The 62135-nt window shown below is 36.4% G+C and overlaps 3 protein-coding genes across 4 annotated transcripts in view; 1 reads left to right on the top strand and 2 right to left on the bottom strand.

The window, feature by feature from the left end:
• LOC133539715 (CD82 antigen-like) overlaps positions 1-5644 on the top strand; it is a 20900-nt gene extending 15256 nt beyond the window's left edge. For both annotated transcript variants that reach the window (XM_061881831.1, XM_061881832.1), the window contains 2 exons: positions 2818-2901; positions 2960-5644. In XM_061881831.1, coding sequence (XP_061737815.1) covers positions 2818-2901; positions 2960-3067 — 192 coding nt within the window. In that variant the 3' untranslated portion in view covers positions 3068-5644. The remainder of the gene's footprint in view (positions 1-2817; positions 2902-2959) is intronic.
• A 1286-nt stretch (positions 5645-6930) lies between these two features.
• On the bottom strand, positions 6931-40791 carry thbs3a (thrombospondin 3a). The gene is made up of 23 exons (XM_061881826.1): positions 40565-40791; positions 33988-34194; positions 29499-29752; positions 29314-29413; positions 26300-26326; positions 26141-26223; positions 26030-26081; positions 25810-25958; positions 25612-25749; positions 21989-22063; positions 21747-21899; positions 21566-21676; positions 21400-21507; positions 21178-21337; positions 19660-19778; positions 19530-19582; positions 19273-19454; positions 16789-16967; positions 16676-16724; positions 16403-16599; positions 16163-16335; positions 7184-7323; positions 6931-7115 (listed from the first exon to the last, which is right to left on the bottom strand). Exons 1-23 carry the CDS (start codon positions 40644-40646, stop codon positions 7054-7056), a joined length of 2853 nt encoding a protein of 950 aa, XP_061737810.1. The 5' UTR covers positions 40647-40791; the 3' UTR covers positions 6931-7053.
• Positions 40792-40845: 54 nt separating this feature from the next.
• mtx1a (metaxin 1a) lies at positions 40846-61513 on the bottom strand. The gene is made up of 8 exons (XM_061881827.1): positions 61390-61513; positions 57435-57504; positions 57281-57360; positions 55538-55630; positions 55289-55471; positions 43409-43485; positions 41886-42031; positions 40846-41433 (listed from the first exon to the last, which is right to left on the bottom strand). Exons 1-8 carry the CDS (start codon positions 61468-61470, stop codon positions 41213-41215), a joined length of 951 nt encoding a protein of 316 aa, XP_061737811.1. The 5' UTR covers positions 61471-61513; the 3' UTR covers positions 40846-41212.
• Between the last annotated feature and the right edge of the window lie 622 nt (positions 61514-62135).

The following is a 62135-nucleotide window of genomic DNA, read 5'->3' as shown; positions in this document are numbered from 1 at the left end:
GTTTGATGTCTCGGCTCGTAGCGGACATTATTTTCTATAAGTAGTCTGCTTTAATCGCATAATTACACAGTATTCTGGACATCTGTGTTGCTGAATCTTTTACAATTTGTTCAATTAATAATGGAGAAGTCAAAGTAGAAAGATGGAGGTGGGAAGCTTTTAGCCTTTAGCCACACAAACACAAATTCCCGGAGGTGAAGCTTTACTATGGATCAAAGCGGTCAAGCGAACATGGATCCCGACTGCATGTCTACCGGCAGTTTTCGGTGAGAAAATTGTGGTATAAAGTCGTCTCTTACCGGAGATCAGCGGAGCTTGCGCCGTCCATGCAGCTGCGTGACTTCAACACAACCATGGCCACACCCCTCCGACTTTAAGTACTATTTAATCTCACTAAAACACTAGCAACACAATAGCAGATAAGGGATTTTGCAGAATTATCCTAGTAAATGCGTCTAAAAACATCTGAATCGCTCTCACTTGCCCTCGCCAGTTTTTTTTTCTTTTCTAGTCCTTCACTATCAATTTCCTCATCCACAAATCTTTCATCCTCGCTCAAATTAATGGGGAAATTGTCGCTTTCTCGGTCCGAATCGCTCTTACTGCTGGTGGCTCACATTGTAAACAATGTGAGGACGTGAGGAGCCCTACAACCAGTGACATCACGCGCACATCGTCTGCTACTTCCGGTAAAGGCAACGCTTTTTTATTAGCGACCAAAAGTTGCGACCATTATCGTCGATGTTCTCTACTAAATCCTTTCAGCAAAAATATGGCAATATCGCGAAATGATCAAGTATGACACATAGAATGGACCTGCTATCCCCGTTTAAATGAAAAAATCTCATTTCAGTAGGCCTTTAACATGCTAGACCCCTCTAACGATGTCAAAATCTAGCCAAAACTTGGCCCTTGTAGTTTTTTGTGCTGCAAAAATTTACATTTTAAAGTTATTAACGTGTTATAGTGTTTAAGTTAACCTCTAAAGCCCTTTGTGGCCACATGTGTGACAGCACCTTTTAGCTCTTATTTCCAAAATTGTGTACACTACTGAATTGGGGTCTTATGGCCGCTTATGTGGACACTTATACTGCCATCTGGTGGTGTCAGAAGAGTATAACATACAATGGATTTTGGGAAAAAAAGTGTAAAAATAAGAATTACCGTATTTTTCAGACTATAAGTCGCTCCGGGGTATAAGTCGCACCTGCCGAAAATGCATAATTAAGAAGGAAAAAAATATATATAAGTCGCACTGGAGTATAAGTCACATTTTTGGGAGAAATTTATTTGATAAAACCCAACACCAAGAATAGACATTTGAAAGGCAATTTAAAATAAATAAAGAATAGTGAACAACAGGCTGAATAACCAACTGAGAAGGTGCCTGCTATGTTACGTAACATATTATGGTAAGAGTAATTTAAATAACTATAACATACAATCTGTCACTCCTAATCGTTAAATCCCATGAAATCTTCTTCCTCGAAGTCGCTTCTAAACAACTCTGCCAACTCCAAAGGTATGCGCCGCTTCCTCTTGTCGTTTTTTGCTGCATATTTCACTACGTCCAGCTTCTGCAGTACATGATTTCCTTTTCGCTGCCATTTTTGTTCAGCCCTTGTCAGTTTTTATAAGTAATTGCCAACGATGAAATGATCCATTTTAATAGCTACAGCAGTATTCAAGGAAATACGCTATAAAATATACATTAAAAAAAATTAATACTGTATTTCCTTGAATTGCCGCAGGGCATATAGTATGCGCCTGACTCGAATTACTGCCGGGTCAAACTCGTGACACTTCCCATGTCATCATTTTCAAAGTGGAGGAGGCTGATTTCAATACCGGTAATTTGAAATCGCATAAAGGGAAGAAGATTAAGAGCTATTCAGTAGGATTTAAGGTCCAAGCTTACATCACACTCAAATTTTTACTGCATACCTTTGGTAAGTGCCGAAGTGAGAAGGTTTTAAAATAATTAGCGCATGCTTACTTTTACCGCATGCCTTTGGTAAGCGCAGGAGTGAGAAGAGGTTTTGAAGTAATAAGCGCCCCGGCGGCAATTCAAGGAAATACGGTAGTTTCACCAAAAATGATTGCAGCACAAACGCTTGGCAGATTCGGGGGAGGACTGTTTATGATACGTTAATAACATAAAAACTATGGTAGTAGTACAAAAATATTTGCAGCACAAACAAATGGGACCAGTTTGGGGAAACAGTCATGAATAACTCCTTAATTACATTAAAAAAAACATAGTACGTTAAAGACTAAATTATTATAGTTAGACCAAATATTTTTGCAGCACAAACCAATGAGACAAGTTTGGGAAGATTTTGACATAGTTAAGTTCTTATTATTAATAACATGTTAATTACACGTTAACATGAAAACCATAGCCCTGCGATGAGGTGGCGACTTGTCCAGGGTGTACCCCGACTTCCGCCCAATTGTAGCTGAGATAGGCGCCAGCGCCCCCCGCGACCCCGAAAGGGAATAAGCGGTAGAAAATGGATGGATGGATGGATAAGTTCTTATTATTAATAACATGTTAATTACACGTTAACATGAAAACCATAGCCCTGCGATGAGGTGGCGACTTGTCCAGGGTGTACCCCGCCTTCCGCCCGATTGTAGCTGAGATAGGCGCCAGCGCCCCCAAAAGGGAATAAGCAGTAGAAAATGGATGGATGGATGGATGGATGAAAACCATAAAAGGTTAAATCCAAAACTATTTAATACGCAAATAATTTGGACACATTTGGGGAGATTTGGACAAAGAGGAGTTCCTAAGGATTGCTCTTGTCTCGGCAGGGCTGCAGAGGGAAGCTCGGTGATTGGCTGCAGGAGAACACGGTGACCGTGGTGGCCATGGACGTCACCCTCATGCTCACACAGGTACACGCGCTTCTTGTGTGCTCAATGCCGCTTGCCTTAGTGACGCAGCTCCCGTCAGGTCCTGCAGTTGGCGCTGGCGGCCAGTCTGTACCTGGCGTTTGGCCAGAAGACCACCGACGGGATGGCAGCTATTGACCCCGCCCACCACAACCTTGAACCCTCCTAGTAGTTTTACACACAGTGCATAGAATGCGCTGCATGTAAATACAGTACAAGACATCAATTTAGAGGAGCAAATAAAGTGTAAAGGCACGGTTGCGATTAATCACAAAAAGCTTTGCATGGATCATGTATTCACGCAGATTAATTTAAATTTAAACAGCAAGTTAATGATGTACATTCAAACAAAATACACCATTTAGATTTTGTTCAACCTTAAAGTGGTCCTATTATATATTGTTTTAAAAGTCCCACTAAAATTATTGAGGACCCAAAACGGCCTAAAAGTGTTTTCTTTTCTTTACTTTCAATGCTTAAGTCAAAAATGTTTTTAAATAGGTAAATAAGTCATAACATTTATTTAGGTTTATTACTGGTTTTGAGCGTTGACCCACTAAAGGTCTCAGGGATCCAAAAGGGTCCCACTCATTAAAGTGTGAAAATAAGTCATATATTAATATATATTATTTTTACTTTCAATGTTTACATCTTTAGATCATCTTCAGGTTCATCTGATGATTATAAGTTTTTATTTTTGTTTTATGCTTTTTGTCCCAAAAAATAATTTTTATGGCAAATATACAAAACGTGCAATTTCCCCCCCCCCCAAAAATGGCAAAGTGGAATATGCGAAGTAATTGAAACCTTAAATAGGTCAATAATTCATATTTGTTTTAATTCATTTTAATTTGTTTAAAACAAATGAGATGTAAAAAAGTCCAAAAGGGCTCCACTCATAAGTATTAAAAAAGGGTCATACATTTTTTTGTTCAACGTTTAACACCTAAGTCTTTATTTGTTATTATAGGTAAATAATTCATAACATTTATTTTGGTTTAGTATTGTTTTTGAGCAACGACAGTTTTAAAATAAAAAATCCCTTTTGGGGATCAAAAAGGGTCCCACTAATAAATTAAAAATAATTAAGATTATTATCTCAAAATAATAACTATCCATCCATCCATTTTCTACCACTTTTTCCCTTTGGGGTCGCTGGTGCCTATCTCAGCTACAATCGGGCGGAAGGCGAGGTACACCCTGGACAATTCGCCACCTCGTCGCAGTGATAATAACTAATAATCTCAAATTCATTGTTTTAAACAAATGACATAAAAAAAAAAAGTCCCACTAGAGATTTCAAAAGGGCCCCACTCATAAGTATTAAAAATTGGTCATACATTTTTTTTGTTCAATTTGTAACACTTAAGTCTTTATTTTTAAATAGGTGAATAATTCATAAAATTTATTTTGGTCCAGTTCTGTTTTTGAGCAGACAGTTAATTAAAAACAATCCCACTAATAAATTAAAAATAAGTCATATTATTTTTACTTTGAAAGCTTAAATCTCTAGATCAACTTCAGATTAATCTGTTGATTCCAAGTATTTATTTAGTTTTGTGCTCTTTTTGTCAAAGAAAACCTTATTTTTTTATGGCAAATACACAAAACATGCAATACTTCCCCTTAAAAAATGTCATAGTGGAATATTTAATGCGAAGTAATCAAAGCCTTAAATAAGTCAATACTTCACTTTTATTTATTATGATTTTTTTTTAACAAATTACTTATTTAAAAAAAAAAAAAGTCCCACTACAGATTTCCAAAGGGCCCCACTCATAAGTATTAAAAAAAAGTCATAATTTTTTTGCTCAATTTTTAACCCCTTTTATTATTTTTAAATAGGTAATAAGGGTCCCACTAACAAGTAAAAAATAAGTCATATTGTTTTAACTTAAAACGCTTAAAGCTCTAGATCCACGTCAGATTCATTTGTTGATTAAAAGCGTTTTTTTTTTTGGTGGATGCCGATTTTGTTAAAGGAAAATGTGTTTTTAATATGCAATATTTTCCCCTAACAAATATGTCAAAGTGGAACATTTGATGTGAAGTAATTGGAGCCATAAATAGGTCAATAATTCATACCAACATTGACACTATTTTTAACAAATGCTGTTAAAAAATTCAAACTAAAATGTTTTAATTTCCAAGAGCCCTACTCATAAATTTGTTAATGGTCATACAATCATTTATTTTTTTAAACTTTCAACGCTTGAATCTATATTTTTTTATTTTTAATGAGGTAAATAATTCACAACATTGATTTTTGTTCATGTTTTTGAGCAATGACAGTCACACTAAAGGTCTCAGGGATCTAAAAGTGTTCCACTCATAAAATTATTAAAAATAAGATATATATCAAACATTATTTTTATTTTAAGCACTTGAATCTCTAGATCAAGTTTAGATCTATCTGTTGATTATAGGTATTTATTTTTTTATGTTCTATGGCCTTTTTGTCATAGAAAACTTTTCCCCTATAAAATGTCAGGGGAATATTTGATGTGAAGTAAAATAAGCCTTAGTTTAATTCAAAACATTGATTTTTATTATTATTTAATGAAGTTTTTCTTTTTAAAATGCCTTTTGCCCAAAAAAAAAAACGCAAAATGTATGTAATATTGCATTGATGAATATTTGATGTGATTTTGATTCATTCTTCTTTGAGCAATGACAGTTTTTAAGTAAAAAAACAGCCTGCATGGCAACTTTATTAGATTCCACATTACAACTTTTTCTTGTGAAATTTCACTTGTTAGCTCTTTTATTTCGCTTTTTTTATGTTTTTTGAAATACTATAGAATCTGCCACGGGGCGTTAAAAAAAATTAGTTGCGGGTCGAAAATGGTCCTCTGGCTGCAGATTGGACACCCCTGTAATACAGTATGTGGATTCAATATTTGGAGGTCATACCACTGTACTCCTCTGGGGGCGATAGTGAGTCACGTGTGCAAAACAATTACAGTGAGGCAAAAAAGTATTTAGTCAGCCACCGATTGTGCAAGTTCTCCCACTTAAAATGATGACAGAGGTCTGTAATTTTCATCATAGGTACACTTCAACTGTGAGACAGAATGTGAAAAAAAAAATCCAGAAATTGATATTGTAGGAATTTTAAAGATTTGTAAATTATGGTGGAAAATAAGTATTTGGTCAACCATTCAAAGCTCTCTCTGATGGAAGGAGGTTTTGGCTAGAAATCTCACGATAAATGGCCCCATTCATTCTTTTCTTAACACGGATCAATCGTCCTGTCACCTTAGCAGAAAAACAGCCCCAAAGCATGATGTTTCCACCCCCATGCTTCACAGTAGGTATGGTGTTCTTGGGATGCAACTCAGTATTCTTCTTCCTCCAAACACAAGTTGAGTTTATACCAAAAAGTTCTATTTTGGTTTCATCTGACCACATGACATTCTCCCAATCCTCTGCTGTATCATCCATGTATCCATTTTGGTATAAACTCAACTCGTCGTGTTTGGAGGAAGAAGAATACTGAGTTGCATCCCAAGAACACCATACCTACTGTGAAGCATGGGGGTGGAAACATCATGCTTTGGGGCTGTTTTTCTGCTAAGGGGACAGGACGATTGATCCGTGTTAAGGAAAGAATGAATGGGGCCATGTATCGTGAGATTTTGAGCCAAAACCTCCTTCCATCAGTGAGAGCTTTGAATGGTTGACCAAATACTTATTTTCCACCATAATTTACAAATAAATTCTTTAAAATTCTTACAATGTGAATTCCTGGATTCTTTTTTCACATTCTGTCTCTCACAGTTGAAGTGTACCTATGATGAAAATGACAGACCTCTGTCATCATTTTAAGTGGGAGAACTTGCACAATTGGTGGCTGACTAAATACTTTTTTGCCCCACTGTATATTGACGGAGAGAAAACTTGAGTAGGCGGGACTTAGACCGGCGACATCCTTGCATTGTGCCCCTTGATGGGATAGGATCCACTCCCTGATTTGTCACCAAGGTACAGTACTCAATCATCACCCATCCCGGGATTATTGATCGGCAGGCATTATTGATACAGAAAAAAAAGTTTTTATTCTTGGAAGAACATTCCACGTTTTTTCTGCCGGTGAGTTTTTCTTGCAGTTGACCAGTCGCCCCTCACCGCTTAGTTTGTGGCCGCTCGCCGGCGTCACACGTGCACGTGCATCACGACTTGCGAGCGATGCTGGTAGAAGTCTTCCGGAAGCGTGTCTGAGATGGAAGAAAGTAGACGCTGACAACATGCTAACAAAGTCCCGGGGCGGGGTCACAGCTCGTACCGTTGCACCTGTAGCGCAGGTTGGACCAGATGATGTTTTCCTGGGAAAAGCACAAGACCCCGAGTCTCCCGCCTCTCATAGCGCTGTCAATTACCACGCCCGAGTCTGCCACCATGTTGCCGCCCTCAAAGAGACGAAGCCTGAAGTGGCGAAAAACTACAGAGTTATTTGTGCCTTCATTTTAAGGTCGCAAAGGCGGATTTGGAGCACATTTGGCACTTGATTGAAACTTTTATTAGTAGATTGCAAAGTACAGTTCATATTCCGTACAATTGACCACTAAATGGTGACACCCGGATAAGTTTCCAACTTGTTCAAGTCAGGGTCCACGTTAATCAATTCATGGTACGCACAGTGTTAGGTTTGGAACCCATCAGACAACTGGACAAATGTCCCGATTGGCTGTTTGTTCTAATATCGATCCTCAAATCAAAATATCCATACTTTATTTAAGGGGTTTCCAAACTGAATGGCCACATACTGAAAAGTTATTGTGTCAGCTTTGTATATATAGGTGATACATTAGATTTTGGCCTTTTTCATTACATACCAATGTTTTTGCCGTTTTTCTTACATTTTTATTGTTCCTTTCCCGTGTAAGAATAGAAATAATAATAATACGATGCATTACCTATTGTGTCAAAAATTCTACCTGTACAAAAATATTAATGTTTACCTTTAACAGTGTTTATTATGGTTTTTGTAATTTTCTAAATAATTTAAGTTTTGTTTTTTTATTAACAAACTAACTAAGCTTTGTATATATTTTACTATAAGTATATATTTTTTTTATAAATTCATAGGTTAGTATTCTATTTTTTTAATTAACTAATCTACACTTTGTTTATTTGAAGTATATTTAATTTTTATTCTGAGAGCTTGTAATATTTTCCAAATTAATTCGTCAGTATATTTTTGTATTAACTAACTTAAGCTTTCTTCTTTAACTATTTTATTTTGTAGGTTTATAACATTTTTCTATTTCATAAGTTGGTATTTTTTTAATAACTTAAATTTTATTAGAGACCTAATATTTTTCTAATTCATCAGTATTTTATTTATGTGACTAACTGAGCCTAACTTTGATTTATATTAAGTATTTTATTTTTATCTTGAGAACTTCTATTTTCCAAATTCAAAAGTTAGTACTACTTTTTTAAATTATGTTACACTTTGTTCATATGTTAGTTTTTTTAAAGGGTTCTAATATTTTTAAATTATATATTATTTATTTTATCAAACTAACTTAAACTTTGTTTATATTTGAAGTATTTTTTTTATTTGGAGGTTACTTGTTTAAAATTCAAAAGTTTATTCAAAAAATACTAACTTAAACTTTGTTTATATTTTTAAAAATATTTTATTTTTTAGATATGTTTATCAAATTAATAAGTCAGTATTGTTTTTTTAATTTTTTGATTAATTTGCACTTTGTATATATTAAGAATATTAAATCTTTAGATCGTCAATCAAATTAATAAATCAGTATTTTTTTTATATTTTGATTAACTAACTCACACTTTGTTTGTATTTTAAGGACATCTAATGTTTAATCCAATTAGTTAATTTAGGTCAGTATTTTTTTTTTCTGATCAACTAACCAATTATTTTAATTTGAGAGCTTCTATTTTCCAAATTAATTCATATTTTTTTAATTTTGGCTTTGTTAATGTTGAGTATTTTAATTTTTTCATTTTGAGAGCTTCTAATTTTTTCAAATTAATTAATCAGTATTTTTATTTTTTATTTAACTTAGGTTTATATTTTTATTACTTTATTTTCAGAGCTAATATTTTTCAAATTAATTTATACGTTAGTATTTTTTTTAATTAACGAGCAAACTATGGTTATTAAGTATTTTGTATTTTTAGGACAAATATTTTTTTAAATTAATTATCAAGTCATTATCTTATTTTTCTGATTAACCAACTTACAATTTGTTTATATTATAAGTATATTTTATTTTGAGAGCTAATATTTTCCAAATTAATTTATGTTAGTATTTTATTTTTTAATTACCTAACTTACAATTTGTTTATATTTCAAGCATTAGTATTTTTTTTATAAACTAACAAACTTTGTTTATGCTATTTTAAGAACTATTAATACTTTGTTTATATTTTAAGTATATTTCATTTTTATTTTGAGAGCTTCTAATATTTTCCAAATTAATTAAAATGTCAGTATTTTTTTGTATTAACTAACTTACGCTTTCTTTTATTTTTATAACTTTTTATAATATATTAAAAAAATTTAAGTTAACTATATTTTATTTATATTTTAAGTATTTTATTTTCATTTTGAGAGCGTCTAATATTTTCCAAATTACTTCATTAAGTAATATAACTTTTTTATATTACCTTACTTTGTTAAATTTTAGGTATATTTTAATTTTATTGTAAAGGGTTCTAATATTTTTTTTATTAAACTAACTTAAACTTTGTTTATATTTGAGGTAACATGTTTAAAATTAATTCACAAGTTAGTTAATTAAAACAATAGTAATTAACTTAAACTTTGTTCATATTTTTAACATTTTTAGATGTTAATGTTTATCAAATTAATAACTCAGTATTGTATTTATTTTTTGATTAACTTACCCTATGTTTATATTTTAAGAATATAACATTTTTAAAGTGTCTTTATCAAATAATAAGTCAGTATTTTTTTTAAATATTTTGATTAACTAACTTACATCTTGTTTATATTTTAAAGACATCTAATCTTTTTCCAATTAGTTAATGTTTAAATTTTTTTGATCAACTAACAACTTACACCTTTATTTTATTTTATTTTGAGAGCTTCTATTTTCCAAATTAATTAAGTTATTTTAATTTTATTTTTTTAATTTCGGCTTTGTTTATGTTTTGGGTATTTTTTCATTTTGAGAGCTTTTAATTTTTTCAAATTAATTAATCAGTATTATTATTTTTCATTTAACTAAGGTTTATATTTTAAATAACTTAGGTTTATGTTTTTAGCATTTTATTTTGAGAGCTAATATTTTTAAATTAATTTATAAGTTAGTATTAACTAGCAAACCATGGTTATATTATGTATTTTGTATTTTTTATTCTTAGGACAACTGTTAAAATTAATTATGAAGTCAGTATCTTATTTTTCTGATTAACCAACTTACACTTTGTTTATTTTTCTGATTAACCAACTTACACTTTGTTTATAAGTATATTTTATTTTGAGAGCTAATATTTTCCAAATTAATTCATGTTAGTATTTTATTTTTGAATGACCTAACTTACAGTTTTTTTTATATTTCAAGCATTAGTATTTTTTTTTAATAAACCAACAAACTTTGTTTATACTATTTTCCATCCATCCATCCATTTCTTACCGCTTATTCCCTTTTGGGGACGCTGGTGCCTATCTCAGCTGCAATCGGGCGGAAGGCGGTGTATACCCTGGACAATTCGCCACCTCATTGCAGGGCCTTATACTATTTTAAAAACTATTAATATTTTCCAAATTTGAACTTACACTTTGTTTATATTTTAAGTATATTTAATTTGTATTTTGAGAGCTTCTAATATTTTCCAAATTAATTCAAAAGTCAGTATTTTTTTGTATTTAACTTATGCTTTCTTTATTTTAACTTTTGTTTTATTTTGAAAGTTTATAACATTTTTCTATTTCATTAGTTAGTATTTTTTTAATTAATATATAAACAAAATTTAAGTGAGTTAAATATATTTTATTTTTATAATTTATTCATCAGTAATATTTTATTTTTGTAACTAACTTAGCCTAACTGATTTATATTTTAAGTATGTTATTTTTATTTTGAGAGCATCTATTTTCCAAATTAATTCATTAAGTTAGTATTACTTTTTTAAATTAGCTTACACTTTGTTCATATTTTAGTTTTATTGTAAAGGGTTGTAATATTTTTGAAATTAATTATTATATTATTTTTTTTATCAAACTAACTTAAACTTTGTTTGTATTTGAGTATTTTTTATTTTGAGGTAACATGTTTAAAATTAATTCATAAGTTAGTTAATTAAAACAATACTAATTAACTTACTTTGTTCATATTTTTAATATTATTAGATGTTAATGTTTATCAAATTAATAACTCAGTATTGTATTTATTTTTTGATTAACTTACCCTTTGTTTATATTTTAAGAATATAACATTTTTAAAGTGTCTTCATCAAATTAATAAGTCAGTATTTTCTTTTAATATTTTGATTAACTAACTTACATCTTGTTTATATTTTGAGGACATATAATCTTTTTCAAATTAGTTAATTTAAGTCAGTATTTAAATTTTTTTGATCAACTAACCAACTTACACCTTTATTTTATTTTGAGAGCTTCTATTTTCCAAATTAATTAACTAATTATTTTTATAAATTTTTTAAATTTTGGCTTTGTTAATGTTTTGAGTATTATTTTTTTTCATTTTGAGAGCTTCTAATTTGTTCAAATTAATTAATCAGTATTTATATTTTTTATTTAACTTAGGTTTATATTTTTAGTATGTCAGTATTTTTTTCAAATATTTTGATTAACTAACTTAAATCTTGTTTACATTTTAAGGACATCTAATGTTTAATCCAATTAGTTAATTGAAGTCAGTATTTTTTTTTGGATCAACTAACCAACTTACACCTTTATTTTATTTTGATAGCTTCTATTTTCTATATTAATTCATATGTTTTATTTTATTTTTTAAATTTTGGCTTTGTTAATGTTTTGAGTATTTTTTTCATTTTGAGAGGTTTTAATTTTTTCAAATTAATTCATCAGTACCGTATTTTTCGGACTATAAGTCTCAGTCTTCTCCACAGTCCAGGTGATTGTAGTTTGGCCAAGTCTCACCCCCATGCAAACTACAAAAAAAAAACGCGACGTATAGTCCGAAAAATACGGTATTTTTATTTTTATTTTTAACTAAGGTTTATATTTTAAGTAACTTAGGTTTATGTTTTTAGTATTTCATTTTGAGAGCTAATATTTTTCAAATTATTTTATAAGTTAGTATTTTTATTAACTACCAAACTATGGTTATATTAAGTATTTTGTATTTTTTATTTTTAGGAAAACCGTTTTTTAAATTACTTATCAGGTCAGTATCTTATTTAACCAACTTACTTTTGATCAACTAACCAACTTACACCTTTGTTTATTTTATTTTGAGAGCTTCTATTTTCCAAATTAATTAATAATTTATTTGTATTTATTTTTTTTAATTTTGGCTTTGTTAATGTTTTGAGTATTTTTTCATTTTGAGAGCTTCAAATTAATTAATCAGTATTTGTATTTTTTATTTAACTAAGGTTTATATTTTGAGTAACTTGGGTTTATGTTTTTAGTATTTTATTTTGAGAGCTAATATTTTTAAAATTAATTTATAAGTTAGTATTTTTTTATCAACTAGCAAACAATGGTTATATTAAGTATTTTGTATTTTTCTATTTTTAGGACAACTGTTTTTAAATGATCAAGTCAGTATCTTATTACTTTTTTAAATTAACTTACACTTTTTTTATATTTTAGGTATATTTTAGTTTTATTGTAAAGGGTTCTAATATTTTTGAAATTAATTATATTATTTTTTTACCTAACTAACTTAAACTTTGTTTATATTTGAGTATTTTTTATTTTGAGGTAACATGTTTAAAATTAATTCATAAGTTAGTTAATTAAAACAATACTATTTAACTTAAACATTGTTTATATTTTTTAAATATTTTTAGATGTTAATGTTTATAAAATTAATAACTCAGTATTGTTTTTATTTTTTGATTAACTTACCCTTTGTTTATATTTTAAAAATATTAAATTTTTAAAGTGTCTTTATCAAATTAATAAGTCAGTATTTTTTTTTAATATTTTGATTAACTTACATCTTGTTTATATTTAGGACATCTAATCTTTTTCCAATTAGTTAATTTAAGTAAGTATTACATTTTTTTTTGATCAAATAACTAACTTACACCTGTGTTTATTTTATTTCAAAAGCTTCTATTTTCCAAATTAATTAAGTTATTATTTATTTTAAAAATGTTGGCTTTGTTAATGTTTTGGGTATTTTTTTAATTTTGAGAGCTTCTAATTTTTTCAAATTAATTAATCAGTATTTTTATTTAACTAAGGTTTATATTTTGAGTAACTTAGGTTTATGTTTTTAGTATTTTATTTTGAGAGCTAATATTTTTCAAATTAATTTATAAGTTTGTATTTTTTTTATTAACTAGCAAACTATGGTTATATTAAGTATTTTGTATTTTTTATTCTTAGGATAACTGTTTATATTATATAAGTATATTTTATTTTGAGAGCTAATATTTTCCAAATTAATTCATGTTAGTATTTTATTTTTGAATTACCTAACTTACAATTTTTTTATATTTCAAGCATTAGTAATTTTTACAAACTTTGTCTATACTACTTAAGAACTATTATTTTCCAAATTTGAACTTACACTTTGTTTATATTTCCAGTGGATTTAATTTTTATTTTGAGAGCTTCTAATATCTTTTAAATGAATTCAAAAGCCAGTATTTTTTTTGTATTAACTAACTTAAGCTTTCTTTATTTTAACTATTTTATTTTGAAAGTTTATAACATTTTTCTATTTCATAAGTTAGTATTTTTTAAATTAATATATAAACAAAATTTAAGTTAGTTAAGTATATTTTATTTTTATTTTGAGACCTTATTTTTCTAATTTATTCATCAGTAATATTTTATTTTTTATTTATGTAACTAACTTAGCCTAACTGATTATATTTTAAGTATTTTATTTTTTATTTTGAGAGCGTCTAATATTTTCCAAATTAATTCATTTAGTTAGTATTACTTCTTTAAATGAACTTACACTTTTTTTATATTTGAGGTATATTTTAGTTTTATTGTAAAGGGTTCTAATATTTTTGAAATTAATTATTATATTATTTTTTTACCAAACTAACTTAAACTTTGTTTATATTTGGAGTATTTTTTATTTTGAGTTAACATGTTTAAAATTAATTCATAAGTTAGTTAATTAAAACAATACTAATCAACTTAAACGTTTATATTTTTTTAAATATTTTTAGATGTTAATGTTTATCAAATTAATAACTCAGTATTGTTTTTATTTTTTGATTAACTTACCCTTTGTTTATTTTAAGATTATTACATTTTTAAAGTGTCTTTATCAAATTAATAGGTCAGTATTTTTTATAAATATTTTGATTAACTAACTTACATCTTGTTTATATTTTAAGGACATCTAATCTTTTTCCAATTAGTTAATTTAAGTCAGTATTTCAATTTTTTTTGATCAACTAACTTACACCTGTGTTTATTTTATTTCGAGAGCTTCTATTTTCCAAATTAATCAATAAGGTATTTTTATTTATTTTAAAAATGTTGGCTTTGTTAATGTTTTGGGTATTTTTTTAATTTTGAGAGTTTCTAATTTTTTCAAATTAATTAATCAGTATTTTAATTTTTTTATTTAACTAAGGTTTATATTTTGAGAGCTAATATTTTTCAAATTAATTTACAAGTTAGTATTTTTTTTATTAACTAGCAAACTATGGTTATATTAAGTATGTTGTATTTTTCTATTTTTAGGACAACTGTTCTTTTAAATGATCAAGTCAGTATCTTATTTTTCTGATTACACAACTTAGACTTTGTTTATATTATAAGTATATTTTATTTTGAGAGCTAATATTTTCCAAATTCATTTTAGTATTTTATTTTTGAATTACCTAACTTACAATTTGTTTATATTTCAAGTATTAGTATTATTTTAATAAACTAACAAACTTTGTTTATACTATTTTAAGAACTATTAATATTTTCCAAATTAATTTGAGTTTTATTATTTTTTAATTACCTGACTAACTTAGACTTTTTGTTTATATTTTAGGTAAATTATATTTTTTATTTTAAGAGCTTTAATAGCTTTTAATTGAGTAAATGAGTATTATTTAATTGTATATTACCTAACTTATACTTTTATATTTGAAGTATATATATATGTATGTTTGTTTTTTTTAAAGCACCCAATACTTTTCAAACTAATTATTGATATTTTGAGAGCTTCTAATTTTTTCCAAATTCATTCATAAGTTGTTGTTTTTTAAATGAAGTAACTTCATCATTTTTTATATTTTTAATTTTTAGAGCTTCTAATGTTTATCAAATTAATTAAGTTAGTTTTTAATTTTTGTATTAACTAATTTATGTTTTGTTTATAATGAATGTATTTCTATTTTGAAAGTTTATGTTTTTGAAATTCATTAAGTTAGTTTTTTTTTTTAACAAACAAAATATAAACAATGTTTAAGTTAGTTAAAGCATATTTTATTTTGAGAACTTCTAATATTTTTCTAATTAATCAGTATAATTATTTTTTTAACTAACTTAGACTTTGGTTTTATTTAAGTATTTTTCATTTTGAGAGCTAATATTTTTCAAAATAATTCATGTGTAGGTATTATTTATTTTTAAATTAAACATTTTCTATGTTAAATATTTTATTTTTAGGACGTCTGTTTTTTCAAATTAATAATAAGTCAGTAACACTTTGTTTATATTTTAAGTATATTATAGTTTTATATTGAGCGCCTCTAATATTTAGCTAATTCATAATGTAATTTTTAATTTTTTCATTAACTTACACTCGTTTATATTTTAACTATATTTTAATTTTAAAGCTTTTTTTAAAAGGTTATTTGAACCTGAACACTGTGGGTAGCGTTTTTTTTCTTTCCCTTTGTCATGAAAAAGGGAGGTTTTTGTCATGAAAAATGGGGGTTTTTTTTGGTGGGTGCACTAATTGTAAGTGTATCTTGTGTTTTTTATTTTGTTTTAATAAATTAAAAAAATATATTTAAATTAATAAAAAATTATTCTGCGGCCCAGTACCAATCGAGCCCCACTGCTCTAAATGGTCCTTTGCCACCTCAAAATTAAGGCACAAAGAGTAATGGACAGTTGTAGGCCAGGCGCTCTTACCTGATATAGCCCACCTGGGGGCGGTGGCTGAGCTGCCAGCGGTATGACGTCTTGTCCTTCCAGCCGACGTTCCTCGGATCCTTCCAGAGAAGCGTGGCCTCGCCGGTTGTGTCCCCCGTGTGCCACAGCGCATTCCTTAGGAACGGACCGGGTCCGGTACGAGACTTCACCACCTGCCACGCACGCACACCAACATTAAAGAAGTCTTTTTAAAGAAACGCAAGAACAGGACCTGAGGACCTTCAGGTGCAAGGCGGCTGTGGCGAGAGCGTGGAAGGGCGTGGCCTGCCAGTATTCCTGCTGCGTCTGCTTCCACATGACGGCGTAGAAACTGGACGAGTCCTGGTAGGCGAAGACGAAGCCGGCGTAGTCGTCGTCTGTCACCGTGTTGACGTGAAACGTCCCCTCGAAGTCCACGCCGTTGAACGCCGTGTAGCCTGCCGACACACACACACACACAAAGTTCTGCTTACTGGTATCTAGCGTTAAGGGGGCGGCCGGAAGGGCACGTACCGATGGCGAGACCCGGGTCACTGTTAGTGGTCTGGACAATCTCCATTCCCTACGCGTTGAATCGTCGAAGGTCAGAGGTCAGGATGCCGCCAAGGCGAACAATCGGGGCTCACCTGGTTTAGAACCACCCAGTTGGGGTCAATCTGGGTGTCACTCTCTGGGTCCAATACGACCGTTTGGTAAGCCCGGAAGTCAGTCAATGTCACCTCGGCGCTCTCGGGACACGCATCAACCGCATCCCAGACGCTGTCGTTGTCGAAGTCGTCCTCGCACACGTCCCCCACCCCGTTTACTGAGCACACACATGGAGACAGGTGTGATTAAAGACAGGAGAGAAAGAGACGTGAAGACAGGTGTGATAGAGACATTAAAACAGGTGTGATAGAGATGTAAGGACAGGGGTGAGAGAGGTGATGACAGGTGTGACAGACAAATGAAGACAGGTGTCATAAAGACACGGAAACAGGTGTGAGAGACGTGATGACAGCTGTGACAGACAAATTAAGACAGATGTGATGGAAGACAGGTGTGATAGAGACACAAAGACAGGTATAATGGAAGACAGGTGTGATAGATACATGAAGACAGGTCTGAAAGAGACATGAAGACAGGTGTGATAGAAGACAGGTATAACACAGACATGAAGACAGGTGTGATAGAGGACTGGTGTAATAGAGACGCGAAGACAGTTGTGATGAAAGACCGGTGGGTGTTATAGAGACGCAAAAACAGTTGTAATGGAAGACAGGTGTGAGAGAGACGCGAAAATAGGTGTGATGGAAGAAAGGTGTGATAGAGACCCGAAGACAGGTGTGATACAGACATGAAGACGGGTGTGATAGAGATGTAAGGACAGGTGTGAGAGAGGTGATGATATCTCTGACAGACAAATGAAGACAGGTGTCATAAAGACACGAAAACAGGTGTGAGAGACGTGATGACAGCTGTGACAGACAAATGAAGACAGATGTGATAGAAGACAGGTGTGATAAGAGTTATGAAGACAGGTGTGAAAGAGACACAAAGACAGGTGTGATGGAAGACAAGTGTGATAGATACATGAAGACAGGTGTGAAAGAGACACAAAGACAGGTGTGATGGAAGACAAGTGTGATAGATACATGAAGACAGGTGTGATCGAGACATGAAGACAGGTGTGATAGAGATGCGAAAACAGGCGTGATCGAGACATGAAGACAGGTGCGAGAGATGAAAGGACAGGTGTGAGAGACGTGATGACAGCTGTGACAGACAAGTGAAGACAGGTGTGATAGAAGACAAGTGTGAAAGACAAATGAAGACAGATGTGATAGAGACACGAAGACAGGTGTGATAGAGACATGAAGACAGGTGTGAGAGATGAAAGGACAGGTGTGAGAGGCGTGATGACAGCTGTGACAGACAAATGAAGACAGGTGTGATAGAGACACGAAGACAGGTGTGATAGAGATGTTAAGGACAGGTGTGATAGACGTGATGACAGCTTGACGGACAAATGAAGACAGGTGTCATACAGACATGAAAACAGGTGTGATAGAGACATGAAGACAGGTGTGAGAGCCGTGATGACAGATGTGACAGACAAATGAAGACAGGTGTCATAAAGACACAAAAACAGGTGTGATAGAGACACAAAGACAAGTGTGAGAGACGTGATGACAGATAAATGAAGACAGATGTGAAAGAGATGTAAGAGAGGTGATGATAGCTGTGACAGACAAATGAAGACAGATGTGATAGAAGACAGGTGTGATAGAGACACGAAGACAGGTGTGATAAGAGTTATGAAGACAGGTGTGAAAGAGACACGAAGACATGTGTGATGGAAGACAAGTGTGATAGATACATGAAGACAGGTGTGATAGATGAAAGGACAGGTGTGAGAGATGAAAGGACAGGTGTGAGAGGCGTGATGACAGATGTGACAGACAAATGAAGACAGGTGTGATAGAAGACAAGTGTGAAAGACAAATGAAGACAGATGTGATAGAGACACGAAGACAGGTGTGATAGAAGACAAGTGTGAAAGACAAATGAAGACAGATGTGATAGAGACACGAAGACAGGTGTGATAGAGATGTTAAGGACAGGTGTGATAGACGTGATGGCAGCTGTGACGGACAAATGAAGACAGGTGTCATAAAGACATGAAAACAGGTGTGCTAGAGACATGAAGACAGGTGTGAGAGCCGTGATGACAGATGTGACGGACAAATGAAGACAGGTGTCATAAAGACACGAAAACAGGTGTGATAGAGACACAAAGACAAGTGTGAGAGACGTGATGTCAGACAAATGAAGACAGGTGTGAAAGACAAATGATGACAGATGTGAGAGAGACACGAAGACAGGTGTGGGAGAGACACGAAGACAGGTGTGAGAGACGTGAAGACAGGTGTGATAGAGACACAAAGACAAGTGTGAGAGACGTGATGATAGACCAATAAAGACAGGTGTCAAAGACAAATGACAGATGTGATAGAGACACAAAGACAGGTGTGAGAGACGTGAAGACAGGTGTGACAGACAAATGAAGACAGGTGTGAAAGAGTCATGAAGACAGGTGTGATAGAAGACAGGTCAAAGGTTGTATTTACGATTAGAATCTTTCTGGTTGGGGTTGACAATGAGACGACAGTTGTCACGGTCATCAGGGACGTCGTCGTTGTCGTCGTCGTGGTCACAGTCGTCGCCGAGGCCGTCGTTGTCTGAATCTAACTGGGAACTGTTTGGAATGTCAGGACAATTGTCTCTGTCGTCCTGGTGACCGTCTCCATCCCTGCACACACACACACACCCACACACGTTTGCTGACGTTACCATGACAACGCGTCTTTCTGCGTGTGTGTCGTACGTGTCCTGGTTCGTATCACATATGTCTCCCACCAGGTCGTCATCCAGGTCGGTCTGAAAAAACAAATGGAACACTTGCAGGACGATGTACAATATGATGGTGTGTGTGTGGTGCGTGTGTGTGTATGTACTTGTGTCGGGTTGCTGAGTTCAGGACAGGTGTCACACGCGTCTCCAGCACCGTCACGATCTCGGTCTGTCTGCATGGGATTGGGAATCTTTGGACAGTTGTCCAGGACGTTTGGAATACCTACACACACGCACACACACACACACACAAGATTGTAAACCCTACATTCTTTATTTTTGTACAAATGATAGTTGTCACATCACAACCCTCACTCTGCTGTGAGGTGAAAAAAATATGTACACATACAATTACATACATATGTGTATGTATATACATACATGTGTGTATATATATATATAGTGTATACATATACACATACATATATGTGTATGTATGTATATATATAGGTATACATATATGTCTACATATGTGTATATATTTAGATATATAATAGTGTGTGTACATATGTGTATATATATATATACACATACATATGTATGTATATTTATACATATGTATACATATGTGTGTTGATGTATATACATGTGTATACATATATATATATATATGTATACATATATATACACACATATATACATGTGTGTATATATACGTGTATACACACATATGTATGTATGTATATTTATACATATGTATACATATATGTGTGTGTGGATGTATATACATGTGTATACATATATATATATATATGTATGTATACATATATATACACACATACATGTGTGTATATATACACACATGTATGTATGTATATTTATACATATGTGTATATATATACACATATTTGTATGTATATATATTTATACATAAATATGTGCACATATACACAATATATATGGTATACATATGTGTGTATATGTATACATATACGTATATATATATATAAAAACACACACATATATATATATATATATGTATGTCTGTATATCTATACATGTGTATATATACACACATATATATGCATGTATGTTTATACATGTGTATATATACACACAATATATGTAAATATATATCGTATGTGTGTATTTATGTATATGTATACATACATATATATAATACATATGTATAATATATACACACATAAATGTGTATACATATATATGTTTATGCATATATATGTATATAAATGTGTGTGTATATATATACACACACACATATATGTATGTATGTATATACATATGTGTATATATATATACACATTTGTATATTTATACATGTGTATATATGTACATAATATATATGTAAATATATATACATCTAAGTGTGTATATATATATATATAAATACACACACGTGTGTATTTATGTATATACTGTATACATGTGTGTGTGTGTATATATATATATATATATATATATATATATATATATATATATATACACACACACATATATATATTATGTGTATAGTACTTATATATACATAATACATGTGTATTAGGATGTAGAGTATACCGGTATAGTACTGCGATACTAGTGAATCACATTCAGTACTATATCGTCTCTATACGCCCCCCTCTACCCCTCTATTTTGATACTCTTTTGACGCCTTACTGTACCATCTCCGTCGATGTCGAGGTCGCACGCGTCACCTCGCGCGTTCCCGTCGGTGTCCGTCTGCTCGCTGTTGGCCACGTTAGGACAGTTGTCACACGCATCCCCAAAAGAGTCGCTGTCAGAATTCTGCTGGTCTTTGTTGGGGACCAGACGACAGTTGTCCTGTCGGAATGGAAGACATGTCACGTGACGCCGCGTCTACACTTACCAGCGCTCTCGCTCACCTCCACGTTTTTGATGCCATCTCCGTCCGCATCCTGGTCGCACTGATCGCCGATGCCGTCATTGTCGGCGTCTTCCTGACCCGAGTTGGGCGTGGACACGCAGTTGTCCTGAAGGCACGACAACGCGCTGTGACTTCTGGCCCATGGTCACATGACCGACACTCACCTGTTTGCAGTGTTTGTTGTTGTCCACGCAGGGCAGCGAACGGTCGGGGAAACCGTCAATGTCCGTGTCCACGCCGCACGTGTTTCCGTTCCCCGCCCAGCCCACGTTACACTGCGCGCACACGCACACACACACACACATAAAAAAAATGGTGTTTCGTTTTGGGTTTGAAATTACCAACCTTGCAGGAAACATCCCCGTTCCTCTCGATGGTGCAGTGGGCATGTCTGTCGCAGGGGTTGAAGGTCAAGGCGGCGCAGGAGTTGAGGGTGAAGCAACCCGTCGTCTGGTTGCCAAGGAAACCGGATTTACACCCTCCACACCTGAATGAGCCCTGTGAGACGCAGAGGGTCAACACACAAAGTGGCTGCCTCTGTCCCGCCCACTCTACCAGGATATGGGAGGAGCCTGACGTCAACTCACCACTGTGTTGATGCACACAGAGTTTGGCATGCAGGCGTCCGGCAGATCCACACACTCATCAATATCCACACACTCCTGTAAAACACACACACACACAAGCACGGAACACAAACACACACACACACACACACAAATAGGATACTTCAGTGTTGTCCAAAGTGTGGTCTGGAGGCCATTTTAAAAATCCAATTACAAAAAAACAAAAAGTGGAATAAAAGAGCCAACAGGTGAAATGTAACGAGAAAAAGTTGCAATGTTGACTACAATAACAAAACTGCCACGCAGGCTGTTTTTTATCTTTAAAACTGTCATTGCTAAAAAGGTATTGACCTATTGAAGGCACCAATCACATCAAATCACTTCGACATATTTTTAGGAATACGCGATTTGCCTTAAAAAAAAAAAGTTTTCTTTAAAAAAAAAGACATAAAACAAAAAAAATGTAAACTTATAATCAACATATAAATCTGAAGTTGATTTAGAGATTCAAGCATTCAAAGTAAAAATAATATATATTGCCATTGGATATACTTTTACACTCTAATGAGTGGTACCGTTTTGGATCTCCGAGACCTTTAGTGTGATTTTTTTTTTTTTTTTTTTAAACCGTCATACCTCAAAAAAAAATCATCAAAATCAACATTTTTATGAATTATTTACCTACCGGTATTTAAAAAACATGAAACATGATAAGAATAAAGATTTAAATGTTGAAAGTAAAAAGTATGATCTTTTTTCAACACTTCTCCAAAATTTTAGTGGGACTTTTTTTGATAATTGGCATTTGTTTCAACAGACGAATCTGAAGATGATCTAGAGATTTAAGCATTGAAAGTAAAAATAATATATATTGATTTAGGACTTATTTTTACACTTTTATGATTGGAACCCTTTCAGACTCCCAAAATCTTTAGTGTGATTTTTAGTGTGAAACTGTCATTGCTCAAAAACAATAACAAACCAAAATCAATGTCGTTAGGAGTTATATACCCATTTTAAAAACACAAAAAATGTGTTGAAAATAAAAAATGTATGACCATTTTTTTAAACTTTTATGAGTGGGGCCTTTTTGGAATCAGAAACATTTAGTGGGACTTTTTTTTCTTTAAATGGCAGTTCTTTAAAAACGTATAATTAAAATCAATGTTTTTAAAAGATTTTGGTGGTTATACAATTACTTCACATCAAATATTTCACCTGGAAAACATTTTTTGGGGAAAATATTGCATATATAAAACACAACAACAATGTTTTCTTTGACAAAAACGGCATAAAATATATTTTTTAATTATAATTAACGGTTAATGTTGAAGTTAAAGTAGTGATTTAAGCGTTGAAAGTAAAAATAATATACATTGATAAGATTTATTTTGAACACTTTTATAAGTGGGACCATTATGGATCCCGGTGGTATTTATTTATATATTTTGCTCCTAAGATAAACATCTCAACTCAAAATGGATATGGATTTTATTGACAATAAAAAATACTTTAACTGGAGTAATGCCAGATTTTGTATAGTACAGAATTTGTAGGAGTACTTGCTTTGTGAGGAGCTACACCATGTTTAAATACCAGTTTCACGCTGTACCACAAAATGTGGATTATTACAATCATGTTTTGATTGTCAGAGATGTTTGGTTATGTAATATGTGATATTTCTATGAATAAATGCTTCTGATATTCCGTAAATTACGTATTGTACAAGTTAATGGTATTTTTATATCTGCATAACAATGTCTTAACCTTCTCAGTTTACTATTAAGTGTACCGTACATTGCGGACAACATGCCGCTACCTATTTCTTAGCTTTAGAACCCTGTGGCTTATAAAACGGAGCGGCTAATTTATGGATTTTTTTTTCGGGAATGCCCATTTTGTTTTGTTTTCAATAGTTTGCATTAAACCCAAGCAGAGGACTGAAATGGTGTGTTATTTGTGCTATGGCGCCATCTTTTGAACGAGTTTGCTCACTGCAGTTGAAAATGTACTTCCTGTTTTGATGCTGTAAACTGGAAATAAGCGTCCACAGCGTTTTCCTCAAAAATATTCTTCATTCATCACTCCAAGCAACGTTTGTAAGTTTTACAATATAACAAACTCTTCTAACTCACTAAACTGTCCCATGTGTGATGTTCATAGGAGTGTTTATACATATTTGCACATGCTACCGTAATGTAATGCGCGTCGTTAATATTAACTAATATGGGAACACGTTTGCGAGTGTCTTTGTTAGTATTATTAACTTCCAATGGCATTATTTTTGTATTGTTTTAATTTCACAAATTCCTCAGTATATTCACCCAATCATCACCGTGGAGTTATTGAGTCTGTTTAGCTGATTGGAGAGCTTCCGCAGCGAGTTGGTCCATGACGATGACTTCTGTTTTGTTTGATCAGCCGTTTTAATTGGAAACAATTAATGTAAGTAAATAAACATTTACAGAATATTTCTGAGTAAATAACTAATTTCAGTACGTATGTATCCGTGGCTCATAGTGCGGCTAATATTTGGAAAAATATTTTTTTCTTCTAAAATTTTTTTGCGTACAGCTTATATAGTCAGGAAAATATGGTAATATTCAACCTGCTAAACATTCTTTAATCGAGGACTATCAACCATAACATGTTATTAAAAAATATACACAATATTTCAGCCTGCCCCAAAAATTCCCCTTCAACATTCCCAACTCATGTACTAGCATTCATTTAGGTAGAAATATCACAGATTACATTACAAAACATCTTTGACAAAGCATGATCGGAATGTAGGACATGTCACTGGAGTTAGACCGGGTATGAAACGTAGTGCTTTTATTTTGAAGCGGGAAGTGTGTGATTGGTTTGAGAAGGTGTCTTGACTCGTCCTGACTGTTTGCAATAAAAAAGTGCCCTCCTGCCTACCGTCTGTCATTTTTACTGAGCTTTTATGCCATCTTACCAAAGCAGTTATGGTAACAATCTACATTTTATGTTATTAATGCACTAAACTGTAATCCAAACACAGAATTGAAGCTCCTCCAACCTCTCTGAATGCCAGCGAGGCAGCAGGCGTTTGCTCCTGCGAAGATGGCGAAAAATAGTATTTTCTTGTCGGGAGAACAACTTGTATTGACTTTGGACCTGGTATTTCCATAATGTACCCTTTTCCTTGTCCATTTCTGATCGCTATTTTCCTGCTTGTGGCTCATCAGTAACTGGGGAACACAGCCACATTTCAAATAGGTATCAATTCAAATATGTTGTATGAATATATAAAAATAATAATATATTATATAATATAAAATATTATATTATAGAAATAAAACTATAAAAAATATATATTGTATAAATATTATATTAAATATTATTACATGCTCCTTAATCGCCCATCAAAAACTTAGTGCCGTTAAAGGAAAATATAGTTAACGTGTTATAATCACATTAACTTTGACAGACCTAAAAAAATATATTATTTTGGGTCGAGACCTTTAACACTCACCTAAATGGACAGGATACAATATTTATTGTATTGGTTTGAATATGGAAAAATATCAAAATGGTTCAATTATCAGTCTACGACCTTCAGCGGAGAAACTTTAGACACCCCTGGACTACTTTCTGTGTTTGTGCGTTTGTGAGACCTGCTTGTGTGCCTTGGCATAGCCAAGCCCCGTGCCGACCAGTGGTGCCCCCCTCAGGCCAGGAGGACATGACAGACAGCTGAAGCCGCCCATTGTGTTGACACAGGCGTCGGGAGAGAAACACGGGTACGCCGCACACTGGTGGAGCAAAGGATGACATCACATGGTGGTTTGTGCGCGCGAACGTGCACTCTTTACCTCATTCACGTCATGACAGTGTGTGCCGTTGCCGGTGGTCCCGGGCGGGCAGCGTCCGCAGGTGTACCCAGGGAAGTGTGGGCTGTCGGTGCAGTCCACGCCTTCGTGACACGGGTTGGGCGAGCAGCGTGAGCGTGGCTCATGGAATCCTGCGGACACACACGGATGTCTTCAATCAGGTCCTCAAACACACAGAAGTCGCGGGCGAGCGATGACTCACCACAAACTTGACATTCCAAGACGGTGTTCCTCATCAGCGACATCTCCTTCACCTGGACAACACCTGGATGTCACATGCTTGTGTGTACGTGTGTGTGTGTGTGTGTGTCACCTGCTCCCTGATGTCCTGTCGTAGTTCTCCAAGGATCTGATTGAAGATGACCAGCTGACCAATGAGAGCTTTAGCATGATCAGCTGATGGGAAAAAAATAAAATGGGTGATGATTGATAATGGGTGATTGATTGTGGGTGATTGATGGCACGCACTCACCCAGGATGGCCTGGATGTCTTGGCCCCCTGCAAAGACAAATGAATTAAAACAAAGAATGTACAGAAAATTAAGATTGTAGTAATTTCATTCCTGTTAGTGCATTTCGAAACACTCTCTCTTCATATTTTAAATCCTAATAACTCTTACCCTGACCGAAGGAAAAAAGTGCAAAGCATTCTTTTTAGCTGACATTTTATTCTAAATCAGTGGTTTCCCAAACTACGGTCTACAGGCCGGTCCGGGTCCACGGGATGTCACAAGTTAAAAAAAAATGTATAGACAAATGTTGGATACTTCTGTTGTTGCCTAATTTGTATTTGACATAATTAAATGTTTGGATATATTTAATGTTTGGCACAGCCAGACTGGAGCTGGAGGGTACTGACAGAAAAAAAAGTGGACAATTGTGGGGACAAAACCAAAAAATAAATAAAAATAAATTATATACCGTATTTTTCGGATTATAAGTCGCTCCGGAGTATACGTCGCACCGGCCGAAAATGCATAATAAAGAAGGAAAAAAACATATATACGTCTCACTGGAGTATAAGTCGCATTTTTGGGGGAAATTTATTTAATAAAACCCAACACCAAGAATAGACATTTGAAAGGGAATTTAAAATAAATAAAGAATAGTGAACAATAGGCTGAATAAGTTTACGTTATATGAGGCATAAATAACCAACGGAGAATGTGCCTGGTATGTTAACGTAACATATTATGGTAAGAGTCATTCAAATAACTATAACATATAGAACATGCTATACGTTTACCAAACAATCTGTCACTCCTAATCGATAAATCTGATGAAATCTTCTTCTTCGATGTCGCTTCTAATTAACTCGGCCAACTCCAAAGGTATACGCGGCTTCATCTTGTCGTTTTCTACTGCATATTTCACTACTTCCAACTTGTAATCTGCAGTACATGATTTCCTTTTCGGTCAGCCCTTCTCAGTTTTTATAAGTTACCGCCAACGATGAAATAATCCATTTTAATAGTTACGGCAGTAGCATATAGCATATAGCAGTTAGCATCCCATGACCCACATTGCACTTCTGCCATGACCCTCCCCCGCCGAATTCTTATTGGTTGACGTGTATGTGACGATTGCTGACGTGTGTGACGATTGCTGACATTTTCTTCGTCTCTTCCGCGAAATAGATAAATAATATTATTTGATATTTTACGGTAATGTGTTAATAATTTCACACGTAAGTCGCTCCGGAGTACATGTCGTACCCCCGGCCAAACTATGAAAAAAACTGTGACTTATAGTCCGAAAAATATGGTGTGTATATATATATATATATATATATATATATATATATATCCATCCATCCATCCATTTTCTACCGCTTATTCCCTTTCGGGGTCGCGGGGGCGCTGGCGCCTATCTTAGCTACAATCGGGCGGAAGGCGGGGTACACCCTGGACAAGTCGCCACTTCACCGCAGGGCCAACACAGATAGACAGACAACATTCACACTCACATTCACACACTAGGGCCAATTTTTAGTGTTGCCAATCAACCTATCCCCAGGTGCATGTCTATACACACACACACACACACACACACACACACACACACACACACACACACACACATATATATATATATATACACACACATACATATGTGTATACACACACACACATATATATATATATATATATATAGTGTATATATATATATATATACACACACACACATACTATATATACACACACATATATGTATATATACATATATATACATATATACACAAACACACATGTATATATTTATATATACAAACACACACATATATATATATATATATATATATATATATATACATACACACATAAATATATATACACACACACACACACATATATATATATATGTATATATATATACACACACACACACATATACATAAATACACACTCACATACATTTTTTTCCCTATTTTTTGGGAATTTTATACGACATGAACACATGTTTATTATTTGTGTGTATCCTAAATAGTAAAATACAGCACGCACGAGGTAGCTAACAATGCAGCTAATGGAAATACACTATTCCACCCATAAAGCCCTCTAAAAACATCCAAAACCCGCCAACAATACTCCATGTACTGTACATGTCGTGACCTGAATATTAAAGTATTAGCAATGTTGTTATTTATTATAAGCGCTAACAGAGACAATTACAGAGAGCTAACAAGCTAATACTGCTATATTGACATATTGAGCTTCTGCATCGCCTCTGAGTTGTTGAAAGTTAATTCTAGATTATAAATCATGCCTCTCACCTGGATAGTAGAAGGTTGTGGACATAAACCCACAAGGTGGTCAACTTTGACATCCAACTTAGACCCAGAGATAGCGGATAGACAAAAAAACGCTAGTTTGCGGCAACTTTTTTTTTAATCCCTTTGTGAGGATTATAATTCTTCATCTAAACTGTAAAATATAAACATCACATCAGTCGGCATCCCTGTGAGAGCAGACATTGTACAGCAATTGTTTTTTATGTTTGTATATCTTGTTCAGCATTTAGCAATACTGCTACATGATGCTTAGTGTTTGTTGAAGGAAAAAGCGAACGTTGTGATGAGTCTGTGAATTTAATACGCCGACGTATGCTTAAAATGATCAAAATACGTAAATAATACATGTTATGATTATTGTATGATCGTTATTATGATGTTATTACTACATTACATACATACAGCATGTATATAAAACCTTGCAGGTTTTTGGATGTTTTAAAGCGCTTTATAGGCAGAACAGGGCGACGCCCATTGGCTCTTGTTTGGCTGACTTTTATTTGGGAGTTTGAATGCATAAAAAATTAAAGCGTGTTGTCGTACATTTTTATTGTACGTGTACAGTGACAATAAAAGGAATTTAATTCCATTCTATTTACAGGTTAACATTTTAATAAGGGTTGACATGGTTGCATGACTGGAGAGTTTCCAGGTGAAAGCAGGGGTGTGGCTACTGAACTGTCATGTGAGCTCACCTAAGTTGTGGGAGGAGTCACCTTGAAAAGGACAATCAATCAGGACGCCGGCTTTTGCGACACTGCCCCCGAGAGCCACTTGTAAGGACACCACAGAGCCCTGAAATCACCGACAAGGAAGCGCAAATAATTCATTAATATTCATAAAGGAGTTTATGTGTGTAAGGTGGCGTGGCTAAGCCAACCTGCAAGCGAGCATACGCCTTCTGTCCGTTTCGGATCTCTACCATCTCCGCCTCTCGCGGCAGGGGCAACAGGTGCGGCGCACCCTCAACCGAGTCAGCCAATCGGCAGTCCACGTAGAGCTCTGCTCTCATGCTGTCCCGTTGGAGGCCGCCCAGCCGCAGAATGATAGAGTGGCTCCGCCCATCGACCAGGTTGACACTCTTCAAGTTGATCGTGTGGGTCTTCCCGTCTGGTCGCGTGTAACGAAGCAACACTGGATGCATACAAGTGGACAGATACACAAGGAAGTGATTAAGACATACAAGAAAGTGACAACAAAAGGAAGTAATTACAACAAACAAGGAAGTAATTAAGGTAAACAAGGAAGTGACCAAGAAATAAGTTATAAAGACAAACAAGGAAGTGATTAGGACAAACAAGGAAATGATTAAAAAGATAAATTAAGTGATAAAACAAACAAGGAAGTGATCAAGATAAACAAGTGACGACAAAAGTAAGTGATTAAGACAAAGAGGTGACAACAAACAAAGTGATGAAAATAACCAATGAAGTGATTAAAACAAGGAAGTGACAACAAAAAAAGTGATAAAGATAAACAAGTAATTAGGACAAACAAGGAAGATATTAAGACAAACAAGGAAGTGATTAGATGATCAATGAAGTGATAAAGCCAACAAGGAAGTGATAAAGATGAAAGAGGAAGTGATAAATACAATGTCAAGAAAGTGACAGAAAAACACAAAATAAATGAATACATACAAAGACAAACAAAAAACTTATTAGAACAAACAACAAAGTGATAAATACAAACAAAGAAATATTACACACAATAAAGTGATAAAGAAACAAGAAAGTGATCAAGACCAACAAGGAAGTGTTAAAGATTAAAGTGGAATTGATAAAGAGAAAATATAAAGTGATAAATACAAAGACAAGGAAGAGACAGACAAACAAAAAAGTGCTACATACATACAAAGACAAACAAAAAAATGAAAAAAACAAACGGAAGTGGTTAAAATAAATAAGGAAGTGATAAACACAAACAAGGAAGTGATTAAAAAGCTCAATGAACTAATAAAGCAAACAAGGAAGTGATAGACAAACAAGGAAGTGATTAAGATAATCAAGTGTTTAAGACAAACAAGGAAGTGATTAAAAAGATTAATGAAGTGATTAAAGCAAACAAGAAAGTGATTAAGCAAATAAAGAAAGCAATGAACCAAATAAGGAAATGATAGACGAACAGGAAAGTGATCAAAATGATTAAGAAAGTGATTAAATCAAATAAGGAACTTTGAAATGATGAAGACAAACAAGGAAGTAAAAAATAGAAACAAGAAAGTGATAAACACAAACAGAAAAGTGATAAAGACAAACAAAGAAATTCTAAAGAGAATGAAAGGAAGTGATCGACAAAGTGATAAAGAATAAAGAGGAAGTGATAAATAAACCCTTAAGTGATAAATGAACATTAAAGGACGTGATAAAGACTAACAAGAAAGTGATAAAGACAAACTGGAAAGTGATAAAGACAAACAAGGAAATCATAAAGACAATAAAGAAAGTGATACAGAGGAAGTGACAAACATGGAAGTGATAAACGAACAATAAAGTGATAAATACAAACAAGGAAGTGATAAAGACTAACAAAACAAACAAACAAGGATACAAACAGGCAAGTGATAAATACAAACAAGGAAGTTAGAAAGACAAACAATTAGGGCTGGGCAATATGGCCTTTTATTAATATCTCGATATTTTAGGCCATGTCACGATACACAATATATATTGCGATATTTTGCCTTAGCCTTGAATGAACACTTTATGCATATAATAACACCAGTATGATGATTATATGTGTCTTCTTGTTCATACTGCATTAATATGTGCTCATTTTAAACTTTCATGCAGAGAGGGAAGTCACAACTAAGTCAAATTACCAAAACGGTATGTATTAAACAGTTATTAAGCAGCGGCACAAACATTCATGTCATTTCCAAAACAGAAAGTGCAAGATTGTCAGAGACATTTTAAAACAAGCTATTAGTGCACTTTTGTGCATGATGTCACTAAGACGACGTATCAAAACAACACTAAATTAAAGTGTACTTTTTGTACAGAACACCATTACAATAGTTTAAAACTAAGTGCACTTTGTGCATGATGTCACACAAGATATTTCAATGAGTGTCACATAAAAATGAGCTGCATATATTAAATAGTGTATGTTTTTCTCTATGTGGTAGGTTCCTGCGGATGTTATCTCCTTCTATTGTTGATTTTTTTTTTCATACAGTGTTGATCTGGAAATAGTTGCTTCGGCATTTTGTTGGTGTGCCACCGAACAGAGATGTTGACATGCACTATTTCAAGCACTCTTCATTCTCTAGCAGGTGACTTTTCAAATAATGCTACATTAGCAGTGATGCTACTTTTTGTAGCAACGCTTTTGCCGCATAATTGTTCAACATATTCCCGCTTGAAACCAAACCACCGCCAGACGATGGATCCTGTGCTTTTTTTCTTGGGAATTCATTCTTCCTTCATTTGTTACCATTTTTTGCCATGAATTGATTAAGTGTGGACCCCGACTTAAACAAGTTGAAAAACTTATTCGGATGTTACCATTTAGTGGTCAATTGTACAGAATATGTACTGAACTGTGCAATCTACTAGTAAAAGTTTCAATCAATCAATTAAAAAAAACAGATACGCATCTCGTCTCTCTCGTACTACCACTCACACCTCACCGTTAGCATCACAGCTAATGTTACCATGTCGCTACCTCTCTGCTCCATGGGAGCGTGTGACGTTGCTCACATGACGTATGTAAGAAGGTACGCTTGTTTTAAGTCTCTGTGAGAAGGAGAGACAGGAAAGAGTGGGAAACGCATGTAGTGTAATGCCCGCAGCTAAAAGCAACTGCGTGAGAATGTATACTCGAATATCACGATATAGTTATTTTCTTTATCGCACAGAGAAAAAACCACGATATATCAAGTATATCGATATATCGCCCAGCCCTACAAACAATAAAAGTTATAGACAAGAAACTGATTAAAACAAAAAGTTGAATAAAACAACTATAGAGGTGATAAATACAAACAAGAAAATAATAGACAAACAAGTAAGTGATTAAAACGAAGAAAATTATTATAACAAGGACGTGAAAAATACAATAGACAAACAAGAAAGTGATTAACACAATCAAGGAAGTGCCAAAAACAAACAAGGAAGTGATAAACAAGAAAGTCATTAAAACAAACAAGGAAGTGACAAACACAAACAAGGAAGTGATACACAAACAAAAAATTGATACACAAACAAGGAAGTGATAGACAAACAAGGAAGTGATAAAGATGAAAGAGGAAGTGATAAATACAAAGACAAGAAAGTGACAGACGAACAAAAATACAAAAAAAGTGATTAAAACCAACAAGAAAGTGATAAAAGAAATGTGATAAAAACAGACAAAAAAATATTTATACAAACAAGAAAGTGATTTAAAAAACAAGGATGTGATAAATACAAACAAGAAAATTATTAAAACAAACAAGGAAGTGAAAAAGACTAACTAGAAAGTAGAGAGCAATACAAAAACTAGAAAGAGATTAAAACAAACAAGAAAGTGATAAAGATTAAAGAGGAAGGGATCATTAAAACAGGGAAGTGATAAATACAAAACAAAACAACTAAAGTAACAGACAAACGATAAAGTGATAAAGACAAACACAGAAGTGAGAAAAAACAAAGAAGCATGTGAGAAAAACAAACAAGGATGTGATAAACACAAACAAGAAAATGATAAAGACCAACAAGAACATTTTTAAAACAAATAAGGAAGTCATAAAGACAACCAAAGTCATTAAAACAAATGATTAAAACCAACAAGGAAGAGATAAATAAAAACAAGTGATTAAAACAAACAATAAAATGATAAAACAAACAAGGAAGGGGAAAAGACAAACTACAAAGTAATACAGACAAACTAGGAAGTGATTAAAACAAGTAAGGAAGTTACCAAAAAGAACAAGGAAATGATAAATACTAACAAGAAAGTGATAAATACTAACAAGAAAGTGATAAATACCAACAAGAAAGCGATAGACAAAAAAGGGAGCAATAAAGAAACAAGGAAGTGATAAAAGTCAAGGGAAGTGATAAGGACAAATAAGGAAGTGATAAGGACAAAGAAAGAAGTGATCAAGTCAAAAAAGTGATGAATACAAACAAACAAGGAAGTGATAAATAAAGACAAGAAAGAGATTAAAACAAACAAGAAAGAGGTTAAAACAAACAAGAAAGTGATTAAAACAAACAAGGAAGTGAGAGACAAAGTGATAAACACAAATGAGGAAGTTAATAAGACAAACAAGGAAGTCATAAAGACAAAAAGAAGTTATTAAGACAAAAAGGGAAGTAATTAAGACAAACAAGGACCAGAGGCGGGGCCATACAACCCAAAGGCAGAGTGGAGCTCATGGTTACCTTTGTTGATTTTTCCCATGACGGCGATCTCCATGTACTTCTTGTTGTCCTGTTTGCTGTACACGCCCAAGAGAACTCCTCCCATCTTGGACGGCAGACGTAACATGGACGTCACGTAGATGTCACTGAGTGCACTCAGACCACTAGACAAGTTCTCCACTGCAGCAACGATCTTCTTGGAGTCTTGAAGACTCAAAACGTCAATCACTGGGGTGGACAAAGTTGCTGGTTACCATGGTTAGGACCGTCACAAACTAGGCAATTGCCTTGCGCCATCTTTTGGACGAGTTCGTTCACTGCAGGTGCTACATTGCCCTTCTGTTTAGAGCTTTCAAACCGGAAGGAGAAGTGCCGTTTCGTCTTCTAGCCGTCCATAACGTTCTACTCGTATGAATTCTTCATTCATCACTCCAACAGCGTTTGTACGTTTTACAATATAACTAAAACTACTCATACTTACTGAACCGTCTCACGTGTGATATCTGTAGAAGTGTTTTCCTGCACATTTTTACGTGCTATCATAATGAAACTAAGCTAGCGTTGTTAGCATTAGCTAATATGCAAACATGTTTACATTAGTATTATAAACTTACAAGGGCATTGTTTTTGTATTGTTTCAGTTTCTTAAATTCACCAAAACGTCCTTGTGGAGTTATTGAGTCTGTTCAGCTAATTGGAGAGCTAGCTTCTGCAGTCATTCTGCAGACAATGACTTGTTTTGTTTGATCAGCCATTTTACTGCCATGCTACAGACACCGTTTGGAAACAATTAAGGTAGGTAAGTAATGATTTACAGAATATTTCTGTGTAAATAACTCATTTCACAACGTATATACTGTATCTGTGTAAATAACTAATTTCACAACGTATATATCTGCAATTTATAGTCCGATGCGGCTAATATATGGAGCAATAATTTACAGCCACACGTCTTGACGTAATCTGAACTTTTGCTGACTCTGCAATAATTAAACTAACTTACCCTTCAGAAAGCCAGAAGCAAAAGAGGAACAAGAACAATAAAGAGAAGGAAAAAGAAGATAACGATAAGACTGCTGTTAGAGCCAAATACACTTTCTGTCTGTCAAATTGATGATGTCACTAGAGGGGTTGGCTCCAAGGCCAAGTGCCTGTCTATTTAGGGAGGAGTCAGGATCTTGCTCAGGTGTTGCTGAGTAGAGGCGCAACAGTTTTTGACTGTGCCAGGCTAGTGTTTGTTTGCTCCCGTGTATTTTCCGTTTTTGTACAAAGTGTGTTATAAAAATGTGACTTTATGATATTAAATATTTTTGTTAAACATGGACACAATTTTGGACATCAATTATTAGCCGGCAGCACACGTCTGAACTAGCTTCATTTATATTCGGCAACCAGTAGCAGTAATAGTATAGGACTTTACCGCTACAACTGCTATATTGTGGCCCGATGGTCACTTTGACACTGAAACGACTGCATGAACTGCAACCCGACCTATTACTTATACAAACCAACTTTTCTTACCAATTGCTACCTGTTTTGTGTATTTGGGATCAGGATAAGTCCCGAAACTGTTTCTTGGGCAGTTAAGTCCCATCTCTCTTGGCAGCACCTCTCAAGCTCCATCAGGTTGGGTGGAAAGCGTTGTTTTTTTATCCAGGATGTCTCCATACATTGTTGCATTCATCTTTCCCTTTATCCTGACTAGTCTCCCAGTTCCTGCCATTGAAAACTATCCCCACAGCACGATGCTGCCACCACCGTGCTTCACTGTGGGTATGGTATTGGCATGGTAAGGGCTTTTGAGCAATCATTTAGGACAGGGATTCCTAACCTTTTTGACCTCGGGGCCCAACTTGTACAATACAGAGGGGCCCGGGACCAACTCAAATATTAACACTGAATTAGTAACCTTACTCTTTATTTTAATCATATTAAATGATTGTATCTAACCTACTTAAAATTCAACAGAACAAACCTTGTCAAATGATGTGAAAGCATGTGTTAAGCACAAATTATTATTATTATCAAGGTTTAGGTCAGGCTGATTACAAAAGTAAATACTAATCAAATAACACTGCAAAATAAGGGACTCCTAAAAACTGATGAAACATGTTTTTTTTTAAATAAATAGAATTTTTAAATGCGAATGAAAACACAGCTTCACCACTTTAGTCATAATTTCATTGCTTAAAAAACTTCTCTATGGCTTTAGCGTGAGACTTCTTCTGTCCATCTGATATCGTCATTACTGCCACAAGTGGTAGAAAATAGTTTCACATTGTAGTACTGCAGCAGCCTGAGAAACATATTTTTTTGCCGGCCCTCACGGCCTAACATTTTATATATTTATCAAATATCTTTAAACGGACCTGACCTATGCAAGGTCATAGACTTCCATTCCGCTTGGGCATCGAGCTAAAGGCCATTCACGTCCAGGTTACCACCCCAAACATCTGCTGTGTTCGTTTCTACTTCTTCTTGGATGTGACGCTACGCAGCTTCGGTTTTTATAGAGGGATTCGGATTTTCCCTGGAAGGTGCATTGCGGCAGCCATTTTGAAGGGAGAGCATCATCGTTTACGATAGCGCTACACGTATTATTTACAAACTAATCAGTGAAAAGCAATATTGCAAAATTGGATGCAAGGATCCGAACAAGACCCACAAGTCTGAGTGGAGCAGAGACTATGCACGACATATTCCCCAATGTCTCATGTCCAGACTTTGAGAACTACCTAATTGTTCAACCCGGCCCATTTTACACTTTGAAAGACTTTCCGAATTATAAGTCAAGATAGCTGTTTGTTTGTGGGTGGGTTTGTGACGTTATGTGTATCTCCATAAACCCAGTGGACATTGTGTCGTCAAGCCAGGTTAAAGTAAAGCTATCTCAAAAATGATCTGAGCCAAGTTCGACACCCTGGATAATCCCGGATAATCAATCTATGGTCATCTCAGCACACTGTGACTGACTGTAAGGCAGGATTGAAAAAATGTTGTTCTAATAAGGGCTGAGCGATATGGACGGAAAAGAATAGCTGGATATATTTTCACTTAAACTCGATACATCTCGATATATTTTCCGGTGAAAATATACATATAAAAATTTTAATTTTTTTGCAAAATTCACTGAAATTGAAGTGAGTGGCAACTGTACTGTAAACACAGTTAGTCAAGATGGGTATTAACAGCACAGAAAAAAACTGAGTAGCACAGAATTACATAAGATAAATAAAATAGAAAAACAAAGAATGTATACATAAAACAGAAAAATATTTTCACGAAAAATAAACATAGCTCTGCAAATAATACAAAATGTGTCAAACTCAGATAAAACCAACATTTGCAAGCAGGGACTTTTTATTTCCCACTCCTGAGAGTGTACAAATGGCCCCACTAAGGGTCCATTACTATTAACAGTCATTTAGCTCGGGACACCCTACAACTACCTCTAGGGGTCCCCGTACCTCACTGTATGTATTTATTTGGTTTGCCTTTTCTTTGGCCCACCCCTTAAATGTTATTAATTTTCTTTACAGCAAAAAACAGCATCTATCTATATCTTAACAAAAAACAATTACTTTTGTATTGTCTGGGAACAGTTGGTAATGGTTATGTGCGGTAAAACTTTTCATGAACTCAACTCACCTTAATGTGTGTTCCTAAATTTGTGTTTGACGCCTTAGATGAAGAGACCAGTAATGATTTTGGTTTACACAGTAAAAAACTAAAAACTAAGGTTTTGGGATTGTTAACTCTAAACGCATACATTTGTCTAAATATGGCAACAAGGACACACATTATTTTGGTTTTCCTGCACACCATCTTCATCACTACAGGAAAAATTTAATCTGCAGTAGAGAAATTCTATGCCATTTACAGATTTTTTTTTTGGAGTCGTCAGCTTGAAACGTCCCACATATGCGGTCCTCTCCAAGGTTTCTCATAGTGATTATGTCGACATCCCACTGGGGTGAGTTTTGCCCTCATGTGGATACTTGCCAACCCTCCCAGATTTTTTGGGAGACTCCCGAAATTCAGGCGGAGCTGGAGGCCACGCCCTCTCCAGCTCCATGGACCTGAGTGATATGTATAAATAGCGTGTCTGCCCAATGACGTTATAACTGTAGAACCATCGAGGGCGAGTTCTTGGTTTCTTGTGTGGGTTTATTGTTAGGCAGTTTCATTAACCTCCTCCCAGCGCGGTAAAACAACACACAACAACAGCAGTCACGTTTATGTCTACCGTAAGGCAGTTCGTCTGCCGTAAACAGCATGTGACACTCTTAAACATGACAATACTGCCATCTACTGTACATGCACCACAACACCTCCAGGCAACTTCAACCATTTACTAATCCTCCTCCATTCACATCCCATCTTCCCGGATTGTAAATAACCTAATATAAATGATTAAATGCATTTCTAATGTATATACTTGTTTTTATGCTACCTGAACTCACTATATTCTCTACTCGCTGTACATATCCTACTAAGTAAGACCTACAATGTTTCAATGTCCATTTCTCACACGATGCAATTGTTGATGACTGAAGTACTGATATCAACCAAAGCTCCTCATCCCACCCCCCGGACTGTAAATAATTCAATGTATATACTATGATGATTAACTTGTGTGATGACTGTATTATGTTCATAGTATATATTTGTACCATGAATTGATTAACGTGGACCCCGACTTAAACAAGTTGAAAAACTTATTGCGGTGTTACCATTTAGTGGTCAATTGTACGGAATATGTACTGTACTGTGCAATCTACTAATAAAAGTATCAATCAATCAATCATGCATATGTGACAATAACATCTACGGCTTTTAGAAAGTGCAGTGCACGACTGAGCACACAACAACTGTAAATATACTCCTCCCCTCTTAACCAAGCCCCCAACCTACCCCCACCTCCCAAAATCGGAGGTCTCAAGGTTGGCAAGTATGCTTATGTGGGCTCTACCGAGGATGTCGTTGTGGTTTGTGCAGCCCTTTGAGACACTTGTGATTTAGGGAAATATAAAAATACTTGCCAACCCTCCCAGATTTTCTGGGAGACTCCTGAAATTCAGCGCCTCTCCCGAAAACCTCCCGGGAACATATTTTCTCCCGAAAATCTCCCGAAATTCAGGCGGCGCTGGAGGCCACGCATATATTCTACATTTAAGTGCAGTCAAGGAACATATGCATTAGAGTGTGTTCTGAAGCCCTCAGTAAATAGACGTAACTTCATCATGTCGCCTGGTTATTGACTCCAACCCAATATATTACACCGTCAACAAGCAAAATGAAGAAATAAGCTTGCAAGTTCCAAAACGAATGGAAACAAGAATTTCAGTTTATCCAGGAGAGTTCGAATGGGAAGGGGTATGTTGCCTGTAAATTTTGTAGAACAGACTTCTCCATTGAACACGGTGAACAGATATACTCAGTCATGAACGGTCAGCGACGCACAAAGCGTCCGCAACGCAGCATCGTTCACAACCCAGTATTATGAGCCATCTCGCAAAATGGAGACCCGATGGTGTATCTTATGCTGAGACAAAGATGGCTATGCTGATAGCTGGATGCAACATCCCGTTCTCATTTGCGGATGTTTACAACAAATTCGTGAAGGTTATGTTCCCGGATTCGGAGATCGCTCGCCAATACGCAAATGGCAGAACAAAGGTTACTCAAATAGTGAAAGGTAAATGCTGTTGTTTTTTTAGTAACCAGCAAGCACAGTACGGTTAGTAAAACAACTGTGTTTTTATTACTGTGTATTTTATAGGTGCCGTCTGAAATTGAACTATTTATTTTTTTTATATATACAATAAAATAAATATGTATAGCTAGAATTAACTGAAAGTCAAGTATTTCATACATATATATACAAAATATATATGATATACTCGCGTTGGTGAATTATACTACTCCCCTTAACCACGCCCCTCGCCCCAACCACGCCTCCTCCCCCAAAATCGGAGGTTTCAAGGTTGGCAAGTATATATATAAATAAATATTGATTGATTTATATCAAATGTATTCAACCGAGCACAGCAAATTAATGCAAGTTGTGGCTGTTATTTAGAATATTTTTCACTTTCATTACCTGAAATGATCCGAACAAACAGGAAGATGTTGGCATGTCACTTCTCGCCTTAATTATTTTCAGCCGCTTCCATTTGTCCAAAAATACGCTTAGGGGTGCGATACAAGTCAGGAATAACTCTCCAACTCGATAGTGGCAGTGAACAATGACACACGTCGTCGGCATGATGGATATTTCTGGATAAATGATCGGCAACAATTAGCGTTTTCCGACTTCCCGCCCTTCAATAATGGATGTAAGCAATGCATTGTGGGAAAACCCGCGAACCCCTCAATTGGTTGCCGTTGCCGCAATTTAGCGTAAATGTGGCAGAGCGGGACAGGAAGTGTACAAACAAAATAAATCGCAACATAAAATCGCAAAATAAAGGCAAACGCACTAAACGCACATTTATGTGTAAACTGGATGCCAGGATACCTGGGGTTTGACCCCCTTCACGTCTTCGTGCGCTCAAAGAAGGCGAACACTGAAAAGAAAGAACAATTCTGAGTTTACCTTGCTGCTGGTCCGGAAGTTGGGCCGCCGTCCAAAGCACCGCGACTGACAGCAGCAGGGTGACGGACGCGAGGGGCCGCATCGCGACGAGGCCGACGCGCACCGGGCGGAGTTGTAGCTGAAGAGAACGAAAAATGTCGGAGGAGGAGAAGACGAGAAAGTCAAGAAGGTGGCAGAAGCTCCGTGCGCGTGCACACCGAGACGAGCGTGCGGGGAAGAAAGTGACGTCACGACGCCACATGTGATCTGACACTTTCTGGAAGGAGGAAAACGGTGGCTGATGACGTCATCAAGGGTAGTTTATTTATAACTGACATTTTTATTCCACCATGGCACGTTTTTTTTGTATATATTTCGACATTGTTGGAATGGAATTATCAATGTCTAACATGATGTAGAAAGGGCTTGTTTGGGACTACACGGTTGTCATGGTAACGCAGCCCCAACATTACATTTTGTGACCTGCTTACACTCCACAAACTGCTTCCAGATCAGCTCGTTAAAAGCGCAGCATTCCTCAGCAGAGACGTCATGTGCAGCTGGTGTCCAGACGCTCAGGACGACTGCTGGGGCCCTGAGGGGGTGTGGCCAGGGGCTGAGATGGAGTCCACTTCCTCAAAGACAAAACGAAGCTGGGACTGGTGGACCTCAGTCGACTTCGTCGTCATCGTCCTCGTCGTCTTCGTGAGAGTGCAGAGGCTCTTCTAGCGCCCCTCGCTGTTGGATGGCCACCATGCCACTCAGCACGGCGTAGGACAACATGGCGCCCAGAGCCACCAGCAGTGACAGGAACTGCTTCCTGCGCTTATTCGGCACCTGCTCGTGGTCTTTAGTCTCGGCCGGACTGGACGTCCTCTGACCGGAGTTGTCTGTGGACACATGGAGGCGGGTTGTTAGGACTGAAGATGCCGCTGTCACGCCAAATGTCTTCCCCCTACAAAAACCTTCCCCCCTATTTACTTCCGGGGTCATGAATAATACAGACGTTTTGTTAACGCTATATTATAAACAAAATTACAAAAACTATTAAAAAAACAATTTACAAACACAAGCTATGGGATGACGTAAGAGGAAACGTGACCCCGGAAGTAAATCCCATCCCAAGGCTTGTTTGTAAATTGTTTTTTATTTTTTTTATTTTTTATAATATAGCGTTAAGAAAAAGTCTGTATTTTTATAATATAGCTTTATATTTTTAGAATATAGCGTTAACAAAACGTCTGTATTAATCATGACCCCGGAAGTAAATGGGGGGAGGTTTTTGTAAGGGGGAAGAAATTTGGCGTGACACCACCATCGTGCCTGCTGAGGTGGTCCTTACGGGGGAAGTAGATCAGCAGAATGTTGGTGCAGAAGTTGCTCAGGTTGTCCAGAGACTTCAGGTGCTCCTGCAGCTTGTTGTTAGGGAGTTTGCACTTGAAGATGGGCGCCAACGAGCCGAAGACGAAGGCGTCAAGGGACGACGGCCTGGACCGCAAACCACACCATCGTAACTAAGGATGTCCGATAATATCTGACTGCCGAAATTATCGGCCGATAAATGCTTTAAAATGTAATCTCGGAAATTATCGGTATCGGTTTCAGAAAGTAAAATTTATGATTTTCTAAAACGCTGCTGTGTACACGGACGTAGGAAAAATTCAGAGCGCCAATAAACCTTAAAAGGCACTGCCTTTGCGTACCGGCCCAGTCACATAATATCTACGACTCTTCACACACACAAGTGAATGCAAAGCATACTTGGTCAACAGCCATACAGGTCACACTGAGGGTTGCCATATAAACAACTTTAACACGGTTACAAATATGCACCACACTGTGAAGCCACACCAAACAAGAATGACAAACACATTTACGGAGAACAAATACCCAAAATCCCTTGCAGCACTAACTATTCCAGGACGCAACAATATACACCCTCCCCACAACCCCACACCATCGTAACTAAGGATGTCCGATAATATCTGACTGCCGAAATTATCGGCCGATAAATGCTTTAAAATGTAATCTCGGAAATTATCGGTATCGGTTTCAGAAAGTAAAATTTATGATTTTCTAAAACGCTGCTGTGTACACGGACGTAGGAAAAATTCAGAGCGCCAATAAACCTTAAAAGGCACTGCCTTTGCGTACCGGCCCAGTCACATAATATCTACGACTCTTCACACACACAAGTGAATGCAAAGCATACTTGGTCAACAGCCATACAGGTCACACTGAGGGTTGCCGTATAAACAACTTTAACACGGTTACAAATATGCACCACACTGTGAAGCCACACCAAACAAGAATGACAAATATTTCGGGAGAACACCCGCACCGTAACACAACATAAACAAAACAGAACAAATACCCAAAATCCCTTGCAGCACTAACTATTCCAGGACGCAACAATATACACCCTCCCCACAACCCCGCCCACCTCAACCTCCCCATGATCTCTCAGTGAGAGCATGTCCCAAATTCCAAGCTGCTGTTTTGAGGCATCCATCCATCCATCTTCTACCGCTTAATCACTTTTAAGGCATGTTAAAAAAAATATTGCCCTTTGTGACTTCAATAATAAATATGGCAGTGCCATGTTGGCATTTTTTTCCATAACTTGAGTTGATTTATTTTGGAAAACTTTGTTACATTGTTTAATGCATCCAGCGGTGCATCACAACAAAATTAGGCATAATAATGTGTTAATTCCACGACTGTATTTGTCGGTATCGGTTGATATCGGAATCGGTAATTAACACATGGACAATATCGGAATATTGGCAAAAAAGCAATTATCGGACATCTCTAATCGTAACCAAGGCCCATCATCATCACACACATGACGGGGATTTGACTTACGAGTCTCCAAAGAAGAACTTGTGCTGGCCAAGTCTCTGAGCCAGGAGGTTCATGCAGTCGACAGCATCTCGGAACAACTGAAACACAAATGCCAACATGCTAAAAAGAAGTGCTATAATGGCGGCATCACATTAGTAGACATCATGGCCGTCTGAAGGGGCGGCGCTTTAAAGGGGAACTACGCTTTTTTCCCCCAATCCTTATGCAAGACAAAAACACACGTTTGTTTAAATGCACTCTGACTAGTAAATAAATGTTGGCAAGAGTCAGCTGACAATAGAGCTGATGTGAGTCGCTCTAATCTGCCTATAAAGCACTCTATAAATAATAAAAACCTCCATCAAGGTTTTATACGCATGCTATAAATATATATGTGGTAAGCAAAAATTCCTGGTAATTCCGGGCAACGTTCCCTCTCAGGTGCTCATGCGTCCTCTGCCCACGGCAATTCTATGCCGCGCACAAAATCCAATAAAAAAAAGGAGCCATTTTTAAAGTAACTGACTACGGGAGGCCACAATAGTTTTCGTTATCACTGTTCAAATATTTTAACGTCTGTCGAGACGCTTTAAGGAGGACAAGAATTCCATCGATCACTTTATTGAGCAAAACTCTTTATGACCAAAAACATCACTAAACAATTTCCATCCAGCAAAGCTGGTCATTTTCTGCCGTACAAAACAGACCAAAACCAACTTTTCCATCCGTCATATCAACAGCAGCCGCTCGCTCTTTCTCACTTGTGTCAACACATGCACATATGGCACTGAGCCAGTGATGCGTTTACAGCCACACAAAAAGTCGGACATTTCCAACACCGCACATTAGGTGTAATTCCAGGTCGTTACACTATGAGTTACCAATCAAATGTGTGCTCATTCTACTGTCATTTATTAAGAATCTTAATTTATAAATATTAATCATGAAATGCTGTTATTATATTAAAGAAATACTAATAAAAATATATATATTTTACAAAAGGAAAGTTACAAGAATGTACACATGATCCAGTGCTTCCATCTCATTGTGCAATATGTGAATGGTTTAATGGGAACTAAATGCGATATCTGAAAGGGGTACAAATGATTTCCAAAGCAGGACCCCCACCCAGACATACAATACTAGAACACCGCTCATGAAAAACAATATTTGTTGTTCTTCTCAGTGGGCCAAAACACTTATATTAGAAAATGATCACATGGAAGTGACTGCTGTCATTTGATTATAATAATAAGAAATGTAACTTGTTATTTAGTCAGGTTTGGGACAGGTGTGCTGCAGGTGTGCACGTCTGATGTTGCTTACATGTGCTCCAAAGAATCCTCATGGAGTTTTACCGTTTGCTCACACACATGAAAAATTAGAGGGAACATCGATTCCGGGTAATATGGTGTTTTGTTGAAGTCATACCATACACTATAAAAATGGGACTCATTACCTGCCTGCTTGACACTCAGCATCAAGGGGTTGGAATTGGGGGTTAAATCACCAATAATGATTCCCGGGCGTGGCCACAGCTGCCGCTCACTGCTCCCCTCACCTCCCAGGGGGTGAACAAGGGGATGGGTCAAATTCAGAGGACAAATTTCACCACATCTAGTGTGTGTGTGACAATCATTGATACTTTAACTTAAACGGGAAACACATTGACTTGAATGTCTTACAAGAGTGTGGATGGGCAACGGTTTGAATCAGGTGAGAAATGTGGTGGTTGCAGAACTGTGAAAATCGCCTTTCATTTGAATGGGAATTTCCTGGAAATTTGGGAATGTTGGAAAAACCGGGACATTTTTAAAATCAAGATAATATCACTATTGTCCTAGCTCAGGGGCGCTCACACTTTTTCTGCAGGCGAGCTACTTTTCAATTGACCAAGTCGAGGAGATCTACCTCATTCCTATTTATAATTTATATTTATTTATTTATGAAAGAGACATTTTTGTTAACAAGTTAATGGTGTTTAATGATAATACAAGCATGTTTAACACACATATATTCCTTTCTTTCATGAAGACAAGAATATAAGTTGGTGTATTACCTGATTCTGATGACTTGCATTGATTGGAATCAGACAGTAATGATGATAACGCCCACATTTTCAAATGGAGGAAAAAAAAAGTCCTCCTTTCTGTCCAATACCACATGAAAGTGGTTGGTTTTTGGCATCTAATTCATCCAGCTTCCATACACTTTACAAGAAAAACATTGGCGGCAAATTCCGTAGCTTGCTTGATTGACATTCACGGCACCCGAGGGTCTTGTGAGATGACGCTGGCTGCTGCCAGTTCATTATTATGAAAAAATGACAGAGAGGAAGGCGAGAAACACTTTTTATTTCAACAGACTTTCGCGCCGTCCCTTCCGTCAAAACTCTAGAGGCCGACTGCACATTTCCTATCTTCACAATAAAAGCCCTGCTCCATGCTGCCTGCGCTAACAAAATAAGAGTCTCGGAAAACTGGTGTGCACAAGTGATGTGCACGCCAGCTTTCTGAGGGATCGCTTGTGCACGCCAGTTTTCCGAGACTCTGTATTTAGTTAGCGCAGGCAGCATGAAGCAGGGCTTTTATTGTGAAGATAGGAAATGTGCAGTCGGCCTTTAGAGTTTTGACGGAAGGTACGGCGCGAGAGTCTGTTGAAATAAAAAGTGTTTCTCGCCTTCCTCTCGGTCATATTTTCATAATAATGATCTTGCAGCAGCCAGCGTCATCTCACAAGACCCTCCGGTACCGTGAATGTCATTTAAGTGATGTCTTGGTGAAGATTGATGATCACTAATTTTTAGGTCTATTTTTTTTAAAAGCCTGGCTGGAGATCGACTGACACACCCCCCGCGGTCGACTGGTAGCTCGCGGTCGACGTAATGGGCACCCCTGTCCTGGATGATGTGAATGGGTTGGTGTTGGAATCTTTTAACTCGGTGGAGAAATGTTGACGTAGTAAGATTTTGTAATTCTTTCCAGCCATCCATTTTCTACCGCTGGTCCCTTTTCGGGGTCGTGGGGGGTGCTTGAGCCTATCTCAGGCGCATTCAGACGGTAGGCGTGGTACCGTGGACAAGTCGCCACCTCTTCGCAGTATTTTGTAATTGAGAATTGGAATTTCGTGAAAAACGTGAATTTATAAAAATATAAATAATATCATGTTGATTGGCAACACTAAAATTGGCCCTAGTGTGTGAATGTTGTCTGTCTATCTGTGTTGGCCCTGTGATGAGGTAGCGACTTGTCCAGGGTGTACTCCGCCTTCCGCCCGATTGTAGCTGAGATAGGCACCAGCGCCCCCCGCAGCCCCAAAGGGAATAAGCGGTAGGTAGCAAATGGATGGATGGATGGATTGGTAAATAATATCACAATTGTCCTAGATCATGGGTGTCAAACTCTGGCCCGCGGGCCAAATTTGGCCCACTGTGTAATTTCATTTGGCCCTTGAGGCAATATCAAATTAACATTAGAGCTGGCCCACCGGTATTATCACCGCATTCACCGCTAATAATCATACTTGCCAACCTTCCCGATTTTCCTGTGAGACTCCCAAATTTCAGTGCCCCTCCCGAAAATCTCCCGGGGCAAGCATTCTACTGAATTTCTCCTGATTTCCACCCGGATAACAATATTGGGGGCGTGCCGTGATGGCACTGCCTTAGACGTCCTCTACAACCTGTCGACACGTCCGCTTTTCCTCCATACAAACAACGTGCCAGCCCAGTCATATAATATATGCAGCTCCTACACACACACTTAAGTGAATGCAAGGCATACTTGGTCAACAGCCATACAGGTCACACTGAGGGTGGGCGTATAAACAACTTTAACACTGCTACAAATATGCGCCACACTGTGAACCCACACCAGACAAAAATGACAAACACATATTTCGGGAGAACAACCGCAACGCAACACAACATAAACACAACAGAACAAATACTCAGAACCCCTTGCAGCACTGACTCTTCCGGGACGCTACAATATATACCCCCACGCCCCACCTCATTATTTTATTTTCAAATGTATTAGCCTGTGGAAACATGTAATGTTGATATTTACCTCAGAAGGATGCAAATAGAAATGAGGCATTACAGTTTTTTATTTAAATTTTATTTGTTTTTACCATTGATGTTTTTTGGTTTTGTTTTCTGAAAGTTGATTTTGCATTATAAAGTTATATAAGCGTTTGTTCCATATTGAGTGTTAAAGCAAATAAGTGTAGCAAACTGAGCAATAATGAAGGTTTTATTCATGCACTTTTTCTTGCTACTTCAAGGCTTAAATGTTTGATTAATTCGTTATTGATATTTCATTTTCAAATGTTTTATTAGCCTGTGAAAAAAGTTTAATTCGACATTTACCTCAGAAGGCTGCAAATAGAAAAGAGGCATTTATTTTTTATTCAAATTTTATTTGATATGCAGTTGATATTTTGTAATTATTATTTGAAAGTGGATTTTGCATGTCACTATAAAGTTATATAAGCCTTGCTTGTTCAATATTCAATGCAAAACTTGTTTGGGTCCCCATTAAAAGTTTCATTTGTTTAACCTTGGGCCACGGCTTTGTTCACTTTTACATTTTGGCCCCCTCTGTATTTGAGTTTGACACCCCTGTCCTAGATTGTATGAATGGGTTGGTGTTGGAATGTTTTGACTTGGTTGAGAAATATAGATGTACTAACACTTTGTAATTGAGACTTGGTATTTCTGAATTCCTGGAATTTCGGGAAAACCAGATTTTTTTTTTTAAATATAGGTAATATCACAATCAACGTTCCCTCTAAGGTGCGTGCCTGCGCAATTGCGCACTGCTCATGGGTCCTCTGCGCACAAAAAATTAATACCGCGCAGAAAATCAAAAATCCCATCTGAACTTTAAACAAAATAATCACATTACAATTTATTCTTTATGATTTTGTAATGCAACTCTATGAGAGACAAGTGACAACAAGAGTGGCCCCGATGAATAAAACAATCTTTGTCAACACAGTTCAATTGTCGTCTGTCGAGACACTTTACGGACAGGAATTCCATCAATCACTTTATTGAGCAAAACTGTTTGCAACCACCCCAAAAACATGAGTAAAAAAAAACTTTTATCTGTAAAAACTGGTAATTTTCTGCCATACAAACCAGGCTTAAACCAACTTTGTTATCCATCGTTTCAACAGAAGCCGCTCGCTCTCTCACCTGCACCAACACAAGCACTCATGGCACTTAGCCAGTGTTGCGTTTATGGCCACACAAAAAGTCGGACAACCCCAACGCTACACAATGTGTAAATGCCAGGTTGTAATACTCTGACTCCTCTAATCAGATGTGTGCTTATTTTACTGCCACTTATAAGAATGTTAATATAAGGATATTTTTCATGAAATATTGTCACTAGAATAAATAAATAAATAAATAAATGCTAATAAAAAGATGTATTTTACAGACAGAAAGTGACAGGAACTAAATGTAATCTCCGAAAGGGGTAACATTTCTTTTAAAGGCAGGACCCGCAGCCAGACATACAATACTAGCACATAGTTCACGAAAAACATGTTTTTTTTGTTAGTCATCGAAAGAGGGCAAGATCACTTATATCAGAAAATTATTTTAATAAAACATTTAAATTGTTATGATGTCAGGTTTGGGACAGGTGTGACGCTGGTGTGGCCACAGTGTGCACGTCTGATGTTGCTCAGGGAGTTTGTGCGTTTGCTCACACACATGACAAATTACAGCGAACATTGATCACAATTGTCCTAGATCATGGGTGTCAAACTCTGGCCCGCCGTTTAATATCATTTGGCCCTTGAGGCAATATCAAATTAACATTAGAGCTGTCCCGCCGGAAACACCAAATTTACCGCTAATACTCATACTTGCCAACCCTCCCGATTTTCCCGGGAGATTACCGAAGTTTAGTGCCCTTCCCGAAAATCTCCCTGGGCAACCATTCTCCCGATTTCCACCCGGACAACAATATTGGGAGCGTGCCTTGAAGGCACTGCCTTTAGCGTCCTCTATAACATGTCGTCACGTCCTCTTTTCTTCCATATAAACAGTGTGCCGGCCAAGTCACATAATATATGCGGCTTTCACACACACATATGCGAATGCCATGCATACTTGGTCAACAGCCATACAGGTCACACTGAGGGTGGCCATATAAACAACTTTAAAATTGTTACAAATAAGTTCCACACTGTGAACCCACACCAAACAAGAATGACAAAACACATTTCGGGAGAACACCTGCACCGTAACACAACATAAACACAACAGAACAAATACCCAGAAACCCTTGGAGCACTAACTCTTATGGAACGCTACAATATACACCCCCCCGTTACCACCAAACCCCGCCCTCCTCGTTTTTATTTTATTTTCTAATTTATTAGCCTTTTAATTAAATTTTAATTAATATACCACTGATGTTTTTTCGTTTGTTTTTTGAAAGTTGATTTTGCGCTATTACGTTATGTAAGCTCTGCCTGTTCCATGGGAGGAAGCCAGAGTACCCGGAGGGAACCCACGCAGTCACGGGGAGAACATGCAAACTGCACACAGAAAGATCCCGATCCCGGTATTGAACCCAGGATTACTCAGGACCTTTGTATTGTGAGGCAGATGCACTAACCCCTGTTGCACCGTGCTGCCCTATTTAAGCCTTGCTTGTTCAATATTCTTTGCAAAACTAGTTTGGGTCCCTATTAAAAGGTTAATTTGTTCAACCTTGGCCCGCGGATTTGTTCAGTTTTAAATTTTGGCCCACTCTGTATTTGAGTTTGACACCCCTGTCCATCCATCCATCCATTTTCTACCGCTTATTCCCTTTCGGGGTCGCGGGGGGCGCTGGCGGCTATCTCAGCTACAATCGGGTGGAAGGCAGGGTACACCCTGGACAAGTCGCCACCTCATCACAGGGCGACACCCCTGTCCTAGATGATAAATGGGGCGGTGTTGGAATTTTTTGACACGTTTGAGAAATGTCGATGTGGTAACACTTTGTAACTGAGACTTGGTATTTCGGGATTCCTGGAATTTTTCGAGACAACTGGGAATTTTTAATGCAAAAAAAAAAGTACCTTTGATGTCCCAACTAAGTGGAACGTTTTAATGGTGGAATAGGTTGAGAAATGTAAAAAGACAAGACGAAAGAAAAAAGGGTAGAAATAGGGCTTTAGAAAACTTAGAATTTTGGAAATTCCTGGAATTTTTTGGGAATTTGGAAAATAGTTGTAGTCTGAATGTCTGGGGTGAGTGGATTGTGTGGATGGTGGAACAGTTTGAATCCGGTGAGAAATTTAGGAATTGTGCAAGCTTGAAAATTAACCCATTAATTTTAAATGGGAAAAATGTCCCGGAAAACCCAGAATTTCTGGTAATCTCGGATATTTGTGAAAATCAAAATATGGTTGCTCTCGATTTCCGGCCGAGCCATACGTTTTGATACTTGAACGGTTCCGATCAGATGAAAATTGGGGGAGCTGTGGGAAGTGGAAGTTGTTTCTGTCCATGTTGATGGGCTCATATTGCCCTTCCCATTTGAAGCTGAAACGGGACATCGGGCTTTGTAACCATGTTTTTTGTTACTTTGCAGCACTTCTCACTTGCGAGTCACGTGCTTCCTGTGTGTGTAAAGTAGCGGTCTCCGCCCACCGAGACAAAGATTGTGGATGATTGAAAGAGGGCTCACTGCGTTCAGTTAATTCTACTGTTAAATAAACGTGGCTAATACTCTGGTCACAACATGTAAATGGAGTATTGTTGGCGATGTTTGGATGTTTTTTAGTGGGTTTCACCGGCGCGATAGACGCAAAGACGTCATGACTCCCCTTATCTCAATTGTTAGCTGACTCTTGGTAGCATTTATTTACGAGTCGGAACGCATATGCATAATGCCTTACATTGTGAATGATAGACAGAATCCCCCACCCCAAAAAGTGTGGTTACCCTTTAAAGTCCAGTAGAAAAAGGGCTTTGTTGCTGACTTATTTGTTCCACTGCACAATTTTCCAAGATCCACTGGAAGGACTTCTCCTTTCCAGGGCGTCAGACATGGAAAAAATGTGGGCCGAGCAGCTGGAGGCGTCTCCTCTTCGGCGCGAAAAAAGTGCCAAATTCCAAAAACACACTGTGTGGACTCAGTTTGGGCTATATTTTGTCATTCAAAAAATATATATATATCTTAAATGTAATCAGCTTTATAAAGTGGTCTTTAAAAAGTGGTTGATTTTTGATATGTTCACATGACATCATAATAAATGTTGATGTCATCGTTTAAGAGGTTGTAAAGTAAAACACACTAATAATAGCTTATTTTGTACAGACTAGGGTTGTCTAGATACCGGTACCAAAATATATTTCTATACTTTTCAAAACAGGGGTGATGACAAACATTTTTATTAATGCTTTTATTTTGTCAGATAATCTTATGATACATTGAACATATGTTTCTTATTGCAATCAAACAACAGTTGTGTTATTAAATATAGTGAACAACTTCTCTTTTGGTACTAAGTAAGCATACAAGACTCCTAATTGTCTGCTGATGTATGAACTAACATATTGTTTTATTTCTTATTCTATTATTTTGTCAAAATGATGATGGATTATTAATCTACTTGTTCATTCACTGTTAATATCTGCTTAATTTCAGTTTTAACATGTTCTCTCTACAATTCTGTTCTAATGTACTAATCACTTATTCTTCTCATTTGATACTTTACATTAGTTTTGGCCGATAATACAAATATGTGTATGAATCCGATACCAAGAAGTTACAGGATCATACATTGGTCATAATTAAAGTTGTCCTGTATCCAGGGACGTATTTCATGACTTTATAAACAATTAAAAACTAAGATTTAGTGATAAAAACTAGGGCTGCGAATTTTTGGGTGTCCCACGATTCGATTCAATATCGATTCTTGGGGTCACGATTCCATTCAAAATCGATTTTTTTTTTCAATTCAACACGATTCTCGATTCAAAAAATTTTTTTTTTTTCCCGATTTAAAAGGATTCTCTATTCATTCAATACATAGGATTTCAGCAAGATCTACCCGTCTGTTGACATGCAAGCAGAGTAGTAGATTTTTGTAAAAAGCTTTTATAATTGTAAAGGACAATGTTTTATCAACTGATTGCAATAATGAAAATTTGTTTTAACTATTAAACTCTCTCTGCCGACTCTGGTTCCCCCTCCATCCTCATCCTCCTCGACCTCAGTGCTGCCTTCGACACCATCAACCACTCCATCCTCCTATCACGCCTCCACTCCTCCCTTGGTTTATCTGGCACTGCCCTCTCCCGGATGAAATCCTACCTCTCTGACCGTCAGCAATTCATCTTAACCAACAACTGCACCTCCTCCACTTCCCCAGTCACCCACGGCGTCCCCGAGGACTCAGTACTTGGCCCCCAACTCTTCACCATCTACCTCCTACCCCACGGTCAGATCCTCCGCCACCATGGCCTTCAATTTCACTGCTATGTCGACGACACACAACTACACCTTTCCAGCACGACTATCACCACAGCCATCCACTCCACCCGCCTCACAGACATATAAACCTGGATACAAAAAAACTTTCTAAAACTCAACTGCAACAAATCTGAAATAATCATCATTGGCCACTCAGGACTTTTCATTAAACATCGACTGCTCACTTGTCACTACCTCCACCAACTCTAATAAAGTTGTTTTTATCCTCCCTCCTCCCCACACACACACACATGTAAAGCGACTTTGAGTATTTAAAAAAGCGCTATATAAATCCCAGGTGCTATTGTTATTATTATTATTCGATTTTTGTAAAAAGCTTTTATAATTGTAAAGGACAATGTTTTATCAACTGATTGCAATAATGTAAATTTGTTTTAACGATTAAACGAACCAAAAATATGACTTATTTTATGTTTGTTAAAATATTGGACACAGTGTGTTGTCAAGCTTATGAGATGCGATGCAAGTGTAAGCCACTGTGACACTATTGTTCTTTTTTTTTATTTTTATAAAAGTCTAAAGATAATGTCAATGATGGATTTTTTAATCACTGCTATGCTGAAATTATAACTAATATTGATACTGTTGTTTATAATATTCATTTTTGTTTCACTACTTTTGGTTTGTTCTGTGTCGTGTTTGTGTCTTCTCTCAATTGCTCTGTTTATTGCAGTTCTGAGTGTTGCTGGGTCAGGTTTGGTTTTGGAATTGGATTGCATTGTTATGGTATTGCTGTGTAGTGGTTTGTTGGATTGTTAAAAAAATAAAACTAATAATAATTTAAAAATGAGAATCGATTCTGAATCGCACAACGTGAGAATCGCGATTCTAATTCCATCCATTTTCTACCGCTTATTCCCTTTTGGGGTTGCGGGGGGTGCTGGCGCCAATCTCAGCTACAATCGGGCGGAAGGCGGTGTACACCCTGGACAAGTCGCCACCTCATCACAGGGCCAACACAGATAGACAGACAACATTCACACTCACATTCACACACTAGGGCCAATTTAGTGTTGCCAATCAACCTATCCCCAGGTGCATGTCTTTGGAGGTGGGAGGAAGCCGGAGTACCCGGAGGGAACCCACGCATTCACAGGGAGAACATGCAAACTCCACACAGAAAGATCCCGAGCCTGGATTTGAACCCAGGACTGCAGGACCTTCGTATTGTGAGGCAGACACACTAACCCCTCTGCCTCCGTGAAGCCGCGATTCTAATTCAAATCGATGTTTTCCCACACCCCTAATAATAACAATATTAATGTAATCATTGTAGTATCCACTATATACGGCTCTTGTACTTGGTATCGTTAGAGTCAACATTTGTATAGATTTGTTTACATTCAGGAGCACTAGCTTGATGTAAGCGGGTAGTTATTGTTTCCTCCGGTGTGAAGTGAAGCATGTGAAGTGAAGTGAATTATATTTATATAGCGCTTTTCTCTAGTGACTCAAAGCGCTTTACATAGTGAAACCCAATATCTAAGTTACACTTAAACCAGTGTGGGTGGCACTGGGAGCAGGTGAGTAAAGTGTCTTGCCCAAGGACACAACGGCAGTGACTAGGATGGCGGAAGCGGGAATCGAACCTGCAACCCTCAAGTTGCTGGCACGGTCGCTCTACCAACCGAGACATTTGTGATTTAGGGCTATATAAATAAACATTGATCGATTGATTGATTGATTAGCTATTCCTCGTCCTGCAGGCATGATACTTGCAAGAAACATACTTTGTCACCATGGAGGTGATGATTAGTGATTTAGAAGTAGCTAAAACACTGTGGAGGGTCATTAGCCCCTATCTATGTGTGTTTCAAAGCATTGCTTGCAGAGAGCTTTTAGCTTTATTGTTATTTTTCAAGCCAAAATATGTCCATTCTTCTTCTCCTGTTTCTGCTTGTAAGTGCTTTGTGTGTGAGTTGACTCACATGCGGCACGGCTCACATTACCAGCAATGTAAAAAGTACTGGTATTTTTCAAAGGCAGTATAGTACCTTTTTTTAAATTCATCGGCACCGCAATACTCTATTAGTACCGGTATACCATGCAACCTGCTCAGTTGCCTTGTGGTTAGAGTGTCAGCCCTGAGATCGGTAGGTCATGAGTTCAAACCCCGGCCGAGTCATACCAAAGACTATAAAAATGGGACCCCGCTTAACACTCAGCATCAGGGTTTGGACTTAGGGGTTAAATCACCAAAATGATTCCTTGCCTCACTGCTCTTGTACAGAGAATATTATTCTTCAGAAAGGACACAAAACAGGTTCCCTCGGATTGGCTCTGACCAGGAGACAGTAGGCGTTGAGAGTGACCAATCAGAAAGAAAGGGATTCTGCGCGCAATGAAAAATAAGCCACGTGTGTTTTTATTTGTATTATTTTCTCCTGCTCACCTCCTTCTCCAGCTCTTCGTTGGCCTCCAAGCTGTCGTCTCCCCGCAGCAGGCGAAGTTTGTCCAGTTGGTGGCGCTGCATGCGCCCCGGCATGAACAAGCAGAGCGGGAAGGGCATGTGCTCGGCGTACCAGCGGCGAGTCACTTCCATGTAGTTCTTTGGCTCCACCCAGTGGGCGTACAGCTAGCGGAGCAGAGAGAAGTCACGTGGGGGTTTTGTGCCTTTGTCTCGCGCCACAATGGAACTCACCACCGCCGGCACCAGCTTCTCCTCCAGCAGCGAGATGAACGCCAGGCTGTCGGCGCCTTCCTTCGCTGACAGGTCGTAGTCCGCGTTGTATTTCTGGAAAACACGTAACCCGTGAGGAACGCCGGTGCTAGGCAAACAATGATCTGAGCGATGTCGGCGAGGTTGAGAGCCGCAGCCTGATGGGTAATAACTAGAGATGTCCGATAATGACTTTTTTGCAGATATCCGATTAATTACCGATTCCGATATCAACCAATACCGATATATACAGTCGTGGAATGAACACGTTATTATGCCTAATTTTGTTGTGATGCCCCGCTGGATGCATTAAACCAGTGGTTCTCAAATAGGGGTACGTGTACCCCTAGGGGTGCTTGAAGGTATGCCAAGGGGTACGTGAGATTTTTAAAAATATTCTAAAAATATCAACAATTCAAAAATCCTTTATAAATATTTTTATTGATTAATACTTCAACAAAATATGAATGTAAGTTCATAAACTGTGAAAAAAAAACACAACAATGCAATATTCAGTGTTGACAGCTAGATTTTTTGTGGACATGTTCCATAAATATTGATGTTAAAGATTTCTTTTTTTTTGTGAAGAAATGTTTTGAATTAAATTCATGAATCCAGATAGATCTCTATTACAATCCCCAAAGAGGGCACTTTAAGTTGATGATTACTTCTATGTGTAGAAATTGTTATCTATAATTGAATCACTTGTTTACTTTTCAACAAGTTTTTAGTTATTTTTATATATGTTTTTTGAAAATAGCTCAAGAAAGACCACTACAAATGAGCAATATTTTGCACTGTTATACAAGTTAATAAATCAGAAACTGATGACATAGTGCTGTATTTTACTTCGTTATCTCTTTTTTCAACCAAAAATGCTTTGCTCTGATTAGGGGGTACTTCAATTAAAAAAATGTTCACAGGGGTACATCACTGAAAAAAGGTTGAGAACCACTACATTAAACAATGTAACAAGGTTTTCCAAAATAAATCAACTCAAGTTATGGAAAAAAATGCCAACATGGCACAGCCATATTTATTATTGAAGTCACAGAGTGCATTATTTTTTTTAACATCCCTCAAAACAGCAGCTTGGAATTTGGGACATGCTCTCCCTGAGAGAGCACGAGGAGGTTGAGGCGGGCGGGGTTGGGGGGGGAGGTTGAGGTGGGGGGTGTATATTGTAGCGTCCCGGAAGAGTTAGTGCTGCAAAAGGTTCTGGGTATTTGTTATGTTGTGTTTATGTTATGTTACGGTGCGGATTTTCTCCGTAAATGTGTTTGTCATTCTTGATTGGTGTGGGTTCACAGTTTGGCGCATATTTGTAACAGTGTTAAAGTTGTTTATACGGCCACCTTCAGTGTGACCTGTATGGCTGTTGACCAAGTATGTGTTGCATTCACTTGTGTGTGTGAAAAGCCGTAGATATTATGTGATTGGTCCGGCACGCAAAGGCAGTGCCTTTAAGGTTTACTGGCGCTCTGTACTTCTCCCTACTTCTGCGTACCACTCCGTACAGCAGCGTTTTAAAAAGTCATACATTTTACTTTTTAAAAACCGATAATGATAATTTCCGATATTACATTTTAAAGCATTTATCGGCCGATAATATCGGCAGTCCGAAATTATTGGACATCTTTAGTAATAATAGCAAAAATGTGCTTCTCTGATGTCCTCGTGAGGAATCAGGGATTAACAGTGAAGGTAGAAATGCTGGCTACTGACCTGTTTCCTCAGGTGGATGATGATGTCAGAGGGTCTGGACAGGATCTCCTTCTGAGTGGTCCTCAAGGCAGGAAAGCAACCTGAACAGGACAGAGTTTGACGATGAACAAAACGCTCCCTGGAGTTTGATGTAGGAACCTAGCATGCATCTTACCGCCTGGACTCCTCCATGGGTTGGACAACTTTTGAACTTTGAGAGGAGCGCCGGCGAACTGAGCGTACGCCTGTCAGGAAGACAACATGTCATCACTTCCTGTCCCACAGCAATAAACATCAACCTGGACCCTGGACACTAACATATTAATAGTAGCTTTTCAGCACTATTTTACTCCAACATTTGTTGTGCTAGCAGTGTTTTTCCAGCCATCTCGTGGTCGAGCATGAGTTTTATATGTAAGTATTAACAGTATTAACTTATACGACCCAATCCAAACAACTTCACACATAACACACCTCTTGCTCATTGAACTTTGCGGACATTATAAAACACATCCATGCGCCATGCATATATTAAAATGACACCCATGTAAATCCACTGTAATGCATAATGGGTGATATGCAAAACTCTCGGCACACATGTGGCACATTTTAGCTGCTTGATATTTTTGAATGATTACAAAACTTGACGGAGATGCTCACGGAAGTATGCAAGGTAGGAATCAAACTTTTACATGTAAAACAGCTGTGTAAACTTGATCACAAACAGCACAAAGTTGGAATAAATAATTAATGAAACAACTGAAGATAGTGTAGTGAATTCGAAATCAAATGTAATTAGATGCTTATTTATTTACACATATATTTGGTGTATAAATCAGTACACTAATTTAACATTAGTGTATACGTTAAATTAGTGTACTGATATATAATCGGTACACTAATTTAACACACACACATATATATACACACTTACACACATATATACATACATACATACATATATATATATATACATACATATACATATATATAAACACACACATACATATATATGTATGTGTATGTTAAATTAGTGTACTGATATATATATACATATATATATAGATGTATGTTAAATTAGTGTACTGATATATATATCAGTACACAAATTTAACATACACATGTATAAATACATATATATACATATATAATATATATATACATACAGTATATAATATATATATACACAGTATATGTATATAAATACATACATACATACATATACATACATACATACATACATACATACATATATATATATATATATATATATATTAGGGCTAGGCGATATATCCATATATACGATATATCGCGGGTTTGTCTCTGTGCGATATAGAAAATGACTATATCGTAATATTCGAGTATACGTTCTCTTCTGCGGGCGTTCACTTCAGGCTCTCTTCGCTCTTTCCTGTCTCTCCTTCTCACGGACAAGCAGGCGCACATTCTTACATACCGTATTTTTCCGAGTATAAGTTGCACCGGCCGAAAATGCATAATAAAGATGGAAAAAAACATATATACGTCGCATTTTTGGGGGAAATTTATTTGATAAAACCCAACACCAAGAATAGACATTTGAAAGGCAATTTAAAATAAATAAAGAATAGTGAACAACAGGCTGAATAAGTGTACGTTATATGAGGCATAAATAACCAACTGAGAAGGTGCCTGCTATGTTAACGTAACATATTATGGTAAGAGTCATTCAAATAACTATAACATATAGAACATGCTATACCTTTACCAAACAATCAGTCACTCCTAATCGCTAAATCCCATGAAATCTTATACGTCTAGTCTCTTACGTGAATGAGCTAAATAATACTATTTGATATTTTACGGTAATGTGTTAATAATTTCACACATAAGTCGCTCCTGAATATAAGTCGCACCGGCTAAACTATATAGTCGGAAAAATACGGTACGTCACTTACGTGTCCGCCCTCGCAGAGCAGAGAGGTAGCGGCGTGGCTAACGTTAGCTGCTAACGTAGCCGTACGAGAGAAAGAAGGTGCGGATCTGGTAACAAATAAAGGATGACTTAATTCCCCAATAAAAACAGCAGAGTTTCCATCGTCTGGCGGTGGTTCGGCTTCAAGTGGGAATATGTCGAACAGACAACCGTAATTTGTCAAGTGTGGGGAAAAAGCGTTGCTATAAAAAGTAGCATTACTGCTAATATGTAGCATCATTTGAAAAGTCACTCGCTAGAGAATGAAGAGAATTTCATAACCTTAGTAACATACCACATAGTGAAGGACGAATACTATTTGATTTCCTATTATGCAGCTCATTTTTATTTGACACTTAAAATGTCCCTGACTATCTTGCACTTTGTTTTGGAAATGACTTGAATGTTTGTGCCATTACTTAATAACTTTAATAAATACACTTTTGGTCAATTGACTTAGTTGTGATTTCCTTCTCTGCATGAAAGTTTAAAAATAGCATCCATTAGTGCAGTATGAAGAAGAATGTTTTAATGTAGACACATAGAATCATCATACTGCTGTGATTATGTGCATCAAGTGTTCATTCAAGGCCAAGGCAAAATATCGTAATATATATCGTATATCCCGATATGGCCTAAAAATATTGCGATATTAAAAAAAGGCAATATCGCCCAGCCAAATTATATATATATATATCAATCAATCAATCTTTACTTATATAGCCCTAAATCACTAGTGTCTCAAAGGGCTGTACAAACCACAACACAAACCACTAGGACATCCTCGGTAGAGCCCACATAAGGGCAAGGAAAACTCACACCCAGTGGGACGTCGGTGACAATGATGACCCAGTGGATTATATATATATATATATATATATATATATATATATATATATATATATATATATATATATATATATATATATATATATATATTAGGGATGTGGGAAAAAAATCGATTTGAATACGAATCGCGATTCTCACGTTGTGCGATTCAGATTCGATTCTCTTTTTTTTTTTTAATTACTTAAACAATTTTTTTTTTCTATTAAGCCAACAAACCAATACACAGCAATACCATAACAATACAATCCGATTCCAAAACCAAACCTGACCCAGCAACACTCAGAACTGCAATAACCTACTCAGTGGCCTTGTGGTTAGAGTGTCCGCCCTGAGATTGGTAGGTTGTGAGTTCAAACCCCAGCCGAGTCATACCAAAGACTATAAAAATGGGACCCATTACCTGCCTGCTTGGCACTCAGCATCAAGGGTTGGAATAGGGGGTTAAATCACCAAAAATGATTCCTGGGCGCGGCACCTCTGCTGCCCACTGCTCCCCTCACCTCCCAGGGGGTGATCAAGGGTGATGGGTCAAATGCAGAGAATAATTTCGCCACACCAAGAGCGTGTGTGACAATCATTGGTACTTTAACACTAAACAGAGCAATTGAGAGAAGACACAAACACGACAGAGAACAAACCAAAAGTAGTGAATCAAATATTAATATTATCAACAACAGTATTAATATTAGTTACAATTTCAGCATGGCAGTGATTAAAAATCCCTCATTGACATTATCATTAGACATTTATATATATATATATATACAAAAAAAAAAGAATAGTGTCAAAGTGGCTTACACTTGCATCGCATCTCATAAGCTTGACAACACACCGTGTCCAATGTTTTCACAAAGATAAAATAAGTCATATTTTTGGTTCGTTTAATAGTTAAAACAAATGTACATTATTGCAATCAGTTGATAAAACATTGTCCTTTACAATTATAAAAGCTTTTTAAAAAAAAAAATCTACTACTCTGGATGGATGGATGGTTATGTATGTGTATATATATATATATGTGTGTGTGTGTGTGTGTGTGTGTGCACATATACATAAGTGTATATATATATATTTAAATGTATAAGCTATATATATGTGTGTGTATAAATTGACTTTATATGCCATCGGCCATGTAAAAAGTCAAACAGTTGGGACAGAGGACACAGCTGAAAAAGTCTTGACGCAAAGTCAAACTTCACCGTGCATTCATTCGATCGTTAGCGTGCTAAGGCTAGCAATAGCAGCCGTGAACGTACAGGCACGTCGATCTCGGACCCACGGCCGCTGACTCTGTGGGTCGGTACAGTGTCGGTGCGAGTGGACTCACCAGAACCACCAGACACTCGGTGCTGACGGACGGCAGACCCCAGTCTCCTTCCCAGCAAAACAACTCGTCGGGCGCCTCCATTTGTTTTCCTTCAACCGGAAATTCAGACAACAATTTCCGTTTACCAAACTGACGAAATAAAGTTTTTTTTTAGTAACTTCATTTTTAAATCAAAACAGAATATAAACCAGAGTGGTGAATTCTAAATTATTTTTTATTTTACTACTAGAGAAGGAGTGGCGTAAAAGTTTAATCCTGAGAATTTTATCAATACTAAATATAGAGCTACTTTTGACTTGAAAAGTCGTGATTAATGAATAACTGTGAATTTGGTTATAGCAAGTTAGTTATAATTATGAAAACACAAGATAATTATTTAATGGAAATAAGTAAATACAACAATGTAAATCACAGATGTCAAACGCAAGGCTCGCGGGCCAGATCTGGCCCGCCACATTATTAAAGGCCTACTGAAACCCACTACTACTGACCACACAGTCTGATAGTTTATATATCAATGATGAAATATTAACATTGCAACACATGCCAATACGGCCTTTTTAGTTTACTAAATTACAATTTTAAATTTCCCGCAGAGTTTCTTGTTGAAAACGTCGCGGAATGATGACGTGTGTTTGTGACTTTATTGGTTGGAGGGGACATATGGGTTGTACTTATATAGCGCTTTTCTACCTTCAAGGTACTCAAAGCGCTTTGACACTACTTCCACATTTACCCATTCACAC

Source organism: Nerophis ophidion, linkage group LG21, assembly GCF_033978795.1.
Source record: "Nerophis ophidion isolate RoL-2023_Sa linkage group LG21, RoL_Noph_v1.0, whole genome shotgun sequence".
Lineage (NCBI taxonomy): Eukaryota > Metazoa > Chordata > Actinopteri > Syngnathiformes > Syngnathidae > Nerophis > Nerophis ophidion.
This window is presented reverse-complemented; position numbering and strand designations above follow the sequence as displayed.

Coding starts and splice junctions, on each gene's coding strand:
- thbs3a (XM_061881826.1), bottom strand. CDS start 40,646: ATGCGGCCCCTCGCGTCCGTCACCCTGCTGCTGTCAGTCGCGGTGCTT. Junction 34,195..40,564: donor ACTTCCGGACCAGCAGCAAG/GTAAACTCAGAA, acceptor TGTCCACCCCAG/TGATTGACGTTTTGAGTCTT. Junction 21,900..21,988: donor CTGTGTGCATCAACACAGTG/GTGAGTTGACGT, acceptor TGCGTCTCACAG/GGCTCATTCAGGTGTGGAGG.
- mtx1a (XM_061881827.1), bottom strand. CDS start 61,470: ATGGAGGCGCCCGACGAGTTGTTTTGCTGGGAAGGAGACTGGGGTCTG. Junction 55,631..57,280: donor TCATCCACCTGAGGAAACAG/GTCAGTAGCCAG, acceptor CGTGTTTTCCAG/AAATACAACGCGGACTACGA. Junction 55,472..55,537: donor AGAAGCTGGTGCCGGCGGTG/GTGAGTTCCATT, acceptor CTGCTCCGCTAG/CTGTACGCCCACTGGGTGGA.